This window comes from Saccoglossus kowalevskii, chromosome 21, assembly GCF_978046115.1.
Source record: "Saccoglossus kowalevskii chromosome 21, keSacKowa6.1, whole genome shotgun sequence".
In the NCBI taxonomy this organism is placed as follows: Eukaryota; Metazoa; Hemichordata; class Enteropneusta; family Harrimaniidae; genus Saccoglossus; species Saccoglossus kowalevskii.
Window position 1 is genome coordinate 22,425,863 of NC_140661.1, and position 54,765 is coordinate 22,480,627.

The 54,765-nt window shown below is 35.8% G+C and overlaps 2 protein-coding genes across 2 annotated transcripts; both read right to left on the minus strand.

Annotated features, from left to right (window-relative positions):
* Window positions 1-7,196: 7,196 nt before the first annotated feature.
* Window positions 7,197-13,206, minus strand: LOC100368952 (large ribosomal subunit protein mL45-like). Its single transcript, XM_085495343.1, has 7 exons — window positions 13,140-13,206; window positions 11,327-11,576; window positions 10,422-10,486; window positions 9,894-10,045; window positions 8,682-8,730; window positions 8,144-8,293; window positions 7,197-7,750 (listed from the first exon to the last, which is right to left on the minus strand). Exons 1-7 carry the CDS (start codon window positions 13,179-13,181, stop codon window positions 7,487-7,489), a joined length of 972 nt encoding a protein of 323 aa, XP_085351469.1. The 5' UTR covers window positions 13,182-13,206; the 3' UTR covers window positions 7,197-7,486.
* A 9,866-nt stretch (window positions 13,207-23,072) lies between these two features.
* LOC102807113 (G protein-coupled receptor 161B-like) lies at window positions 23,073-25,102 on the minus strand. Its single transcript, XM_006821181.3, has one exon. It carries the CDS (start codon window positions 24,792-24,794, stop codon window positions 23,226-23,228), a length of 1,569 nt encoding a protein of 522 aa, XP_006821244.1. The 5' UTR covers window positions 24,795-25,102; the 3' UTR covers window positions 23,073-23,225.
* Between the last annotated feature and the right edge of the window lie 29,663 nt (window positions 25,103-54,765).

Here is a 54,765-nt window from a genome sequence, read left to right on the forward strand (position 1 = left end):
TGTAGTTGTAGTCAGATGGTTGAGGTTATCTACTAGTATCACATGGATATGTGTAGTTGTAGTCAGATGGTTGAGATGATATACTAGTATCACATGGATATGTGTAGTTGTAGTCAGATGGTTGAGGTTATATACTAGTATCACATGGATATGTGTAGTTGTAGTCGGATGGTTGAGGTGATATACTAGTATCACGTAGATATGTGTAGTTGTAGTTGGATGGTTGGGTGATATACTAGTATCACATGGATATGTGTAGTTGTAGTCGGATGGTTGAGGTGATATACTAGTATCACATTGATATGTGTAGTTGTAGTTGGATGGTTGGGTGATATACTAGTATCACATGGATATGTGTAGTTGTAGTCGGATGGTTGAGATGATATACTAGTATCACATGGATATGTGTAGTTGTAGTCGGATGGTTGAGATGATATACTAGTATCACATGGATGTATGTAGTTGTAGTCGGATGGTTGGTGATATACTATACTAGTATCACATGGATATGTGTAGTTGTAGTCGGATGGTTGAGATCATATACTAGTATCACATGGATATATGTAGTTGTAGTCGGAAGGTTGAGACGATATACTAGTATCACATGGGTATGTGTAGTCGTAGTCGGATGGTTGAGGTGATATGCTAGTATCACGTGGATATGTGTAGTTGTAGTCGGATGGTTGAGGTGATATACTGGTATCACATGAATATGTGTACTTGTAGTCGGATGGTTGAGGTGAAATACTAGTATCACGTGGATATGTGTAGTTGTAGTTGGATGGTTGAGGTGATATACTGGTATCACATGAATATGTGTAGTTGTAGTCGGATGGTTGAGATGATATGCTAGTATCACATGGATATGTGTAGTCGTAGTCGGATGGTTGAGGTGATCTACAAGTATCACATGGATATGTGTAGTTGTAGTCGGATGGTTGGGTCATATACTAGTATCACATGGATATGTATAGTGTAGTCGGATGGTTGGGTCATATACTAGTATCACATGGATATGTATAGTGTAGTCAGATGGTTGAGGTTATATACTAGTATCATATGGATATGTGTAGTTGTAGTTGGATGGTTGAGGTGATATACTAGTATCACATGGATATGTGTAGTGTAGTCAGATGGTTGAGGTTATATACTAGTATCATATGGATATGTGTAGTTGTAGTTGGATGGTTGGGTGATATACTAGTATCACATGGATATGTGTAGTTGTAGTCGGATGGTTGGGTCATACACTAGTATCACATGGATATGTGTAGTGTAGTCAGATGGTTGAGGTTATCTACTAGTATCACATGGATATGTGTAGTTGTAGTTGGATGGTTGGGTCATATACTAGTATCACATGGATATGTGTAGTGTAGTTGGATGGTTGAGGTTATCTACTAGTATCACATGGATATGTGTAGTTGTAGTTGGATGGTTGGGTGATATACTAGTATCACATGGATATGTGTAGTGTAGTCAGATGGTTGAGGTTATATACTAGTATCATATGGATATGTGTAGTTGTAGTTGGATGGTTGAGATCATATACTAGTATCACATGGATATGTGTAGTTGTAGTTGGATGGTTGGGTGATATACTAGTATCACATGGATATGTGTAGTTGTAGTCGGATAGTTGGGTGATATACTAGTATCACATTGATATGTGTAGTTGTAGTTGGATGGTTGGGTGATATACTAGTATCACATGGATATGTGTAGTTGTAGTTGGATGGTTGAGATGATATACTAGTATCACATGAATATGTGTAGTGTAGTCAGATGGTTGAGGTTATCTACTAGTATCACATGGATATGTGTAGTTGTAGTTGGATGGTTGGGTGATATACTAGTATCACATGGATATGTGTAGTGTAGTTGGATGGTTGAGGTTATCTACTAGTATCACATGGATATGTGTAGTTGTAGTTGGATGGTTGGGTGATATACTAGTATCACATGGATATGTGTAGTGTAGTCAGATGGTTGAGGTTATATACTAGTATCACATGGATATGTGTAGTTGTAGTTGGATGGTTGGGTGATATACTAGTATCACATGGATATGTGTAGTTGTAGTCGGATAGTTGGGTGATATACTAGTATCACATTGATATGTGTAGTTGTAGTTGGATGGTTGGGTGATATACTAGTATCACATGGATATGTGTAGTTGTAGTTGGATGGTTGAGATCATATACTAGTATCACATGGATATGTGTAGTTGTAGTCAGATGGTTGAGGTTATCTACTAGTATCACATGGATATGTGTAGTTGTAGTTGGATGGTTGGGTGATATACTAGTATCACATGGATATGTGTAGTGTAGTTGGATGGTTGAGGTTATCTACTAGTATCACATGGATATGTGTAGTTGTAGTTGGATGGTTGGGTGATATACTAGTATCACATGGATATGTGTAGTGTAGTCAGATGGTTGAGGTTATATACTAGTATCACATGGATATGTGTAGTTGTAGTTGGATGGTTGGGTGATATACTAGTATCACATGGATATGTGTAGTTGTAGTCGGATAGTTGGGTGATATACTAGTATCACATTGATATGTGTAGTTGTAGTTGGATGGTTGGGTGATATACTAGTATCACATGGATATGTGTAGTTGTAGTTGGATGGTTGAGATCATATACTAGTATCACATGGATATGTGTAGTTGTAGTCAGATGGTTGGGTCATATACTAGTATCACATGGATATGTGTAGTTGTAGTCAGATGGTTGAGATGATATACTAGTATCACATGGATATGTGTAGTTGTAGTCAGATGGTTGAGGTTATATACTAGTATCACATGGATATGTGTAGTTGTAGTCGGATGGTTGAGGTGATATACTAGTATCACGTAGATATGTGTAGTTGTAGTTGGATGGTTGGGTGATATACTAGTATCACATGGATATGTGTAGTTGTAGTCGGATGGTTGAGGTGATATACTAGTATCACATTGATATGTGTAGTTGTAGTTGGATGGTTGGGTGATATACTAGTATCACATGGATATGTGTAGTTGTAGTCAGATGGTTGAGATGATATACTAGTATCACATGGATATGTGTAGTTGTAGTCGGATGGTTGAGGTGATATACTAGTATCACATTGATATGTGTAGTTGTAGTTGGATGGTTGGGTGATATACTAGTATCACATGGATATGTGTAGTTGTAGTCAGATGGTTGAGGTGATATACTAGTATCACATGGATATGTGTAGTTGTAGTCAGATGGTTGGGTGATATACTAGTATCACATGGATATGTGTAGTTGTAGTCAGATGGTTGAGATGATATACTAGTATCACATGGATATGTGTAGTTGTAGTCGGATGGTTGAGGTGATATACTAGTATCACATTGATATGTGTAGTTGTAGTTGGATGGTTGGGTGATATACTAGTATCACATGGATATGTGTAGTTGTAGTCAGATGGTTGAGGTTATATACTAGTATCACATTGATATGTGTAGTTGTAGTCAGATGGTTGAGGTTATCTACTAGTATCACATGGATATGTGTAGTTGTAGTCAGATGGTTGAGATGATATACTAGTATCACATGGATATGTGTAGTTGTAGTCAGATGGTTGAGGTTATATACTAGTATCACATGGATATGTGTAGTTGTAGTCGGATGGTTGAGGTGATATACTAGTATCACGTAGATATGTGTAGTTGTAGTTGGATGGTTGGGTGATATACTAGTATCACATGGATATGTGTAGTTGTAGTCGGATGGTTGAGGTGATATACTAGTATCACATTGATATGTGTAGTTGTAGTTGGATGGTTGGGTGATATACTAGTATCACATGGATATGTGTAGTTGTAGTCGGATGGTTGAGATGATATACTAGTATCACATGGATATGTGTAGTTGTAGTCGGATGGTTGAGATGATATACTAGTATCACATGGATGTATGTAGTTGTAGTCGGATGGTTGGTGATATACTATACTAGTATCACATGGATATGTGTAGTTGTAGTCGGATGGTTGAGATCATATACTAGTATCACATGGATATATGTAGTTGTAGTCGGAAGGTTGAGACGATATACTAGTATCACATGGGTATGTGTAGTCGTAGTCGGATGGTTGAGGTGATATGCTAGTATCACGTGGATATGTGTAGTTGTAGTCGGATGGTTGAGGTGATATACTGGTATCACATGAATATGTGTACTTGTAGTCGGATGGTTGAGGTGAAATACTAGTATCACGTGGATATGTGTAGTTGTAGTTGGATGGTTGAGGTGATATACTGGTATCACATGAATATGTGTAGTTGTAGTCGGATGGTTGAGATGATATGCTAGTATCACATGGATATGTGTAGTCGTAGTCGGATGGTTGAGGTGATCTACAAGTATCACATGGATATGTGTAGTTGTAGTCGGATGGTTGGGTCATATACTAGTATCACATGGATATGTATAGTGTAGTCGGATGGTTGGGTCATATACTAGTATCACATGGATATGTATAGTGTAGTCGGATGGTTGGGTCATATACTAGTATCACATGGATATGTATAGTGTAGTCGGATGGTTGGGTCATATACTAGTATCACATGGATATGTGTATTATATGTACATGTCGGATATTTTGTCTTTTACGCCTTGATGAGTCTGTCACAGGGTTCACAAAGAATCACGTGTAACTGCCCCTTAAAAGAAAAATAACATTGCATACTCCGAGGTTAGTATTAAAGCCAATCGGCGAATTTTGCAGGGGCTTATTGCCAGTAGCCCATATTCTCAAAACCGTGGCGAAATGAAACATTAAGCTCAGTGGTTAGTTTACGCATCTTTTAAATGTGTTTTGATTCACAGTGCATTCGGCAATCAACTGCAAGTCAGTTATGTGAATATGAATTGCATTCACTGGCAGCCGTACTAATGAACAAGTTGAAATCGCATTTAACGGTAGAAATATGATAATTCTTAAAACATCTACATTTCTATGAAAGGCCTCAGTACTCTATATTGTTTTAATTTGTATGTAGCTGTTGTTGTATTTTCTGATTTAGTAGTAAGTGCAATGTATATTTCATTAAATGAGTGAAACAAAGACGTGGAATTCATCACCTAAACTGAGTATAATAATTTGTCAAAATAGCAATAGAAAATAATATTTCTTTGGCATTACCCAATCTCATTTAATATACTTATTAGACAACAGAAAGACAGACAATATGCAGGGTTACATCCTTAAATGACGATTCACCGTGAATGGAAGGGGTTCACTGCCAAGTTGAAGCTCCTTGTGTTGGAGAGGTATAGGTACATTCTGCGCTACGGAGTTCTCATTTCAAACTGTTTAATGTAGAACTATGTCTTATTATGACAACACATCTTCATCAAAATGTCGAAATTTGAATATCCATTTTAGTACAATTTACCCAAAATGGAGCCTGAGTTTTAAGACCTTTTCTAATATAAATAAGAAGTGGAGTTTAGAACACCTATTAAAACATACCATCTTACATATTTCGACATTGATTTTGCAAATAAAACATTCGTTTGAATGGTATCGTCACACTGCTGTCATTTGAAATAAAATTTGCACTCTGAGAGAATTTATAAAGCGTTATTAGTGTACTGGAAAATGCCATTCTCTGTAATAGCACGGACTGTGACAAAACGTGAAACCGTGAGTTCTATATAAGTTTGTTGAACGTAAATAATTCCATTACAGCATTAAAACATGAAACTTAGTGCTGATGGTCAATTCAAATAATGGGTCAAATATTTTTTTAGTCTATGAAGACGAATCATGTATATTTTATGTAATAGATTGAGAGTTTCCTGTCACCCAGATTATTTGGAAATCTGTTTTTCAAAGCTAAATTTAGATAGCACCGCAGTTCTATTCAACCCACACATTTATAATTATAAGCAAACGTTGTTTTATTTTAGAATTATCTTGCGAGCATCATTGTTTGTTGTCATCAGAGTACTTCGCTAGGACCTACAGGACTCTATAGTAAACGTGTCGCTCTCCATGACCAACTTCTACAAAGTACCGAAAAATCTAATTGTTGAAAACATCACTACCGGTAAGTTGAAGATTATGAACTGGAACTCGAAGGCCTCAAAACACATTCTGTGCCCAGGAATATAACGGCACACGGCGTTTGAATCAGTCACAGTACCGACCGTTACATCGCGAGTCATCGAATAGTAGCACCGCAAACCAAGGGTCATTCAATAACCAAACACTCCCTTGCTCTGTCCGACTGTGTGCGACCCGAGTCCACGTCGCGAGCTCAGTTTCTATTTACGAAATACCAAATATATTGATACTAATGGGCCCGGCAACGTTAAATTATAATGTGCCACAACGCCATTGAACAATCAATACGTCACTTCCTGAGTCCTATTCGTGAGGTCGTATTTGTGAGGTTCTATTCGTGAGGTATATAGCGTGCGCATACATCAATTGACTGATCGTGGACCCTCAATCACGCCATCAACGGCAGAAATCAGTTGAGAACTGGAAAATGCCAGCCATCATTTAGGGACATGAAATGTAGAAAAATATGAATATCTTCACACATTTCAGGTTGGTAGTGACATAAGTATCTGCCAAAGTGCTCATTGTCAAAAAATGAAATAATAAAAAATACCCATTGCTAAAACATACAGGTAGACCCTTCTCAATTTTTTTTTTTTATTTTGTGCAGATCTCTTAAATTATCTAGTTTTAATATTTTTATAATTGTTAGTAAAACATGTTGTTGTTTTTTACTTCTTGAATTCTGCAGGTTTGATTGTTTTTATAATTAGTATATGGGTACCTCAGTTTGACCTTCCTCAGCCTTTTTAATTCATGAAAATTTCCTGAAAATCTCTACTTCTGATATTTTTTGTCATTTTTGGTAAAAAGTTATATTGAAAATGGCTATCCCAATTGCTTTGATATTTCATATCTACACACTTTGGGTGGACCCAAGTCAAATTTGTTCATTTTGTAACAAGAGCTCATGTAAGCTATTTTGAGGTGACACATTTTGTCAGAAATGTTTGTTTACCGAAAAATAAAAACAAATGATGTCACAGTGCCGATACAATGCATATAAAATAATTTGTTTACATAATAAATGAACAGATGCTGCAAGTTGCGTGTACCACACTGAATTAGGCACAAAAACACAAACACAATACATAATGAAATACATTTTTGTAGCTAAATTGTTTTTATTTTAATAATAGCAGTAACAAACAACACTTATTTGATCTTTGGGACTGAATGACTGTTACTGCGCATATGATAAAATTAAGCGAGTGGGTATTCCTCAAATTACTTGGGACTTGCACATCAAAATTTGTTAAGTTAAACAACCGTGGCACATTAACAAAATTTCTATTTTATTAGAGGGTAACCTGTGCCTAGTTGCAGAGTGTTATACAAGTTCTTTTTTTGCTTTTTGTAAAAAAGTTCAATCATCAAGAAATCTAATCATTTAGGTTGTAGCAGTAGCTGAAGCGCCCTCAACCTTTTCTTCTAATGATTTCTCAGGGACTGTATCAAGTGTTTTTGGAACAACCATTGTTTTAATAATTGGTTCTCGATGTGTCGCCCATGGTGGTACGATCTTGCCGTGTATCCGCCAAGATCCGTATTTGTCCATCAAGTGCTTCTCAAACACAACATATTCTAATACGTCTTTCGGTGATGTCTCGCTCCCCTGCATAATTCGGCCAAATCTGTCGTAAATAGCGAGTGTCTGTGGAGATGTGGAAAATAAAATGAGAATGCAAGAACAATAATTGCAATGGGTTTCATGCAGAGCTAAGAATAACAATCATTCTAGGGGGTCAAAATTTGTATCATCAATAAAACTGATGTCAATATACTAGTAAGTTATTGACCGACCAACCGATTATGTCATCTTCCCACAAAAGTGTTTCATTCAAAATCTGCTCTTTCATTCAAAAGTGCATTTGAATTCTAAGAAAAAATCAAGGAACCATTTTTGGGAGTGAAATTTTTGAGAGTGTGAATTACTGAAACTGAAAATACAAAAGTCAAAAATTACATTTTTTTGTGTTGAATAACAAAAGTGTCAAATTGTCAAAAATATTCCTTGTTTAAAATACTATGGCAATATTCATTTTACCTGTTTGCTGTGAAATCTCACAGTGGCCTGTGCATATGTGTTGCCTTTAGAGATCATATCTGTACACCGGATGTGAACCACTCTGGGCTTTTCTATGGATTCCACCCAGTTCCACCGGACAGTTTTGTACTTGAATCCCCACACCATATCCTGTAACAAAGCATCATGGGATAAATGCATGTTCTCATAGATTGGAAACCATGTGGGGCTTTAGTTATTGGACAATACATGTACAGTGTTTGAGGTCAATACATCTACCCTGTCACCTGACTTGTTTAGTCAAACTAAATAGCATGTGAATAAGAAATATTCCATGTTTTCCCACATTTGGGATGGATCATCTAAACAAACAAACCCACCATAATATTTCATTCAAGTTCATTTTTCATTTTACCTACCTACAAATTACCTACATGTCAGAACTTATTTTCATATCGTTACAATAAACAAAACATTTGTTATCCTGCTTCGTAACCTACTTCATGTATATTCATGAGCAAGAAATTTTTAATGCTGAAATTGAAAACAATTCACATACCGGGTAGCATCTCTCAGTCACCAACTGGTGTAGGACTTGTTTGTTATAACTGTAAAAAAATTAAGCAAATCCGTATTAATGGTATATTCTTTATTCTGCTTTTACGAGTCTAGAACCTACGCTGTATTCCATGGTACATTGCTACTACTATGTCATTATTCATTGAGAATTATACAAACATCACATCCTATGGAATGTTAATCACAGGGAAATGAAATACTTTTTTTTTTGTTCTTTGAAGTTTGTAGAATTTACCAATGTTATTAATATGAAACATAGTTATTCTGATTCATCTGCACAATTTTTATACAATGGTGGTTTTAAAAATAAATAAAGAAACTGTAATTTATGTACAAACAGAATATTCGAATATAACCTGTTGTACTGTAGTGACAAATAAATTTACCAAATTACCAACGTTTTTATTAAAGAGATGACCTGATGGCCAATTTCATTATTCTGACCATTGAAAACACTGTTATTTAACACTTATATGAAAGAGGTATGAATTGCCCAGGATGATCGCAGCATATATGACCCCATTATGTAATGTGACAAACTTGCTATGATGTCATGGGGTTTATTGTTTTATTATTCAGAGCAATATTTTAGGCTTTGTTGTTGTTGTTGTTGTTGTTGTTGTTGTTGTTGTTGTTGTGAAGTTTCATATTTGTATTAAAATTACTTATAGCATGCATGGTTTAATCTTTGAGTAATTAGCGGATATTGTAACAAGTCAATTTTTATCTGGCGCAATTCTTCATTTCGTTTTCATGTGCGCGTAAATTACCTCGAGGCACATGTAAATTGTCCCAACGAGTAATCATGAGGACAGTGTGACAAGAAATTTCCACACAAGCTTTTAAAATGAATCTCTCTTGTCATTGTTGATTTCCTGTTTTCACAATACTTGTCTGTCGCATTCCAAAACAAATGCGCAGTTATCACCTCCATACAAAATCAAAGAAAAACTGTCAAGTGAAATTAGGAAGCGCTCCAGATTTTTATGTTTCGGATTACTGTATACAAATGTTGGCCATTTTGAATTTATAATAAAGTCATTAGCGACATCTTGAATTAGTGAATCAGTGCTCCCGCTAAATTTGCCAAAAAGACCTGCTCACAAAAAAGACATGTTTTACAGCATTTTACAGTATATAGACTCTAGAAATAAAAACTGGATCTTGGTTACATGGGGTTATCCGTACTCACTCTTGTAGGGCACTGTGCGCCTTGATGAATATATGCTGGGCTTGCTTGGCAAAATCTTTTGTGTTAAACTCTGGATCAAATTTTCGGATTTTTCTGAGGTCTACTGTAGAAAAACCTACATGTTTCAATCTTTCTAATCGTTGCTTTGCGCCCTGTAAAAAAAAATATACATAATCTTCAGTGACTGCGTTAAAGGCATAACAATAGTGAAAAGAGACAAATAAAGTATTTGGGTGATACTAGACACAGCCTAATTTGAACACTTCTAGTGTGTCCCATGGCCAAACATCATTTTCACAAAATCTCAAAAATAAGTGGGTAATAAATCTGAAAATAAAATAGCCAAATAAAACCACAATATTGTGATTTCTCAGAGAAAATGATTTCGTGAAATCCACATTAGATTTAACAGTTATGTGTTGATTTTTGAAAAAATTATTCACATTTTGTTTGGAAATAAGCACAGATTTAGATTTCAATTTTGATGTGAAGATGGAAGATTACATTGTGTATTGGCATATTGTTTACCTCAGTACTGAGCGGAGTCGACTTGCCATCCCCTTCTGGTGGTACATAGGGTTGAAAGATATCACCTGGAATGTGCAATGTACAAAGATAGCTCAACTTAATATTAAAATTATACTGTTAAAATCCTATACATGGTTTGTGTTGCAATATTGCAAATTCAAAAATTAATTCTAAAACACAAAGACCTGGGGCGCTTTGTCATGACTATATATGGGACTTTATGAGAATTTTACCTATTGACTCCCTAGGTCAGTCTTTTCAAACCCAACATGGCTGACACTAATGTGCCCTTTTGGCATTTTATTTTGACAAGTTAAAGCGGGAGGGTTGTCACCTGCGCACGAGGGGGAATTGAGTCCCAAGCGATGATAACAATACATGCTACGCAAAGACATATTAGTAAACGCTTGTTTGTGAACAATTACATGCTATGACCACCTGACGTATGTGTAGGTGACGACTCCCTCGCTTTAAAAAAATGCTTTTCAACAGCTTAACAATACAATAAAAATGTCAACTGCTGAATTCAGTGGATGAATGGAGGATTTAAGCATTTTGACTCACAATGAAGCTAATTCACAGGTTTGTAATTGAGACATTTGTGATTTTTGAATCCCTGTCATGAACACTAATAATAACAACTTTCAACTAGGGGGTTGATTTGTAATAAGGATGCCGTTCTTTAAAATTATTCGAGAAGCTGTACTGGGATCTTGGGACTAACGTATTTGATGATATGAACTATGACCCAATTGTTGGAACTATCAAGGATTTACACACACTTCTTATGAAACATACGTTTCATTCTTACCATCGGCCACAGTTGCACTTTCAAAACTGATTGTAATCGGCCAACTACAGTTGGTTATGAAGTTTCAGCTTTATAAGAGAAAATAATTTTTCACCTGTACAACTAATGATGATCTGTCTGTCAGTGTACGATGACTTTGTAGGTTGTTTCATTAACTCGTCAATTCTCTCCAATGTTATATTCCAAGACTCTTTGCGCTTATCTTCATCACTCATCATATGCCAGGGTGTTCGTTTACTGTTTTTGGGTATGGCCCTGACCCATGTTTTTCTAGTTCTTACTGGTATACAGACAGCAGGCAGTGTTTTATGATGAATTTGGATCAAAGCCGTCTGCAGGGTAGGCTGCAAAGATTACATGTGTACATGTAATTACAAGTGTGTGTTGAGTATAATATTAAAAAAACATAAAAATAAATTCTTGAGGATAAATATTCACTGGGTTTATTAATTTTAGAAATCAGATTGCTCTATTAGTAACGTATGCATTTATGTAAATGAAATAGGTGTTTCTATGGTCATTTTCAATGACGTAGTCCCTGTTCAGTTTTTAGTGACTGGCTCAATTACTGAAAATGAAAGATGTAGATAGATTATAATTAAATGAGTGGTGAGTACTTGGCAAGATAAAAATAGCAATAAGATGATTAGATCTCGTATCATATTGCCCAAACACATAAACAACTTGGATATTTTGAATCAAATAACAATTTGAAAATAAAGTGAGTGATGTTCATACAATGTACCAAGTTTGAATGGAATCAGCACCGTGAGGGATGGCTGAGAAACAGTTGATGACATAACAAAAATTCCACCAGTTCACTAACTTTTATTGTAATCAAAAATGAACCCAAGACAACATTCATTATGTCTTGTTTTTGTACCAAATTAAAGCCAATTCTTTAAATAAAATCTTTGAGAAATTTGCAAAAAACTTGTATAACAATATTGGCAGCCAGTCAGGTACTTTGAATTAAGCAATGAAACAAAATGAAGTGCATCCGTAACCCACCAAGAGTGATGTCACTAGCAAGTTTGAATGAAATCATTCAAGAATTGCCTAAGAACAGTTGACATGTTCAAAAGTTGATTTCAAAGCTCAACGTACAGACAAAATAAGTCCAGGCATGTCAGACACAATGATGGATATATTTGCATCATTGCATATTCTCTAAGACAGACCGGAAACGGAAACGAGACAAAAACAAAAGATTTTTCAAGTTATCGTGGGGGAAATAACGTTGCTAAGTATTATCGTCAGGGAAAGCTATTGTTTAAGCTAGTCAGTGATTGGTTGCTGGTAATGTTTGGGTGATTTTGACGTTGCGATTTTGATTTGTGACGTTGGCTTGACTTAGAGAATACTCCTCGTCAGGACATGTATAGTTATATAGGGGGGGTTACAATTACATTGGGCTGGAGTGTTAGGGTTGGGGTTAGCGGTGATGGGGTCCTAAGGAACTCGTTCCCAATTGAAATGCGAGTGCCCCAAGGAACTCTTCCCCCAATAACTTCTCCTACATTATATGTATTAATTAAATTTAACGTAGTATGCAATATCTAATCTGTGAATAGATGCAAATCTGAAAGTTTAAACAATGTTTTCAGTATTTCTTCACAGATCCACATATAGTTGACGGGATGGGGCAAGTCAAAATAAGGATTGGACGGGGCAAGTCAAAATAAGCATTGGACACTTCCAAACGTCATGAAATCATGGGCTACAGTACATCCCAATCGAGCGTCGAGACATGGCTAGTCTTTTCGTCAAATCCCCCTTCACGAAGATCAGGAGACTAATAATAAACAGTTTGTAAAAACAATCCATGTATGCGATCAATGATCCATTATGGCTGTAACTGAGATGCCAAATATTGAAATATATGTGATGTTAAGAGACATACATACCGGACATCGGCAACCCATGCGATGAAACACGGCCGCCGCCATTTTGTATTTTCTAATTTGTATGTTGACTCGGTGTTTCTCTTCTCCTGGTTCAATTTGCGGCTGTGGCAAGTCGTGTGTATAATGCCACCGAATAACATTATATTAAGTAAATGCTACGCCCTCTCTGTCATTAATAAATGGAGATTTTTATTTTTCATTTTGCTAAGGCCAGACTTTTTTTATTCTTGTTTCTCGAGTTTTTATAAGTTATTATTTTTTTTATGGAGGGTGGAAAAAAAAAAATTAATTCGTTTTTTCCGTTAGATTTGTGTGATTCTCAAAGAATTGTAAGTGAGATCATTGATCGGAGAGAGGAAATGAAATAATTGTTCATTCCATGTATAACCTGGTTGGCAATGTTGCCAATTGGGGCAAAGTTTTCAGCATTGATGAGGAATTTCTTGTTTTTTGACAGAGTTTCATGGCATGTCACCACAAACAACGCGCATAAAGTATAGATCTGCACGAGACTTCGGTACTTTGATCATGATAGTCCAATGAAAATCCAACTTGGATTTGTTAGGCGGCGGGCGGAAAAAAATGAAGATAACAATATTTTTTTAGCAATTTTTGCACTCACAAGTCGGCGGGCCCGAGACATTACCCTGAAATAAAATTTTATTTTTATTTCATTTTCGGCTCATTTCATTCGGCGGATACGAGGCGCGGAATGTAAATTTATTATTTTGTGTATACTATAATAAAATTGACTAATAATTCAAAATTACGTACGTATTGGAGACCGTGGCGTGTGTGTTTTAAAATGATGTGTGCATTTTTAAAACTGCGTGACTCTGCGTTTTAATGGTGTGTGTTTCAAAATGACTGATGTGTGTATGTATTCATTAAATGTATGTGCATTAAAAAATGATGTGTGTATTTTAAATGGCGGTTGTATTTTAAAAAAATATGTGTGTTTAAAAAATGAAGTTTTAAAAATTATGTATGTTTAAAAAAATGACGTGTGTGTATTAAAAAAGATGTGTTTATTAAAATGACGTGTGTTTAAAAACGACGTGTGTGTTTTAAAAATTATAAGTATATTAAAATGACGTGTGTGTTTTAAAATGTGTGTATTAAATGACGTGTGTTTAAAAACGACGTGCGTGTTTCAAAATGACGTGTGTGTTTTAAAAATTATGTGTATATTAAAATGACGTGTGTGTTTTAAAATTATATGTATATTAAAATGACGTGTGTATTAAAAATGTGTATATTAAATGACGTGTGTTTAAAAACGACGTGTGTGTTTTAAAATGACGTGTGTGTTTTAAAAATTATATGTATATTAAAATGACGTGTGTGTTTTATAATAACGTGTGTTTAAAAACGACGTGTGTGTTTAAAAACTACGTGTGTATTTTAAAAAAATGTTTGTTGAAAACTGACGTGTTTTTTTTTTAAATGACGTGTGTGAGGTCGAATGAAAATGTGTGTGTGTAAAAAGAAAAAAAAACACGCGTGCATTAACCTTTTTACGCCTGTAGGAGGCGTTATTTTCGAATGATTATTTTTTCGTGTGTGTGATAAAAAAACGCGTGCATTAACCTTTTTACGCCTGTGTGTTTTATTCTAGTACACAGAATAATAAATTTACATTCCGCGCCTCGTAGGCGGGTTCGCGAAACAAGGGATAATAAAATTCTGGTCTAAATATCTCAAGATGAATTAGGGAAAAGCTGTATATGGGAGATGTTTGCTTAAATTTATTATGTTCTCAATTATCACACTCACAAAATCCAGGGAGCACTCAGAAATGTCGGCGAGATTGTTATAAATAAATAAATAGAACAAGCAACTGAAAAATACATATTTCATAAATAAAACAAACTCGCAGTTGAGCTTATCCTATACGGGATTGGCTGTGGACCATTAGAAACTCTGGGTAAAAATATTTTTCCCTGCACTAAGTTTTGTGCTAATTTGTTCTACCAATGTGTGAAATATTTTTTAGGCATGCAGTTGTAGTACTCAGGCTCTCGCAGCACATGTAGAATGTTGTGTAAACAAACACAATAGGTATAATGCACTTGTTGCTTACGTCGAATTTGGACCGTTATCAATAGCGACTGACGTGGCACCACGATCACATTCGATTTAGGGGAGACACATGGTTATTTGTGGTTGGGGAATAATTATTAGTATTAATTAGTTTATTACGTAAAACCAAGAACCCATAATACCATGATATCGCATTATTTTGTGTATAACAGTGACGTATCTTGAGAAACTTGTCCTAATATTTTTACAAAAATTGCGATTTTTAGAACAATTCCGTGGAACACAGTCTTAAATAAAGATTGAATTTTTTCGCAATTTTTAAAAGCCGGATTTTTGAAATAATGCAAGACAACAAAAAGCATCCCACCAGTCACAGTATTTAATGTAGCCTATGTCACCAGCCTTGATATAAGGCATAATACCTCTGCCATAGACACATGTGTTAAAAGCGTAAAAAACTGTAAAAATGGCCACTATCACATAGAAATACATCCACAATTGTTTCGAAAATTACCCCCTCCCACTTTCAATATGCCTATATTGCCCAGGGGTACAATTTATTGCAAAATTAATAAATTCTGGGTAGTAGCATTTATGTGTAGGCTTCTTTCTACCTTAACAAAGCACATGGCAGAATAAAACAGTTACGCATTGTACTAGCGATAATCGCTCAGACTATACGTTGTGTCATGTTTTACCCACACTCTCACCATATGGGTGATATAAGTTCTATGTGAAAATATCGGACTATTATAAATTAAATTTATGTTATTTCATCAATTAATTATAAACTGAGCTGTTTTCCTATAATTATTCCAGTAAAATTAAGAGCTAACATACATATCGCATCACTCATATGAAGCAGTCCGTAAAAAAAGACTGATACGGCTTCAAAGATCGTGACATAAAACTGATAGAAAACCCATCAAATCATATTCTTGCACTGCTGGGCGGCATGCATCATATTCTTTCACGCAAAATAATATATAACTAATAAAACTATGGTAACTATGTCTAACATTAATCTATTATCTGTTGCAAAACACAAATGCATTTGTGCATAATACGTGCCGCATACAACGGAATCGCTGGGTAATGGAACTTGAGTACAGTCGTGAGATTAACGCTCATTCTCCTTCGCAGAGTCCTTGCGGTTAACACCCCTAAAGTATTCAGACGTCGAAGTTTATCGTGTGACTTATAGTTTAATACTTGCCGTGGGATTTTACTAAGGGCACTGAGAGTGAGTCTGTTATACTGAATAATAAAACTGTTTGCTGGATGAACACTGCAGTTAAGTCGAGGCATATATACAAGGCAGAAGGGTCGGTTAGCGAATCAGGCATAATCCTGTGAGCAGCTTCGTATTGACTCAAACTGTGTGTTGTTTGCGGAAGAATACTAACAGAAGGTTTTATTATATGTTTATACTGTAGTTATCCTCATTCATTCGTTATACCATATCTCAGTAACTAAATATATATACAATGTATAATATTAATGTTGCGGATGTAAGTGCGTATTCAACCTGCGATGGCGTCATATGTGACGTGCAACCGAAATCTTCGTTTAATAAATAATTTGCGGCAGCACAAAATATGATCGCGTATACGCGGAACTTTCACACCACTGTCGGCCATCCGGGGATTAGGTATTACGCGGAAACTGTACTTTCCGCGGGATATAGCAAAAGATGGTGTAATTTTTCTACAAGTCTTACGCTAATGACACGTACATACGCCTGTTGGGGGAGATTCGAGTAACACGTCGTGTTTATAAAATATAATAAGAAGTCAGTCCTTGCAATACTGTGTGAAAATGAACTTTATTGGAACCAATTAAATGAATTCACAGGTAATCCAATTTCGAATGTACACTTTTTTTAAATGTGGTGTGTCAGAAAGTCATTGAACCGGCGGTACATTAGAATCGAAGCAAATGTCAATGTATATTGGATATTACGTGTCGTGTTTACATGTATTTAGTAAACGCAATATTGCAATATGGCCGCTGCGAGGTAAACGTACTTCTACCCAATTTTATTAGTTTTCTGTTGTCACAAAGATACGACGACTGACACCCCCAGAGAAAAATAAAGTAGAATCTGGGATACACGTGTCATGGTTGCACTCTTATCTTTACTGTGTGTGAGTGCAGCGTTTGCTAACATGGTTACCTAGCAACAATCAAGAATTCTACAGATTTGTTTTAATGGCAACTAAATTGCGTTTTAGGCATTGCTTTGCATTCCTAAACCGCTGTGATGCCCCTCCCCCAAGCACTCAATGACAGAAAGCCTGGCATGGTATTGCTAATCACCTGGCTGGGAGCGCTGGTTAGGGTGAGGGGAGAGCTAGGGGCGCTTCTCCACTTATTCTAACCTTTTTTTCTACCGACGACGTCACTGAGATTAGCATTAACCATCCTCAACTGAAAGTAGGCATGGATACATATAACATGGTCAGGGTCTAAAACGGACGCCCAAGGCAGTGTCATCCTCATCGGGGCGATTGATTCCCCCGCTCAGTCTATGGTCATAGTATTTGGGGATTATTGGGAAGAACTACTTAGCTTGGCAATTCGGTGTAAATTATGGGATTTATCAATCACAACGACAATTACCAGAAAAAGTAAAAAAAAAAAAAACATCACTTATGGGAACAAAAAAAATAAATTTAAATAACACCAAAAATAACAAACCAGGGAAAAAAACTGACGACATACAGAGAATTCAAGAAAATGTTTGAAATGGAATGCTATTTTATAACAACTTGCCTTTTTTTTACGAAAATCAAAGAAAAAAATTATATGAAGAAGCCGAAAGAGAATAAATGATTCCACAAATTTGACAGAAGAGAACAAATTTATATAATGATACTGGGAAATAAAAACATTGCAATGAATATAGCATTGGGCAAATTTATAAAAAAAAAAGATCATGAGAAACCGACACTTGTCGACTTAGCATAACCACAATATTTTTAAACATCGCATTAAAATAAGACCGCAGCACCCCATAGCATAAGCATAGATTTAGTGTAATGTATTTCCGTATGTTAATAGACAGTGAATCTTGTAATTTGTAAATGTAATTTTGTAATTTTATCTTTTATTGTTAATCATTTGTTTATTGTCTTGTAGCTTTGATGACCTTACTGCAGTACTTTCCAAAGTCAATGTTTTGTAAATGACATGTATTGTGAGCCAGATAATCCTGATTTTCACACACCGACTCTTCCGTCAACATATAATATGACCTCGTGTCACATTCGACATAGACCCTACAATATATTATATAGTCTCGGCATTAACTAACACTTGTATGTGAGGGCGCTGCTATATAGATGTGTTATATCACACTTAAGGAATAATTCACGCCACATGATCATGGTTTGGTGAATATTATGAATTATATAGCTATCGCGGGATTAGTTGTATTTTATTTCCAGTGGATTAAGACATAAAATCGTATTACAACTTGTTTTGAGGCACAGACCTAGCATACACAGCTGTTGATACAAATGGTAACTCGAACTCTTGGTTTTATCATTGACATCAAAACAACAAACGTTTTGGTCGATCCTTTTACTGTCACGTGACAAATGTATAAACAATGACTTTCCATGATGTACGAACTTGCCAGTAGACTACATCTCGGCTTTCGTACAATATACGCGGACCGTGCACTCATAACGCATTGATCGAAACACCGCCTTACCCTTGCCCCACAATTTAATGTTGGCCATGACAGTGAAATCATCGAAAGTAAAGCAAGACTAAACGAGGAACGGCAGAAAATACCCATTTCTGAAAATATGCTCGTACAATTTACCATGGCGATGAGTGGTCTAACTAGTATTGCTGTTGCCGTTGACTGGGACTGATATAATCAGTGGAATCTTTACATATGGACATACATATTCAATTAAAATGTAACCTAGAAGGCATGTATCTCATACGTCGATATTCTATATTTAAAAAAAGGAAAAAAAAACACTAATGGACACATTACACTTTTCAACAGCTGTTCCATGATCTTTTCCTTAAATTACCTATCTAAAGACATTACGTATACAGATCAAAATGTCTTGATGGATTGTTTATGCGTCTCGGGCTGAATTACACAGCTCAATCCTTTCAAAGCTTCGTTATCGTTTTGATCTGTACGTCAACGAACAAAGATTATGTTTCCGAGAGATATTACTATAATCTAAATGACGATCGACTACACGACCAAACACAGTTATCGGTTTAAACGATAGTGCCTTCACCCTAATACGTCATTTGATGTCACAAACACGCTGTGTTACTAAAGGGTTCGATGCATAGGGATTGTGTATAATTATGTAAATTAGCTAATTAAGATGTAACGTACGTCATAATCATTTGTTCTAATATCACTGGATAAGAATGACACACATTTCTGTGCGCTGAAAACGTGAGCTTGGGAGAATTTGAAATGACGTCTCAAATATTTGAGTTTTTGTCACACGCATTTTAGCCGACATGAATTGTGATGAATAATTCTAATATGGCTAAAATATTGAGATAATGGCGTATTTTAATGTGGAAAACCATCATGTTAATAGTCTAATCTGATTTATTACACTGAACTGACATAATATAAGATATAAACATGTCTTTGTTCAAACTCAGATTACTTCTCTGTGTGCCTTTAAAACTTAATCATCAAATGATTATAAAACAAATCGTAGGTTCCTAATCACTTGCAGTAAATTCGTTATACAGTTTTACAAAGGTTAGAAAGGTCAAATATGCCGTTATGTGAAGTTGGGTACGACTGTTAGTGTAGCAATTCCTATCGCCTTCTGGTTACATTGCACCGGGCGAAAATTGCAGTTGCAGTTTCTATTGCACCACCATCAACGTGTAATAAATGCAATGTAATTAATGTGTAATGAAAAACCCTAGGTCAAAATAACACAAGCTAAAACTATTTATATGCTTGTTATGGTTCAAACTTCCATTTAATATCCGGCTCAACATGGTAAATTACACAAGCACATTTTGTTTCGTATATACATGTATAATACTACCACTATACTTATTAACGAATTTAAACCCAAAAAACATTATTACATACTATTGTGGAGTAATCTGAAAGACTGCACGAGGAACTAACTACGATCTATTGTACCCCTGTTGGCATTTACCAGTTTTATATCATGCAAAATTGAGAGTTGTCATGTAATCTGGGGGGATGGACTGAAAACTAGCCAGGACCTCTTTACGGTATCACGCTATATGACCATATATGGTCATTTGATATATTTGTATCTTAAATGTTTTTCTTGTTCGATGCCTTTAATATAGCAATGTCTTGTCTGTTCTTTGTCCCAGGGCAACCGTGCGCCAAGATTCATTGAAATCCGACTATAGGAACTTAAAATTATGGTGACAGACGTACAAACACACATACAGGCTAATCCCAAAGACTCTTTTTTGAGTTTAAAAAAGAGGGGGGCATTAACATCAGAGAAGGCAATAATACAAGTTAGTATTGCCCCCAGAATGCGATAGGAGCTAGGTGTTACTGCAATAAAACTATTATTATACATCTGCCACCGAACGCCATAGGTTATAGCTTGTCGTAATTGTGCGGTATTGTACCATATTAGGAAATATAATAATAATAACAATGACCGGACCTTACATAAAGAAGTTCGCTAAGTTTGTTATAAACTTTTTAGATTTCGGCATTCTAATGATGTATCGTTGGGAGAACACTGGGTCTAACGAATGCCCACTCTAAAAGGAGAAGCATTGATATAAAAAAACTTTCTGAACAAATTAGTGTCACATTGCGAAGCAGTTGTATTATTGTCATTATAATAAATATTGTAATGTACTTCTGTGCGTGCCAAACACAACTAACCTAGGGAGTTCGTAGTGACGTGAGTAAAATAGTCCTTCTATAAATGCACAAGGGAAGATCCTAACGGCTATACAGAAAACAGTGTAAGAGTCTGATATGAATTTTAGATCAACCTTAATAGGAAATGTTTCATATAGAATATTGATTTTGTAATATTGTTCATGTTCTTCCTTCATCGTTGAATAAATATCCCGCAAGCGATTTAGTGACTTTATGATCCCTAGATACTGACAACTACGTGGATAGCTTGCGATACTGTTCGCATGTCAAAGGCTGCAAACCAAAATATGACGATCGAAAAAGTTGATCCCGTCTGTCATTCCTTACCTATGCTGAGAGCATTAAATAACCCGGGTGTCTTCTTTGAATGAGATCAACGGATGGGTGTATCCACACGAAAATCTTTGTAAAGACGAAAGTTTATTCCATTTCTACTGTAAGCGGGCGCATGGGATAGGGTCCTTATACTTTCCGTTTTTTATCAATGCGCACCTGACACAATGTAGAAAACACGCTTAAAGATATGTTATATAGATTTACATCATCTCACGCTGAACGTTCTCACCCGAAAACTTTGTATAAAGAGTAAATCAGAGTAAATTTAATTTTCTAGTTTATTCAGTTATTTTGTTCATTATATTTATCTGACAAATCAGTTTGGGATTACTTTATTATTTTTGTTTCTCTCTCAAAAAAAGGAATCGCCGTTGTACAGCGACACGACTACTTACTCGTGCTTACATATAAATTTTTGTACATATATTAAATGCAAAGGTTACCTGGCTACAATTCCACGATATTCAATCAAGTGAACAATACACGTCACAATAAACGTCATTTTTGTAAAATACAACTTTTAAGAGCCAACATTGAATTCTCAATCTTGTTATTGAACTAGGTCTACAAATAATCGCTTCTTTGTCCCACCGTGTTTCTTTCCCCCCGCCCGTCTTTATTCTCTTCATTCGTTTGACGGAAGAGGGAATAAAGTTCGTTCATCATCTTCGCTGTCAGGCTGTTTTGCTAACAACAAATCTTGCCTTAATTAAACGTCACTGCTATTTAACAATATGTGGTATAACTTACAATACAAAGAAAGCAATAAATAGCTAGACGCAATGTAAATGTTACAAATAAAGAACAAATGGAATAAAAGAGCCATTAAAAATACCGACTAGATTGTTCAATTACTGGACTCACACGAAATATCAATAAACGATATTGAGAACTGCACTATACTGTGCACTTGTTATAACTACAACATGTTCAATATTTCAAACCACGCCAGCACTGTTCAGGGTGGTTCGTAAAATAAAATGGTATGATTTGGCAGCCTTCATACCCCGGCAGACTCGGTGATCTTAGAACAAGCTAGTTTCTCTATTTTACCCACCGGTTTCCTATCTTTATAACATAGGTTTCGTTATTCGTATATAATACGCCTTATGACAACGGCACTTCTATTCATACGAATTATATTTTGCAATTTCATAATTTGTGGCCCTTACATCTGTATCGCATTTTTACTATGAAACATTGAAGCGCGGGAGTCGTCACCTGCGCATGCGTCAGATGGCCATAGCGTGTCATTGTTTATAAACAAGCATCTAGCCATGAACCTTTGCGTTTTTAGAGTGTGTTGTTATCGTCGTTTGGAACTCAATTCCCACGCGTGCGCAGGTGACGACCCTTCCGCTTTAACTTACTAGTATTCCAGCATCGGGACAGTAACGGGATGTCGTTTTTAAGGACACATGTCTAACCAATAAGATGAATGAAACTGATGTTTCTATAGCCAAGTGCGAACACTCTAAATTGAGGAAGTATCACATGATTTCCCAATCTCAAATTCCAGCTATCCAGGATATTATTTGAACCTTCGTATTGTGTTTGGGTGTTGGCTTCCGGAATTTCCCTTATTCATTCATTAATGTCAGACCATTGATGAATATAATCATAGTCGGGGATTCAAGAGTAAAATATTGGCAGTTAAATGAGTGAAATACATGTGAGATTTATTGAAATAATTAACAAAAGAGAATACATATTATTAATTATGTTCAACAGAAGGTGTTCATTATAACTGTCATGTTGATATCAGACGAACGTTCAATCATTGTCCTTTATTTGTTCTCATTACAAAACACTTAGACAGGGGTTAATGATTCCTGCCCTTTGCAGCAATCTGGGCTGACCGGTGGAATTATATTGCGGCGATCATAGTCATAGTCAGGCTGTTGCCAAGCAAAGGTCAATCTCGGCGACGTTGCACTAGAAGGTTTGTTGGTTACACTGACTCTCGGACTTCCGGATGACGATAGCTCTAAATAAGCCGGCTGCACTTCGACATAACTTCCACATTTGGTATCCGACAAACTGTAAGTATTTGCTTTGCTCAGAGAATCTCGATCAGCATATGACATTACGGAGACATTGGGCCTATTCCCGTAACCTTGTTCAGCGGATATCATGGCGATACTTGATCGATTCCCGTCATCAGCCATCGTAACATGTCTACGCCGTGACATATGGGAGAAATGCGACCTTTGACAACAGAGTACGGAGCAAAATACCTTCCTGTACGTCTCATTTATAAGCCCATAAACTAGCGGGTTTACGCCAGTCAGTAAGTACAACATGAACAAAAGAAGTTTTTCAAGGTGCTTGTTAAAACGAGTGTTATATGAAGCTTCCACAAACATACTCAGGGCGACTGGCATCCAGAGCACAGCGTATACACTGAATACCAGAACCAACATGCGGGTTAATTTACCTTGTTCCGGTCGTTCCGCCGTCTGAGACCCGATTAATGTAACGCGCGATGTTATGGACGCCATAGAAGTCGAGGATAATCGTCGCGTATCGGAAACACGGGGGAGAGCTAACCGCGGGTTAAAACTGGAATCTGATAACCTAGGAAGTAGTTCGGACATGCGCTTCCCTGCGCGAGATTCACGCATGTTAGACATGTGCGGGCTGCCGGCTCCTTCTGCAATCACCAACGCCGACGTCTGTATTAGCGCCTTCGCCGTGTTTTTTATTCTACGCGAATTTTGACGAACTGCAAGGAATATGTTCCAATAGCAGTACACCATGAGCAAAAAAGGCACTATTGTGGAAACAGTTACGAAGAAGATGGTATTAGAAGGGCTTGTATCGGGCCCGATGAAACACAAATTTCTCCCCGTATCGTACGTGTACTCCCCCCATCCCAGAAGAGGCAATACAGCTGTTGCGATGGCAACCGTCCACAAGAAGTAAATTGCTTTTTTCGCACGCCGTTTAGAGAATCGAACTGCGTATGTCTGGGCGTGAACGATCATATAATATCGATTAACAGAGATAAACAATAAAGTCCAGAGCATTCCGCAGATGCAGCTGGATATGAGAAACCCGGTGAAATGGCAGAGTCTAGTCCCTAATATCCAGTCATCTGCGGCAATCGCGATGGTGATAAACGGCACTGATATAACACACAACAATAGGTCGGACACTGTGAGGTTCAACACGAGAAGATTCGTTACCGTTCGGAGCTTTGGCTTCTTTAATAAGATTATCAGCACCATGCAGTTGGTTGTCATGGATACACCGGTGATGATCCATAGTAGTGGGATCTCAAGCCAGGCTAGTGAGTAACTACTGTCTGGGTGGGGCAATTGGAACGTTGTTACGTTACCCTGTGTATTGTTAATATCCGTATGCGGTACGTCTGGCATTTTGTTATACGCACATACGCACACCTCTAACGAGAATTAATCACCATTCGGCTCCCACGAATTTGTCACACACGTCGATAGCACTCGTACGACCCGCTGTGGGTGGCCAATATAATGGAAGGAGCGTTCGACGATAACTACCAAATCATACAGGAAAAACTATCCATCATTCATTGATATCCTCTTCTCTTCGTCGAAACTCGCAAATGATCAGACGCGAATTCCAGCGACATGCAGACTGCCGGCAGTGCGCTCAATATGAGCACAATACCCGTAGACTTTTCGCAATAGTTAATTCCATGTGTATCGCCCACGAGTTTGAGCTGCCTAGCTTTGATCCATGCCGTGGCTAGCTGTTAATATTTAAAGCCATCGGGAATCTGAAATGGAGAAGAAAAAATATCTCTACTGAATTATGAAACGATATTGAAAGATGTACAATTGTATATCGAGTTGCTCTATGAGATAATATAACACGTGTAACTGCCAAACTGGCGGTAACGCATATTTTAAGACGTGCTTACAAGACACGGAAAAGCGAAATCGCAGATGGTGAATTGTAGGTTTCTTACAACATATTTCGAAAAATTTAGAGTCTAACACACGATTTGTTTCAGTAATGTTCAAATAAAGACAATTGTGTGTGTATGAATTCAAATTCGTTACGGGTAGCTGCATAATAATAGACCGTTTACGCAATCATGCCTGTACAATACGAGACAACATTAATAAATAAATAAATAAATAAATAAATAAATAAATAAATAAATAAATAAATAAATAAATAAATAAATAAATCGCGCTAGTGATGATTTGAATAATATCTCAGCGTTGATTGTGCAATCAGTTTTGCAACTAGTCAACAATTGAATGCATTTCCTGTTTCTGATTGCAAGCTTCTGGCTATTCTAATAGTGTATCGCCATCTGTCACATAAACGTTCTTTTCAGAAAAAAAAAATCCTAAACAGAATAACAAAACAAAGCACACAGATATTTTTGTTAAATTTAATAATCACCATTTATTACAGCTTGTGTGTTATATATGAAAATCATGCCCGATTATCACATATAATAAACTACGTCATATTGTTCCATACGTAATACGAAAACCTATTGTTAGACGCGTAAAGAGCTACACCAAAAATGTTACAAGCGTATTGCGGAAATTACGCACTATTGTTACACGCGTAAAGAGCTACACCAAAAATGTTACAAGCGTATTGCGGAAATTACGCACTATTGTTACACGCGTAAAGAGCTACACCAAAAATTTTACAAGCGTATTGCGGAAATTACGCACTATTGTTACACGCGTAAAGAGCTACACCAAAAATGTTACAAGCGTATTGCGGAAATTACGCACTATTGTTACACGCGTAAAGAGCTACACCAAAAATGTTACAAGCGTATTGCGGAAATTACGCACTATTGTTACACGCGTAAAGAGCTACACCAAAAATGTTACAAGCGTATTGCGGAAATTACGCACTATTGTTACACGCGTAAAGAGCTACACCAAAAATGTTACAAGCGTATTGCGGAAATTACGCACTATTGTTACACGCGTAAAGAGCTACACCAAAAATGTTACAAGCGTATTGCGGAAATTACGCACTATTGTTACACGCGTAAAGAGCTACACCAACAATGTTACAAGCGTATTGCGGAAATTACGCACTATTGTTACACGCGTAAAGAGCTACACCAAAAATGTTACAAGCGTATTGCGGAAATTACGCACTATTGTTACACGCGTAAAGAGCTACACCAAAAATGTTACAAGCGTATTGCGGAAATTACGCACTATTGTTAGACAAGTAGTATCGAACTTGGGGCTGTTGTTACACACGTAAAATAATTAGCTCGCTTTTTTGTTACATGCGTAATATTAAAAACATTTCATATTGATACACGTGTAATATGAGCACCAGGCACTATTGTTACACGCATGGTATGAAAACTGCGTCCTAGTGTTGCATACGAAATATCAATAGCTCGCCCCATTATTACACGTGTGACATAAAAACCTCACACTATTGTTAGACGCATAACAGTAATACTATTATCAGACATGTTATATGAAAACCAGATGCTATTTTTAGACATGTATTATGAAAATGACACACTGCTGGCAGAGAATCATTAATTCATTTGTTTAAATAAAATACACAGTGGATATTCTAGTAAGAGCGTTGTTGTATTACAATGTACGTCATACATATACATTATATTTTTTGAGACACACGTACTTTTCTATTTGTTGTGGGTACTTTACTATGGAAACACAGCTTATGCCTATATCTTAAATTTGTTAATATTATAGGGTAAATAATAATTTTTGCTTTCATTTAGAAAAGTACATTTACCTAATTTGAAAAAAAAAACTAAAGGAGAAATTAAAATACTGAACCGTTGATTCTTTAACAGAAGTTGTAAAGGCAAAATGTGCAAGTGCAAGAACAAACCAAGTATACTAAACTACATAGTTTACACTACACTATACTGCACTACACTACGCTACGCTACGCAACACCACACTACACTACACTACACCACACTACACTACACTACACTACACTACACTACACTACACTACACTACACTACACTACACTACACTACACTACACTATGCTACACTATGCTACACTACGCTACACTACGCTACACTACGCTACACTGCACTACGGCATGCTACACTACACTACACTACACTACACTACACTACACTACACTACACTACACTACACTGCACTGCACTGCACTGCACTGCACTGCACTGCACTACACTACACTACACTACACTGCACTGCACTGCACTGCACTGCACTGCGCTACGCCACGCCACGCTTCACTACACTACACTACACTACACTACACTACACTACACTACACTACACTACACTACACTACACTACACTACACTACACTACACTACACTACACTAAACAGCACTTGTTTCAGTATTCACAAGAAATGTTTGTATGTCAAAGTTATTAAAATGCACAGACAATATAGACGGTTTATCTATCATATGTTTTCTGTCGTTTTTTGCATCTCTTTCTATGTCTGTGTTGGGTGTCTGCCAAATCGTTGTTGTAAACTGTGCTGTGTAAATGATTTATTTGTTTACAATTATGCTAATATCCTCTCTAGTATTGGTTAATACATTGCATGCAAGTAATGTGATGTTTTAATGTAATAATAAGTTCATTTGTATGAGAGGATTACCTAATATGCTCAATATATATAGGGCAGTTGTATGTTTAAAGCGGCACATTATTCGCTCAGCGAGCGTTCTAATTTTGTGTATAAACAACATTTTGTGTACATCTGTTACGTCGCATGGGACCCATATTCAACAGAACGCGATGCAGCGGCCGTTGCGCTTTCATAAAACTTAATATATATCATTCCAACTGCTCCTTTGCGTTAATCGTTTTGCTGTACACATTATGTTAGTGTCAAATAATATTATATCTTTTGTGGCCAAACAAAGTACATTACATGTTGTTTATCTGCTTGCGTCATCGTTAATGATTAATTATTCATGCCACGTGGATGAATATTTCACAAACTTAGATCAGTATCCAAGAGGTTCGAGGAAGTTTTGATAACACATATCACTTTTACGCCCATGTATCAAAAGTGAGGATACTCCTGGAGTAATAGAGTAGACAGATATGACAGCAATATCTAAATTATTCCCCTTTGTTCAATTACGCTGATATGACTTGTAATGTAACATTTTATGTAACATATATATTACAGTTATGCGGTAAGAACAAAATACTGTTCCAGGAAAGATATTATATTTTTCTTACGGCGAAATCATTACGGGGTTTCGATTTCCTTTTACTGTATAATTTTTGTGGAATCAATAATCCTGCTGAATGGATTACACCATGTATGTAAGATACTTACATTTATATATTTTCGTAATAATCGAGATTATTTAGTGAATATTTTAATATTACAAACAGGGAAAACGTTATTCGAGTGTGTATGTGAAGCGAGACAAGATGAAAACTACAAAATAATTGTCTTTGATGTTCACGACAAGTCTTTCAGAGCACAGATCGTGAGTTTATTTTCAAAAGTACACATAAGTCGAGTTTTTTGCGTAAGAATCTTATAAGTTCAATTTACGACAATACCATGACGACATCCCTAACATTTTAAGATTAAGCAATTGGCTGCATTGCTACCTGCGCAGCGCTGAGCGTCCATTGTCCATTGTATGCTTTGTCATTCGCGATAGCACAGTCATTATGGGCTCTTATTGGATTGGCGTGGTTTCTTTTAGGCCAAAGACTGCATGTTGATAAACAATCTGCATTACAGGCATTGGAAGTTTGTCCTATAAAACAACATAGCACCTTTTCAATGCAATACCTATTTACTTTTAATTAATGGTCCATAATATTAATTATAATTAAAATGATTTACTTGCGGATAAAATGTTTAAGCATAATCAAAATTCGGCGTGTTATTTGTGGCCATACGTTGTTAATATGCAAATTGCTGGATTTGAATTAATTCTAGTGATGTTAAATTATATTTATCCTTGGTTCCAAAATTTATGGGCATATGCATATCTAGGTAACAAAAATCAAAATATTTGGTTTCAAACTGGCGATTTGATCCATTGATTTGTCGATCTATCCTACATGGGGAAACAACACACAGTCCGATGTGATGATACAATGACAACGTTCGCTCACATCATTCTCCTTGGCTTGTGAATCTTCAATGTAACCAAACTCACTGCAAAGTTTATAGAGGCATTGTGCTAGGCTGCGATTAGTGAAAACGAGTACAAAAAGATTAGTCTGTATCTCTATACACGACCCAGCAAATCATTGGTCTGAATAATACGGGCTATCATACATCATGTAGCAATAGTTGGCATCTGGCAACCTGATTTGTACAAAGCGTCCACTTTATAATCTTATATTCATTACATAACCCTTGGTGGCTATACAAAATGATTGAGTCGAGAGAGCGTAAAATAGTGTATTGGGAATTACAGCAGATGACGGTAATCAATTGTGAATCAAAGATCTCAACATGATACCTGTAATCTATAAATGCAATATATATGTTACGTAACACCAGTAATTCATTTATGGCAGTTTTTGAGGAATTAGATTGATGAGCAATATTATTCAAGTGTTTTCAAGCAATGAACACAGTCACAGCAGATGATGTGGATTATCCAATGGACAGAGCAAGAATATGAACTATTTATAAGTCCAGCTACTTTTATATATGCTACAGGGCGTCGGTGGAATTGCCAGTTAAAAGGTCAGTTCTCAACTACTGTGGTTTAACAATCATGAAAAGCCATACAGATTCAGACTATTTATACACACGGTAGCTTAGGCACAATGTATTGCATTGATTCGGAATGTTAATACCGCAAAATGCAGAAAATCTCAAATGTGTGCTACTCATTGTGTATGCTAACAACAGAGCGTAGATAACCTAAATAGCTGAGATAAAGGTATGACTCGGGAGGATTGCCATGTAGCGAGGTTTGCCATGTAGCATACTGTGGTATGAATATCGGAACGTATTGAAAAAACAACACAGATATGTTTAATCAATGAAATGGATTTTGAAATCCATCGAACTACTTGACAAACACAATACGAGATGTACAATTTAATAATAATAATCGTTGTAGCGTTAATATACATTTAAATATTTAAATCAGTAACGATTCGTAGATGAGTATGTGCCAGACACATTAACAAATTGCAGTGCATGTAATATTATTGTTGAAGTTAGCGAGATGTATATCAGATGTTTCTGACAGTTAACAACTTCAAGCTAAAGAAGAATTTAATCCTTAATGCTACACACACCACGCATCCATTGTGAAGCTTATGTATGAGGTTTGAATTTCGCCTTGAACTCACTTTTTATACGATATTTATCAATAAAAACGTTAGAGACTACACATAATTGACGTAATGCAACTTGTGAAACTGTGACAATAGCTGCACATTACTACTTACATGACGCCCAATTAAGTTCTTTTACCGTCGGTTTCTCTCTTCAATGCGACGACATTGTCTAGCTTGTTATTATTCGCGTAATAATTGCTGTTAAATCAGGATGTTATTGTCTACATCATCATACGAATGGCTTATTTCATTGCGTCACAGTATACGGAAAAAAACAGCACTCGAATACAACACACGAAAAATGAGCACTACACTATTATTCCATCAACTAGCTTGATTTTCAAGATTGACGAGCACGTGACACAGCGACGTCAGTAACAGGAAGTATTGATCATAGCAAAGAACAATAACAACCCGATTACCAGGTTAAAGCGGCCAGGCGTCAATGAATGCAATGAATATTGCATGTAATCTGGAAACACAGTACACATTATAGGAGTTGAAGTAATTATAATGAATAGTTCGTATCAAATGTTGATAATGCATTCGGAATCTCGTGGTTAATTACTGTATCGAACAAACATGTTATGAGCATTTAAAACAGTTTTCAGGACAAATCATGTTCAATAGATGTTTATAAACAATATAATATGTTAAATGCATTTCAATTAACTAGTTGTTCGTTTTTGTGTAGAAGATTGTGCGTTTATAGTAATCGTGCTCAGAAGAATATAAAATGGCGACTGTTCAAAGCATGATAACATGTTATGCCCCGTTGAACACGAATGTTAATAATTTTATATTTCGATCATAAATCTTGAGCATTGACCTGGAATATTGATATCTACACGACACTCGACACTTGTTTGTCAGTTATACGTCATCACTTGGTTATTACGTATTTTTTAATTTACATGGGAAAACAATGGTGACGTAGAACATTGCCTTCTAATGGCTAATGGATGGGTGTAGTACTGTTTATCACCGAGTACAGTGATATTCAAGTATTTTACCGATTTAGGTAATTCGAACATTTGTCACGTCTGTCGACTGTACGGACACTAGAGCAAATAGTGGTCAATGAATAGGCTAACCAACAGATAGTATTTTAATATTTGCAAATTACATTATACATATTCATGATTCTAGGATGATTAGAATAAGGAAATGAACTCATACAGATTGAATAAAGACTTGCGTGGAGTTAAACTCACTAGTTACACTAATATAACCTAGTGATATTTTTTTTATCGCACTGTTGTTACGCATGCTGTGATTGGTTGGGACTCAGTCATCTAACATTAAATAAAAGTAGATATTACATGGTATATCGTCACTGAAACTAGTGCGCAAGGATACTGCGCATAACAAATTGTCGTTCGCTGTGCTGTTGCGGTCCCGGCCGCTATTGCTTTCGGGCCGCTTTCACGGTTTAACCATCTGTTTTGGTGTTCAGCATAATTATTCCTTACATGAAGCAAATATGTACGGCTAAGTCGCCACTGAAACCTCGCATCTGGGATCGCTGCGACGCTTTCCACTCTGTGAGCGTTCTTTGTGTGCCAGGCTGATGCGCACCGAAAAGCTGAGTGAATTGTGAATGTAGATAGAAAGCTTGACACGGTTGTGAGAATCTCATTCCAGTCACTTACACAGACGTTTTTATCTGGCGAGTGGTGAAATAACTTGCATTTGAGAATTTCTCAATTCGTTCTAATAATTTTATACTCGATAATTTGAATGATTCACATTGCTGGAAGTAACATTTACTGCGCATTTCGCAGTTGATGATTTTTCAGCAAGCAATGTATGCACAATGCATGTATATGCTATTGAGTAATGTGTCACTTGTTTTGATACATGAAATAAAATATTGCATACTTCAAATATATGTGTTGTTATTTTGTGTGATCGCTGGTTGGAGAGGTGTATGCTAGGTGTAGTTGTGCATGGTGGATGTCTGTTCGATGTGACACAATAACACATGGTCACTCGGAGAATATTACGATTCGTTGTCTACCCTCGCCTTCGACTCATGGCTACCAACCTTTGGACAGGCAACCAAACGTGATATTGCCGCCACAAAACATGGTTACACGGAATGGGAATATGTTTACTGCTTGTCAAAACACTTTTTTATACAAATCGTTCATAATGGTTTATTAATGAAGAACAACGCGTCTATTTTTTATATATCAAAACCGTTTATATATAATTGATCTCGATGTATCTAGTTTCCGCGGCCCAGTTCATTATAAATTGCATATATTATGTCTTGGAGGGAGATAATAATATTGCTGCTGTTTTGCAGCATCCATGGTCACAGCTCATTTAACGTGAATCCCTTTAACGCACATCGCTGGGAAACGGTTTCATGCTCAGTGTGCAGATAATCACAAAAATGTAATTTGCGGGGGGAAAAAAAGACCTACGTGAACACATCCCGCTTTCTGAATCAGCCATCACAGCGTGATATAACTAATTAGTGTCAATGCAATAACAGAAAACGGCGCTTTGGGCAGAACACGTAACAAGAACGCATATGCATGTATCAGAGCGGGGAGCCTCAGGAAAAATAACGAGAAAAAATGACAAGATAATGGAAGATACATAGATGAAATCCCCATGCCTTGTGTTTCTGGCACATGATTTGACGGTCGCATTCAAATATGAGTCTCGCGCTTATGCCTTCAAGCTTTAATATATCTCAGATATCCATAACAACATACAAAGTAGTCAGACTGTAAGTCCACAATGCAAACTCCAATTTGTGGGATTTTCAAAATGCTTTACCATATATAACTTTATTCCCATCTTCTGTTTAGCATACGTGAATATATCCAATCTGTTATTTTTTTTTATTTTTTTCATATTTTGCGCACTCCAATGCTGCAATCATCAATTTTATTTAATGTTGACAATTGATGAATATTTCAATCAGTCAATCAATCAATCAATCAATCAATCAATAACTCAACCAATCAAAATAGCCATAAGAAAAATAAATAAATAATTAAATAAATAAATAAATAAATAAACAAACAAACAAGCAAGCAAGCAAATAAACAAACAAACAAACAAATAAATAAATAAATAACTATTGTACCCTATTAATTAGTTCGCCAGGACGTGCTACATCCTTAAAAATTACAAAAAGTGATTTTGGCTCGGTTTTGCTTTCTGCAACTTAACTATTTTTTTAAGACACTTTCAGTTAGTTTTGCAGGCGGCATGCGTATTTTATTGGACATTTGACTTTTATGATCCTCTGTTGCATTAAATACATGCTTTGTTAAGTAGCTTTTGGTTGTATTGTGTATTCTATTGTTATTATTGATGTTTGAAATGATGACAATATTCCTGCAAACTGTACTGCATGTGCCTATTATAGCACTGTGTCCATTCAGGGACTGCCCAGTGACATTTAAGGGTCGTTGATACTAAAGGTAGTTCCGTATGCACTATCAATGGATACCTGAATCATAGGATATGTGTATGAGTTGCTGGTTTTTTTTATTGAGTTTTAAAATAAAATACTCTAAGTATAGATTGGACTCTGGGATCAAGGTTAAAAAAGAATCTTGCTAAATAAAACATATGTGGTGTAGTCCTACGTGATAGCACCACTTTCTAAACGTGTAGTGACAGACAATCCATCTCTGGGCACTACCGACATGGTAACAATATAGGCTGTAATAATGGTTATAACACTGATTTAATGGTTAGGTGTTTCTTTTACTGTTTTGCTTTTGTGTCATGGCGACGGTGTGTCGATTTTTAATGCACACTTCTTTCGATGTTATTGTTTACTTACTGCCACGCGCGCGTATACTTCTTAGTTGACGTGTGTCTTGCTTAATACCAAGACGTACGTTGTTAAAATAAGCGCACTCGAATGACATTAGAAGTCAACAATATTCCCTCGTTCCCTGCTCTGAGAAAAATATATATTTGCAACCGGAACCTTTGTAAACTTTAGTAAACACAAACAAGATGTATTTTACAGTCAATGCAGTCAAGCTTCAAATTAACATATGGCTTCGCGCGATATTCGTAAAAAAAACAGCAACAGAGACTAATCCCAATCTCCTACGGGATTCACATCTTCACCTCCAATTTGAGTCTCACTTTTATCGTCACCGGAAAGTGAATAATCTGACATACTTGTTTGCGTCGTCTGATACTGTTGAATTACAAATATACTATGCTAATAATATTCGCGCTGTTTAAAAAAAAATATTTCCCAAATATGGCAAACTAAACCAGACAAGGAGTGAAAGGTGTGAAGTAGTGCTCAGTATGTACTGTACATAATTTCATACAATCGTATTTACTGTATTTGTGGTTACAACCATGCTGAATAATATCGGTATTGACTGCAAAAATATGGAATAACTAGTTTCTTCTAAAGTTGCGTTTTCCCTGGCAGTTGATGCACCATTTGAATAGCCTTGTTGCATTTCGATATTTTGTTTATATTGTTAAATGTTATATTTAGGCACTGTGACATTTGAATAACAAAACAAGCTTGCAAGATGCCGAATATGAAGAACATGATACAACAATTAGATTTTATTCAGCAATTTCTATATGTTTTTAAACTGCACGATATAAATAATAAACCTTGGAAAGTGTCACTCGGTGTGACATTTATATGCGGTATTACCGATAATAAGAATTGCATTATAAGTACATTGTGACATTTAATTTCTGCTGACGCATGTGACAAATACGGGTAATTCGTCACCAAGTTTAACCGTTTTGTCTTCGGATTTTTTGATTGAATGTTATGCCGTATATTAACTTACATTTTCAGAAACCTGATTGTACCAATGTCACAATTAATCAAATTACCCCGCGAAGGTTGCAGTCTCTGACCAAAGAAAACACAGTAAGCCATCATGTTATCTTTTAGTCTGAAAGGTTGGTTACTCGTGATTGGCATGTTGGATTACTAGAAACGTGCTTCCACTTGTTAACATGCACGTTAGCCTCGAATACAAGAAGACGACAACATCGACAAAGCAGTACATGCGACGAATGAATTCGAGCAATTATAGACTGTTACAGACTAGACATTGAACTGAATCGTAAAATGTTTGCAGTTACCTATTTGCTCGCTCAAATGACGCGCCCATGCATAATCTTGCTTTGAATCATGGGATTGCTACAATTCACGGTTAGGTGTAACATATATTCACGTATTGACTTATACCCTTCTGTTTGTTTTGCCCTCTGGTCTGTCAGCATGACGCCATTCCATCTAGGTGTTGAACATACGTCATCACGATGTATGTGTCTCCGTTGCCCTTTGTACGGCGCCTGATAAACAACGACATTTAACGCACCTTGAGATTACAGTTGATTTCCCCGATAGCAAACACAGGGAGAAGACAATTGATCCATAACTGGAGGCATATAAATAAAATGAAGGAAATAGATCATTACTCACAAAAATGGGCGATGTGTGACACGAGATATTTATTAAATCTAATTCGAAGCTAGATGTGCAGATTGAATGTCTGCTGCTAAAATCGAATGAATTCTTTATGAAATCGAGTCTCTTTTATAATAAATCAATGTAGATATCTTTCAGGGAGAACATGGCGTTGAGCTACCCGTGTTTCATCAAAATTGACCAGCGTGCGTAGAACACAATTAAACACTAACATACACACCACTATGACGCAATAACCTTTGTTCTGTTTCCACGTTTAATTTCTCGCACAACGCGGAATCCCGGAAAGAACGGGAAATGGTAAATTAACAATACTTGAATTTCCCCAGAAGTCTACAAAATGCACAAATTAAAGGACATTCTCGGTGATGCAAATATTCAACACACATCAACTTAGTATAATTAGTACATATACAATATATTGATGACAAGCGAAATATAGTGTCTCATGAGAGAACGATACCATCGACGTTAGAATTCAACATGCATTACCCACGTTGTGTTCCAATGAGTTATCTAAGTAAATATGCATGTACTAAACGTGCGGTACAATTAGCTGTCTTGTAGAATAGTAATTTAACAGTCATTGGTACATGTTTTATCTTTGGAAATTTTCCAACTGCATGTAAGGCCCGTCATCGGATTCTGTTCATTACTTGTTACCGACTATTTTTAAAACTCCGCTCGTAACTGCAATTTAGATAGCGATTGCCATAAAACTATCTAACGTTCGTTTATGATCGACACTTTCCACGGAAGATTATGGCATATCGTATGAAAACATACTACATACTCATTAAAACCTGACCTCAAAGGTTCGGATTTAGGCCGAGTTTTCTAATGCTTTTTTTCAGTATGGGTTCACGCCACTTGATTTATCTTTAAAAAATAGTTCTTGTCATAATTGTTTCTGTAAAGAATTCTGGAGTAAAAATAAATGATTATATTCGAAGATAGTGCTCGGTGACATGAATTCGAATATTGCTGTAGATTTTCAAAATATTTTCATTTAATTTCCAATTCCCTCAAAGAAGAATGTATTCTCCAACTTATAACATACTTTGAGTCTGAATATAGCCATCTAATTTGATGAAGTAAAGTCTTATGTCTTGCTGCACAAGAAAGACATGTGATTCTGCAACCAAACTGGAATTAACCAAAGGTAGCACATCACTATTTGTGGTACTGCTTTTTTATTTATGTCGACAATGTTACTAAAAACTGAAAATGTACATCCTTAATTAATATATTACTCCCAGGATGCTTTTCCATTTGCTAAGTAGATATAAACTAAACTAAATATATATACTAACAAAATAAATAGTTTCGTACACAAACACGTGCTTGAACCCATTCAGCTGCTTACGTATCTCGTTTTAACGACCTCAGTTATATTCTTAAGAAGATTCGATCCCCACTTTAATACTGAGCATTACATTAAATCATTTACATCTGATGTTGTAGTTTCCATTCGAGCAGATATTGCTTTATCTGGACATTAAAGTTTGACTTACATAACCTGAATAAACACGTGACACGCTTGCAGTGATATTATACAATTCGTATATATGCATTACTTTATAACTTTGTTTTGTATTTGACCCACTCGACGATAAGCAATGCATCGTCCCGACTCTGATATTGCGAATATGATAGATATATTTATTATTATAAATTATAGCCCTATCAACCAATCAGATTTGCGTATTTGCCAGTCGATATATTTACATATCGACTTCTCAGCGGTCTAAGACATAAGACTTTTGCGCTTGCGCAGACGTTATGATGGGTCAAAAGAAATGCTGATTCGCTGTTGAGGTTTTGTCGGCGTTTTCATAGATAACGAACAGGTCGAATAACTGTAACATTATCTGCTCGACATTATCTGCTTATTTGGGATTTACTTTACTTTGGCATTTGTAAACGTCGCGGCTCGTAACATTTCAAACAATCGCCCGTAGCTAGTTGATACATAGAAACATCTTTTGGGATTTATTATGGAATATAAATACATAGAATGTGTGATGAAACAGCTACATGTAAATAGAGAACATTCAACACGTTGTCATTGGAAACATGGATGGAAGAGATATTGCACCGCAGCATTTTACAAAATGTTTGTTTTATTCGGTATAATAATACGAATATTGATCACCAGTCTCGGTTGATATACAAATTTGAATATCGAATTTGACCCATGTCAATATTTCTATATTGCCAATTAATCAATAAATTATAAAGAAATTATATATTGTGACATTGATACATTTGAAGAAATAACAAATTAAGTCTTTCTGAATAATATTGTTTTGCTGTTGTTTGAATAAAATATGAACTAATGTAGATATCAAACTCCAAACCAATAAAATGTGGTAACTCGAATTCCTTAAAGCCATGATTTGAATAGAAATTAATTGACTTATTCAATGCTAGCTGCGTTTGAACGTCAACGATTTGCACGTGACCATCACGATGCAGTAAAATTAACACAATTATCAGGTACATGTACATATTTCGCAAACAAAAAAAATCTGACAAGATGAATACCCAAATAACCAAAACAAATGAATGTGCTGAATTAAGGAAAAGAATAATCACCACGTGTTTTAAATGACGGATAAAACTGGCAGTTAGGTTATTTGCCAGATAAAACTAAAACTAAATTCTTTACTAATGTAAATATATTGCGTAGTTTATGGTTAATATTTGCGTAATAGAATGGCTGAATTGCTCACCGATGTAACTACTCATTCGTATAATTACCTGACCCCATCATGTCAGTATACTATCTTTAATTTCCGATGTTGACTGATACAGTTGATTGTGTCAGGACGATTTATTCCAAAGTCGTTTATCTGCATGATCCGTAAATCTAGATATGGTGTTATTATGGTATTGGCATCATTAATACGATGCGCCTTTTCAATGCTTTTCAAATAACACCGTAGGGCATTTGAAATATATAGCAATTTGCCGGATTTTCATGCCAATTGCACTCACCATTACCGTGAAATATAATATGTGCAGAATTTACAAAATATGTCAAAATGTTATAATATACTGTGGTTCACGCATTGCATAAGACGTAATAGAATATGTGAGAAACAGCGTAATATTTAATATGGTTAAAACACGTCTCGTTGTCCGTGCAACCGATATAAAATCAACACACGGAAACACATGGTGGGAGAATAAACACGGTACAAACATCCATGACGACAGTTTAGATAAAATCACCGAATTCCGCAAAACTATGTTTATATTATACCTATTGTTGGTTATGCTATGGAAGTTTATAAACTAAGTTATGCTACCTATATCTGAAAACCATCTCATTTAACAAACCAGAGTAATACATTTGTATTAGAGAAGTTCACAGACGCACATCTATTGTGTATGAACTCATGTTTCTTGCTAATATATCGCTGGCATTATTACTTATCATTGAGTAGCTCTTGGGTGTAATGTGTTGAACCATTTTAAACAAAAATTAATATTAACACAGTAGATTGACAGGGGTATACCCAATGCTTATATGTACATTTCAACAACAATACTGTAAATTAACCAGCATAATAAACCACAAGTCTGACTTTATTAGTTACCAAGAACAATGACAATCATGAGTTACGTGACCCATTGTTCTGGCTTTTGGTTTATTATAGTGAATCCACACATGTCTCTTTTCCCTTTGCTTTATGTTAATTATAGTCCGGCCACAGTTGTATTTATATACAGAGTTTCTACAGACAACTGCGGCATATTTTGTAAACCGTTATTGTACAATAGAGCTTGCACCTTGGTTAGGTGTGCACAGCCTTACTTGCAGCGCAACGTCTGGAGTTGACGTCTGTCTCCATTTATAATAAGATGACCAAATAAGGGGATCGAATCCACAACATCAGCACATCAACCACGGCCAGTAGAGACTCTAACGACGGAGCTATTGGATTTCTGGTGTAAGTAAAATGGTACTAGAAAGGTTATGCCTGTGTCAATGCAACTGATTGCTGATTGTTTCAATGTTATCGTTTCCGTCGTGGTATGAGCTGTTAATCGCGTCTCGTTGTCGCGAGTTTACAACTGTGAACATCATTGTTAATTGCATGACTTGGCTGATATAGGTAGGATATAGGAATGTTCTGCAAAAAAGAGAACTTAGAGAATATATTAAAACTTTGATGTCAGATAAACACTCAAATGATATCTCTGCTCGCCCCGTTTGAATGTTACTGTGTATTTGATGTGTTTGGTTCAAGTGGAACTTCAAAAATAACAAGGACTTCCACTACTAAAACACTTTCAATTTGTCTTGTTAGCCTGCTTGACCTGTCATATTTTTTAAAAAACTACGCTTTTTCTAGTTTTCGAAGATATGCGAAATTCGAAAAGTATACCCCTCTCCGAGAAATGCAGACGACCCTGTGTCCTCTGGGGTTGGGTGTGGGAGCGTGTGCTTACAGTGACGAGGCGCATTTGCGGTAGCTACGAGTTTGACTATTTAATGTCTATATGCAATTTATATCACATAGTTTGATGTCTTACCAAAATTGTTCCTTCTACGCGCTACCTGAAAGTTGTGCGGAGCTTCCACATGCCTATACGATTTCATAACAAATAAATATGATACCATTAGCACGCACGTATGTTTAATTATTCACTTTTGTGAATTGTAGCAATTATCAGAAACAAACAGAATCGCAACATAACGTGCGCAGTTCGCTCGTGTAATAAAAGTACCTTCCAAATACGAAATAGGAATATAATTCTCACGCACTTATTTGAATATGTTCAGTGTTTCACAACCAGTAGATTAATAGTTTGGGCATTACTTCACACTTCGTTTAACTTCGTTATGATATATGTACAATATATTACGTAAGTGCTGTATGGTATCTCCCAATGTGCAAAACACTCTGTCATTGTACAACTGTTTAATGGTCAAAATGGACTAAATTTAAATATTTTGCATAACGAATGTGCCGTGTACAAGCATGAGCGATACAAGCGTGACTGTTTTATTGCTGTTGAACAACGTACATTAAGCTGATGAGTCGGTCGTAACATAAGCAGATTTAGGCGTGAACACAAATCTGTGTAACAGCAAGCGACATCACTACACTCCACACAGCGACATATTGTGTAGAAAACGAGTATACGCATAGACTTCACATTCAGTGTGTCACAGTGCAGATTACGTAACAGCCGAATGTTGGCATGGTATGCTGTTTTGAATTGTGAAAATAAACACGTATAACTTATTATATATTCACAGAGTGAATCACTACACGCCGTCAGGTAACAGGTCCCTTGATATATAATTAAAGTGATATTATCCAGATGCCTCAAGTGTTTCGATAAATTACGGACAGATTTAAAGCTTCCCTCGCCAATGTACATGAGCTGAAATACATCGTAGAAGTTAACTTCGAATCACATTGATCTTTAACCGAGTCACAATTGTTATGTATTGGTTAGAAGGTTGCTTATTATTGGCTATCTTCGTTAGCGATTTAAATCAATTTGGTTATTTTCACTTATTGATGATACTGCCGATGACTACCTTTATTGATCATGGTTTACCTGTAAGCTAACATTTAATTTGTTCCTGTCACAGCCTCTGATCATCCTAATTTTACACGGACACTGACTGCAACATGCTACGTTACTGAAAAGTAATTGTATACACCACATGCGCGGATAAAACATTCACATAGACCAAAATAAGATAACCAATAATCAAAGCACACACCCATCCCTCAAATATGTTATTTTTCATGTATGCTGGCGACATATTATTTTATAATTCAATATTGTACTGAAAATGTGTGGTGGGCTGTAATATTTTTGTTTGAATAAATCAAATATTGATGATGTAAGTTAACATGTAATTAGATTCTAATTTACAATGATGTTGTAAATTATTTAGTTGTGTTCTGTGAGGCGCTTGGATTTTATGACTATGAGAGTTTATAGCTTGCCTTACAATCGTCTCAATTTCACGCCCTGTAAGCATGATTGATTTCTAAGTCAGGTTAGTTGGCAAGCTGGCAAGGACACGGAAGGTTATTCAAACCTTCGTTCTAATAACAGATTGCTACTTACGTTTTACTCGAATCATTGTTGATTGTAACATTTGTATTAATGCACTTAGTGTTCGATTACCGAAAGACTACGTATATTATAAGAACTAACGGTTTGCCGCTCCCTACGTTTGAGATAGACATTACTGATATAACACTGTTTAAATATGTGGTGCCATCATTTGAAGCTTGGCAGTAAACAGAACACTACATGTTTTCCATCCACTACATCCCCATTAACAGCTTACATTCTTATTTAAAACAAAATGTAACATAACTTTGATATTGGGGATTTATTTAGAGGTAAAATGTAGGTGAATGTGATTGTGTACTATTAGATTACAAAACTAGCTGCTTGAGTACGTCTAGGGTAGACTAAGCCCCGGTTTTTTGGGCTGCAAGCTCAGCGCATACTACTTTAAGACAAATCATCTTGCCACAAAAAAAATAAATAAAAAAAATACAAGTATTTTGGCCTTGTCAATACTCTTATAATGCTACAGAAAACATATTTGACGTAAAATGAGAACAACTAGCGGACATTAATAACAAACATGTCTAATAAGCATAACACAAGTAAAATTAGTATGGTAACACAGAGATAAGTAAACCGTGGCTTCAATGTTTACCAGTATTGTCAATCATTACAAATCTGCATTCAATTCTGCATCTTGAAAACAAACAAACATGTTTTGACATGCTATTATTAATATTCAACCGTAAAATTTCTAACAATATTTAGAAATTATGGGGGAATATCATATTTGTTGAAACGACCCCCCAAAGAGGATTGAAGAAATATTCATACAATTTCACACGACTCAGTACTAAGCAAACTGTTATTTTCAATACGGATCATAAAAATACTTCTATCATGAAATTGAAACACGAATGCAATCTTGTACGCGTAGCGATGTCAGTGTACAGACATGTATACCTCGACATATCCGTGATGCACTAATAACATTCTGAACATGACCACGTTTTCACGGAAAGCTTGTTCATATGTATTTATGAGGACCGAATTTAGAACGTTTTATATAAGGTGTAGCAATGGCATCGGTGTCAACCACAATCATGTGACCCTTTAACGACGTAAATAAACATATTTTGCAGCTTACACGAGTCAGAAATATAGTATTCAATAAATGACAGATAAACGGAAATCGTCTAATTAACCACAAATAAACATATTACATAATTTGGTTCAATCCACCAGTTCTCAGTTAAATGGCAAGTCCGACTAAACTGCTTCAGCAGTCATGTCTCAACAATTTTCTCATCGATTTCCCCTTGAAAGTCAAAATTATTTCATTTTTAAAAAAATTACTAAGATGCCAGAGAATTTTTTTGTTTTTGTTTTAATTTATTCATTTTTACAAACCAGTATAAATATATTCAGTTGTGGAATACGAAAATATTTTGAAAGATACACGGTACCCGCAACAACAAAGACTAATATATAATTTACGATTTGACGTATGAGCGTAAATTAAGTTTGTATCAAGCATTGACGGCATGATTTACAAATGATAACGCTCTAATGTTACTCGTCGGCTGGCCTGAATTTAATACATCTCTGGAGACGTCCGTGGCAAACGTGAAAGGATTACAACAATGATATGACCATGTTAACCCATTTACGTACACTGTACTTATAGCTCAACTGCCCAACGACAACTTTGCTTTTGCAAAATATCCACCATATTACCAGACGTAATTATAAGGACCCTGAATATTAATGATTGTTTCACTGATAAAATCGTCCCAATGTTCGGTATTATGTTCGAAATGGCATGTACTGGCCTACTATTGTACCAAATAATCCATTGCTTTATTTACAGTTGACGTTTAGTATAATGAATACATGAACGTTGTCCACTTACCTGATATACTAGAACTCGACATCTGCGTTGTGCACTCAGAAAGTGCAATGTTTACTCTAATCTGCAGAGTTAATCTGATAATGGAGTATTGATTATAATTTCAGTCGCACACACACAACGATCATAACAGCCACGCGGTTCTTTGTACTGTTCAAAGATGATATTCACCAAGTGGTTTACTCTCTCAACAGCCTATGGGAAAAGACGCACGTCATAAAAAAAAACTATGCAGTCACAAAGCATCATTGTCTCGCTAAATGGCGCCACCATAATCCGCGGAAAATTGATATATTATATCGATGGGTAATGAAATGGAAAAAATCCTGGGGATTGGCTGAACACATTAACCAGGTAATTTGTTACAAAACCGGCCAATGGAGAATAACCCAATCTTTGATGTTGGCAAAGAAAAAATGAACAACAGAAAAAAAAAAATGGAATTTTTTTAATCACTCTCCGCATGATCCTCGTTCGGCAAGATGCTGTAATTATACAGACACTTTATTCAACCATAACATTTCGTTACAAGAATTACGCAATGCGTATCCGTGATATCAGTTCGAGTGGTCATGTCCAATTCAATGTATTTATATATGTATGTACAACCGCTCTAGACGACAATTGACAAATCACAGAGTACATTTAAAGCGGGCACAGTGGGTCCGTCTGCTAATGAATTAAGAAGCCAGTTACAGTTTTGAGTTGCACGTCTCAGTCAATTATATGTTCTCCGTAACTAAATATTCGTAATTTATTCTGCCGTGTCTATGAGAAATGTTCGAAAATGTGTATTCAGATCAAAATGTCACGAATGAGCTTTATAGCCACTCTGCGTACGCGTGAAGCTATCGCGCTAAAATTTCTTTTATTATACAAGTCGTGTGCAATTATGTATTTGTATCCGATGTTATTTCAGCAATAGTTCCACATTCAACACTTCGATGTTTCAAAATAGTCAAAAATACTTAATACAAAAATTGTTTTTATCAGTATGTCCCTGACGGTACACCCGGACGGTATTCATTCAAGTAAGCTGTCAGTAAATTCAGTAAATATCAGGAAAAATAGTTCACCCAAATTATACGCCAGGAATAACCATAGAACAACATATCAGTAAAAGCATTTCAAGGGATAGAAGCCTACTTATAAATGTTGAAAATATTTATCATAAGTCGCTGCAAGACAATGTGCACGCATAGAGTTACAGTTCATTGTAACAGTACACTCAGAATTATGGTGTGTGTTACAGTATCGCATCTTTACAAAAAATCAAACACATATTATTCAAAGTTTAGTATTTTTCTGGAAAACTTTCTCGGAACACAGCGGTAACCCAGATAACAAAATGTATCCTAACCGTCACGAAATCGCACTAGCCATAGAGACCAATATGAATTGTGATCTTATATCCCCCACCACAGAAGCAAATAATAAAGGCATTCAAAACTGACAACTTCTTCCGAGATAAAAACAAGATTTTCACGATAAATATAATGGCGAGTACAATTATTTTGTTTAGCTTAACTTCATTATATTAGCCGAAGAATATATTGGCAAATAAACAAATTCTTAATATTTGTTTAGTCATGGTATACCGTCTTAATTTGTTACATTGTCTTATATGCCAGTATTACCAAAGGCGGTTCAGAAGATGCAGTTTAAGGATTAAAATGATCTGCATAAATGCTATTAGGAACATCATTTGACGTATATCGCGAAGTATAATGAGCAATCGGTCACGTGACATACCATATTTATGTACTTTTCAGACTATAAATATAAACCTTAATCCTACATGACACACACGAACGACATGATGATAAGTTGTAACTGAATATTATTTCAATTCAAAATATTCAGACTATTCATTCAATTTACTTCGAATTGAAATTAAACAAGTATTTATCTTATCTAAAGACACCCGAACAACAATTCAATTTTAAAATCAGAATTATTAAAATGTCGTGTATCGTTGCATTTTTTTTCCGAACTGGTGGCTCAAATGTCTATACACGCTCTTTAATATCCCACAGTTAGTGATTGTGTGACTTGAACTTTTAGTCACACCACCGAGCGTCGAATTGCTTCTGTGATCGGTGTTTACAGCGTCATTGATATTTGTTTGTTAGTTACTTGTTTTGATTAGCTCACATAGTCCGGCAGTTTCACAATGCTCACGTGCGTCGCTGTCACACGCAACGTAATATTACCGTAATTGGTATAGTACAGGTGTGATGGTTCAAATACCAAAATGGCAACAGTAACATAAAGACTTCCCTGGCGGAGATGATAACATACGAACACGGAGTCAACAGATGAGGTTTCAACTGGTTCTGGTATTATTATACTCTGCAAACATCAAGTACAATAACTCGGTAAAACTCCAAACCTCCAATTATAATAACTAGATACTTAAACTCCAACACAATTCAACGAGATCTCCGATCTGATCTCAGTGCTGAACAACTCCCCTATATATACCCATACTGTCTATAAATAGACCATTACATCAGCATACATAATGAGTCTGGAACTTACTACAAATTTCTAGAATGTTCCATTACCTTCTATTGCCTCCTACAGTGTTCTATTACCTATTCAACCAGTTTCTAAAAAATCCACCCAGACACAGTACGGTTCTAGAGCATTCTCAGTGACACGGAAGTGGTAAACATGTCGTATGCGACAGTCGCAATGCCAAAACAATTATACATACAGAACATCTTACAAAGTAATTAATTAGTTTAACTACTACCTTTCAAATGATACGATTACTTAAACAAAAGCCAGAGAAATTAATCGCTTTTGCAGAAACTGTCAAATACGTAACTTTTTATATGTGGGCGTTGTAAAGTAGCATGATATATATAAATATATATCTGTTCTATTTTTATAGAAAAACCTTCCCAAATAAAAGAAATTTTAAAATTTTAAAACATAAGAGGTAGTCACTAAACCATGTACTTTCACACTCAAGCAAGAGAACAGACATGTTGGTGAACTAGCCTAGCACTGTGAGTGTTTTATTGTTTGCACTCTGTAAAATACCATTTTTTTTCACAAATACAAAAATTTAAAAAAAAGAACTGCAGACCTCACTTCTTTATATTTTTGAGTGGGCCAGCCAAGATTCCACAAACAAAAATACACATAATATTTCTCTTTAATTTATTTTATCTTATAATGTTGTCACTGAATTCTTTAAAATAAATTTACCATTTACAAATTAATGTGTTGGACACTATATAATCTTAATATTTTACAATCCATATCCTTATATTTGAATCTGTTTCAAGACATTTGAAAAATGTATTTTAGAAGCATAACAATACAACGACTAGATTTGGTGTCAAAGTTTGCTATCAATTCATACTGGAATATTGCCAGCAATAATTAATAAAGCTTGTTCAGAATACCATTTATTTCCGACATCATACTCAGTGGCTAGTTCTCAGGATCTACAACAGTAAATAAATAAACAGAAATCATTTTGATGCACTGTTTTTAGACGACACCGCCATATTGCACAGATATTCAACACCGCCATATCGAATTTGGATTTGGACCAGACCATTTCAAGCTGCAGGGTGTCTAAACAATGACTCAACAAACAATAAACACATCTCCCACCCACCACACAAATTTTAGCCATAATTGAACAACCAAGAAAGCAACAAATATCAGACTGCATCCTGAAAACAACGAGATAGTGCATTACAACCAGTCATTACAAACATGAAATCCTCCACCCCTCCCAGTACATCCTACAGTATTAATGGTTCCTATAAATGGTTCCATTTGCATCTATGTACAACAAGCTTAGCCAATAGATGCACCTGACTCATCAAACTTTTGACCATTCATTCATTCTAAATATTGTTGAGTGAGGGCGCTATTTACTAATGAGAGAACAAAATTAAACAAATATATATATATATTTAAACAAATATATATATATATATTTATAAATGTTTAAACTCATCATCTTATATCATTGGTTGGAAATATGTTTCGATTAATAATATAAGGTTATTACGAGGATAGCTCAAAGTATGCACGAAGAGAGTACAGCGAGAGTATCGTTCGACGCGCAGCGGAGGTCGATGCGATGGTGTATTTTCTGAGTTAACTTCATATTAACCTTATTATTATACATCTTTTCCTTCCAAGGATACATCATGGGAATGTCGAAATCCAAAAAGTTTAGAACAGAATCAACGAACTTCTTTGTGTGGAGTCCGGTCAAACCCCGGTGGCAGCCATGTTTGTTTTTATTATTAGAGGACGCTTACGCGCGTAATCATTCCATATTTGAAATTTGCATTTTCTTATATGGTAGGATAAAAATACCCCGTAAAATACCGAACAACACCGCTGTAACCTATAACGTTACGGTGACATGTGTAAAATAATATTAAGTAGCTCTCAGTGTATATAAAACCAAAATATTTAATCGGAGATGTTTTAATTTGTCTTGACAGATGAATTGTACATACAAACACAAATATGTGTTCAAAATGCACAATTGCACAATTATTACGCAAAAGTACGTCTGAATTATGTACACGTCTAAATTGCACTGTACAACCGAATTTATCCGGATGCACACAAATCATGTCCTCCTCATAAGTAGAAAATAAGAACACAATAATTGTTCTACTATGTCATGTGATCAGTTGTAGAGATTATATTTCGTTGTTATTTAACAATGTAAATAACGAATAAGAAATGGATAAAAAACAACAATATCTTACTAAATATAATGTTTTTCCATTTTCTGTTCCAATGTCAATTCCTATTGCGCGAGAGTGTGAATGATTGTGTTTATTTTCTATTTCATTTATTAGCGCCCTCAGTGTATTTAAGCAAAGTCTACGCCAATCTTTTTTTTTTCACTCATTGGTCGGTTCGTTTTTGTACTTGGTTGGGTTGGAATCGGAATCACCTAGAAACAGGAATGCCTTGTATAGAATTGATGTAGATGGCATCATTCAGTTGATATGGGATGTTGAGGATGTCATTCAGCCAATAAATGTTGTCATTCAGCCAGCAGGGGCTAGCGCTGCCATTCAGTCAGTAGATTATGTCATTCAGGCAGTAGAATCATAACTACGACTTGAGCCATGCATTTGGGCATATTTGTAAGAGTTTCAATAATTTCTCGACCAAACTATTAGCCTTAGGGTGGTGGGGACTTGTAGCTAGTTGTTTCATAAAAAGAAGTCACTTACCTCCGCCATTACATTGGTTGTGAATTATTTTATTTATTCTTATCTAAGAGGTTTAAATCAAATGCATGTCTCCAAGTAGTACATTTTTCACTTTGCATAAGGGAGTTGTTCTCTGACAAATGTCTGTTTATTAATAATTATTAATAACGTTGTTGGGTGTCATCATGCACGGAGGGTAAATAGAGTTGGGAAACGATTTTATCAGAAATCTTCTTTATTTCGGAGTGTCTGGCAATAACCTAAACATATGCCCTAATTTATTCAAACGAAATGGTGCTAGGACCACTAACTATTTCTATACAGGTTTCCATTTTTTGAGGGAGATATGGTGAACAACGTTGTAACTGTTATCATACTTTGCTCCCTTTCCAGTTCTAACACAAGTCAACCCGCTCTAGAACAACTTGAACTGAATTTCTGGTATATGCAACATTTACTTGTAAAACGTCCACACTTGTAAGTTCATTTAAGTAAATGAATTCATAGTTTTTAAGGGAATGGGAGCCATATAAAGTCATTGAGCAGGTTGATTCAATTGACTATAGAATAGAAAAAAAGGATGGTAAATTAAAGTTATATCATATTAATATGTTAAAGAAATATGAGGCGAGGAAAGGCCTGACGTTCTGTAAATCACTATCCGAGGATTGTTACATTATATGGGCTTGATGGACAGGAAGCCGTCGTCTATGGTTTTGATGATCCCTACTATCAATGGGTAAACCATCGACCTCAAAATCTTATGCCCTTCCTTTTGCCAGTCGAGAAGCCATCGTGAGGAAAATTCAGGCCATGATACAGCTGATGGTGATAATATACATAACATACTCCTCCGATCTCCTTCTAATTGTGTGAGCCATAACATCGGGTCTTGTTATTTGAGTCAAACCAGTAAATTAATTGTAAATATTGTAAAATAAAGATTTGGATAGAAGTTTTCTTAATCATTTGCTAGCACCACCAAGTGAATATGCACTTGAAAGTATAAGGCTACCATATACTTCTTGTGTTATTGGATGTTAACTTCTGGTACAACTTTGGCGGAACGACTATTCGATATAGTCACCAATGATGGTTACAGTGAGTGTTAAGTAATATTATTATGATTGTTTCCTCGATAAGCGCTGCATTGTGTTCACCTTTTAGAGACAGCCAGGCACGGGGCCGGGCATGTATGCTTTCGAACATCTGTGTATGTTTGCATTTGTTTCCGACGATTGGTCAGATGATCTGGCGATCTGTCATTTTTTTAGAAAGATGGGAGAGATAAAGAGATGCCTTTCGTTGTTACTTATGGGCATTTCAAGATTAATATCTAAGTAGCTATCTATTTCATCGTTCAAGCAATACTCAAATGTGTATTATTTTGTATAGCACATTTCATTCATAATTTCAGAAGGAGTTTGTGTTAACACGTAGGAATTTAATACCATTTTGGTAGATTTGATATAAAATAAATCAGTCTGATATTTATGATAACATATGATATGATAATCATATAAAACATGACATCTGAATAAAACAAAAACGGCGCCCCATAATCAGTCAATTTTCCTCCTTCAATTCCCGTGCGAAATAAAAATCGGCAGAGACACAATTATTGCGATATCTAAAGCAATTACATCCAAGCTACATGAGATCACTGTTTTGTTATTACTTGAAAGCTTTAAACAAATTGCCAGGTGTTATTGATGTGACATTATGTAATTCATCATCAATTCATATTTTTTTGCTATATTAATATATGCCTATGAGAGCGCTATGGTTAAAGATGTTGAAATAATTTACTAAAGCGTAAGGTTTCCTTAAATACGAATCATAGGTCATAGGTCAGTCAATCGCCGATTCTCATAAATCACAAGAGAGCTACGAGTTTTTCTCAGCATTTCGCCACAGTTATTATAATTTAGTTAATGAGACAGATCGACGAGCTAAATAACGAGCTTCATGTCCACGTTCAATGGAAGGTTTGACCAAGAGTCATTGAGGAATGCATTTAATGCATGGCCTTGTTTTGTTTCTATGAAGCATGCATTTTACAATATTTGCTATAGCTATATAATTATGCAATTCTCTGATTATTCTGATCAGTGCCCTCAATGCTACATGTGTGCTTGATCGTTTGTTTTAATGCTGGCTGCATCTGTAATCAGTCGGTCTGTCGGTTGGATGGCATAATGTGTAAACTGTAAATTGGGTTTACTTGAAAAACTGTTTACCAGCAATAAGCTGGGCGTAAGGGTTATGAGCCGATCCTCCAATAGCAGTTAAAACTGTCTAATCGGAAACCAGCGTTTTGAATACATTGCTTACTGAATACTTACTGTGGTTTTGTTGTTTTGGCCATGAGTTAATGGATTCAAGGTCTATGTGCATTCTGTTTTGAATCGTTTATTGTCTGTAAGTGGTACAAATTTGACTGAGTTTATGAAAATCAGTTTATGAAAATATTTCCATTTAAAAACAAGTGTTGTCATTTCAAATTGTAATATTTTTGATTTGGGGATTCATAAGTTATTATACGCAGATATGTATGACAAATTTAATTTAATTGTAAATTTAATGACAACCAAGTAGTCTCTAGCCCATAAACAAATATATTGGTAATATGTGAGACATAACAGCTACATTTTCAAAGCACTGTCTAGAGAACTTAAAATCACCAAATTAACATGTTGAACTTAAGACAAAGAACTGATTTTTAAATTGTCTATTTAGTTCCACACCGTAATAAAAAGGGCGGCCCCCACATTGTCAGTATTAATACACCATTAATCTTTCAGCCATGTTGTGTATAGAGGAGTAAATGTTATGTCGTTTCCATTCATGATTTTGTTTTAAATCACTGATATGTGGACGCCTGTGCCCAACAAGGCTGTAGTATTAATTGTTTTGTAGTTTTAATTTTCTATATTTATCTAATATATTTCTTGATAAAATATTTTCAAAGGATTTTTTGTGTGAATTCGACCCCCCCCCCCCCCACGAACTCACATATTTTGTAGCTGGTCATATTTATTAAAAGGTTGTTGTCGTTCCTTTGAAATTTGTTGCATGCATAAGACATTATTTTTTGGGGTGGGCGATTTAAACTGTAACATTCAAATTCAATTCAATTTCCCCCCAAATATAGCAGGTAATATTATAGTTATAATCCCTACTTTCTCACATCTAAAGTTTCGAAGTGTTCTGTGTATTACGATTATGTGTATCACAGGTCGACCATTTAAATAAGGCATATTATTGTAGAATTTTTTCTTACTTCAGCTTGTTATTCTAGATTATTAACTACTCTGTTTTCACGGCGAGACTCTGCATTACCATGTGTATCACTTTTAATTATTGACTAGTACGGTTAGCTACCGCGTCTCCCTGCTGTATCTGGTCGACGACCCAAGCCTTAACCAAGCAAAGTGTTTGGTTTGTACAGTGTGCGGTGAGACTATTTGATATGAATGACCATGTAAGTGAGATGTTGCGTGCGTGGTGCTTGTTGCGCAAGGCTCCGTTAAGCAAATTCATATGAGTTGTATGGTGTACGTCATAAGAGGGTACACCACAAGTCATCGAAGTTCAGCTCTGCCTAGCAGCAGTTTCTAAGGGTATTTCAGGTTCTCCGTCACTTGCTTAGGGAATAACCATTTATTATTCCTGAGGGAGGGAGTCGTGCTAATCAGAGGGGGGGACAGCATATTTTCCAAAGCCACAAGGGGGAAGTAACTTTTTATCAAGACTGAAGGGGCCGAATATTTTTCTCTTAAAGACTGAGACACACTTTTTTTTTTACTTTGAGCCTTTTTTTTACCAATTATCAACTAATAACCAACACTTAGTCTAGTATTGTCAAATCAATCAGATTAAACAACAAATTTATTAAAATGGCTCACCCTGAAAAAGGATTGTGGCCATGTAGCAAAAGATCAATAAAATACAGGCAAGTGAGTACAACTGTTAATATAATTTTCCAAATATTATATGTCAATTTGTGTATTTGTACTTCACAGAAATGAAATCTGCCGAAAAAGTAGTGCATAGTGGATTGCTTGTAGTAGTGTTTATTTATCAAAATGCTTTTTCAAGGCGACAGTTTTATTCCTCAGCTCCTGAGAGCGAGGTTATTTGTAGTTATGTTGACGATCGTCGTTGTGTCTGTGGAAGTACTATGGGAGATTGCATGGTGGGAGTGAAAAGTCTTTTGATCAATACAAATAATTTTGGAAAAGTGAAAACTAGAGTGACTGTGAAATAAAGATCGGTTTAAAGTATTAAATATCATGGAATTTGGATGTAATAATGGAGGGAAATTGAGCTGTTATGAAAGTAATCGTAGCAGGAATGCAAGGTCAGAATCCGGGAGTAAATATACGTCACACTATATCCATAAAGGCGGTTGCAAAGTGTCAACAACTATGGATGCGGTAAAATTCTTCATTTGCAGTTTGCGTGAATGGCCGGGAAGAAAAGTCATGCAAATTCTGTACTCCAATGGAATGTGCAATGAAAATTAATACAAGAAATGCTGCCAAAAGACATGAACTTCTCGCAAACGAAACAACCTTGGGACGTTTATCTTGAGAAATTGAGAAGACGAAAGTATCTGGAACAGTCGTTGTGAAACAATAGACATGTTTACCAGGGTATCAAGGGCATTTTGATTATTTGGAGATGGAAACTGCTGCTTTATGGAAGAGCAAATTCAATGCCAATGGCCACAGTCAGGCCCGTAGCCAGCACTTTTGAATAGGGGGTTCGAAAACAACAATAATATGTTTGATGTGAAACGTGTGAACTTTATACTATTCAAAAAGTGTCTTTGAGCTCTGATACAGACATTTTTATATTCTCGGTTTTAAATTCAATTGGTTTACTTTGTGTTACGTTGGTAAGTTATTTCAACATACAATCTTTGAACTATTTTACCATTTTCGATAAGGGGTCCTGAGCCATTCCCCACCCACAGACAAACACACCTACACCCTAGATCCACTACAGCAAAATGGTGTACACAAAAAAGACAAGACTGTACGTATCTTAGCATCATTGTCTACTCATTTTAAGGTAGAATGAATTTTTTCGCTCTTCGCAGATGTTAGAGCACATAAAAGTGACACAGTTTCATGTCGAAATCTGTATACAATTATTCATTTTAGTATTAGTCAATTTTGTATTATGTAATTTTATTTCTGTGCAGGGCCTCAGCCTATCGTAGAAAATGTAATGGGTAGACAAGTGCATAGCACGTTTTAAAAACAATACAAATCCATGTAAACATATGGTACTAAGTTCAGCTGGATTCATATTCATCTCGTCACTTGAAAACTTTTAAAAGATACAGAGCTAGTAAATATATGGTGTGGCAGTTTGTGTAGCGACGAAGTAAACCCAGACTGACAGTATTTGC

Coding starts and splice junctions, on each gene's coding strand:
- LOC100368952 (XM_085495343.1), bottom strand. CDS start 13,181: ATGGCGGCGGCCGTGTTTCATCGCATGGGTTGCCGATGTCCG. Junction 8,731..9,893: donor GCGCACAGTGCCCTACAAGA/GTGAGTACGGAT, acceptor ATTTTTTTACAG/TTATAACAAACAAGTCCTAC. Junction 7,751..8,143: donor TGAGATTTCACAGCAAACAG/GTAAAATGAATA, acceptor ACATCTCCACAG/ACACTCGCTATTTACGACAG.
- LOC102807113 (XM_006821181.3), bottom strand. CDS start 24,794: ATGCCAGACGTACCGCATACGGATATTAACAATACACAGGGTAACGTA.